Here is a 72,089-nt window from a genome sequence, read left to right on the forward strand (position 1 = left end):
ATCTGTATCTTAGGATTCGCACTGTCACCCAAAATGTCCACATAATCACTAACAGTAGTAAGACTAACAGAATACTAATAAAGCCCGCAAATATGGCAACATTTCACTTCTTAGTGATTGGTGAAGACGGAGGACTGAGGTAAGGTTAAAGACTGAGAAGTGAGCTGACCACACTTGAATAGGTCTTACTGTGTGTAGTGGAGCTTTGCCACTTTGAAAGAATATGAAGTTCTTAGGAAGAACATCTGTACTATAGGATGCGCACTGTCACCTAAAATGTTTACATAATTACTAACAATAATAGGATCTATAGAATAACATTGAAGTCCGCAAATATGGTCAAAGTCTTACGTTCTCGGTACAATCTTTTTATCGCTTCCTCGTTACACTTGATGGTCAGAGGTTTCGATATTGCAATCCGATCATTGATGTTGATATTATGAAGCTGTCGTCGGGTTGTATCTGAATAAGAAAATAGTTATAGATACTGCAGTCAGCGTGCTGCGATCCGTCCACGGTTTCTTGTGGCAACCCTATTAAATACTTGTACATGGTAATCCCTCTCTTACTCGGTATCCATACACAATTTCTCTTTTCTGATTATGTCTTGCTACGAAACCTGTGTGTCGCCGTCCCTTTGACACTGTTTCTCTCTATACACTGGCACACTGGCAATGGATACACCTACTCCAACTAACCAAAACGCACAATATCCTTTAGGAAATCGGAAAGGTCTCTCATTTTGTACCAACACATCTTTATCTATAGGATAAATTAATTTCAACGTTTAGTCATCATTCACTGTAACATTGAGAGTGATTCTAATGTTATTTTACTCTTGATTGTAATTTTCTGGTCAGTTATTCACTGTAAATTCGTTTTCTTTTACAATGGGAAAGCTATGACAGATATTTTAGTAGGACGGTGTGCAATCATCACATAAGCTATTACCATTGTTTTTTTTTTTCTGCCTCTGAGACAGATTTCACTATCTCTGAATTCAAATAGCCCTCGAATTGAGTCTACACCTTAAATTCTTTGCTTTAGTAGTAATCGAATCTAGATCTCTGTGCATCGAAAGCTCCAACAAATTAGACCCAGATCAATCAAAGAACGAGGAAAATATTTTAGACCAAGAACTTGACCCTTTGACGCTGAACGAATATATGTTTGTGTATATATTTATGATGCAGAAAAATTATTATCATTTTAGTATAATGACACTATGAACATACTAGCAGGACTTGATGTAATTATTTATCATAATTATGAGAAAATGTCCTTTTGTCAATTTAAATAACTGTACAAATGTATGTTTCTGAAAGGTATAAAAAAAAACGATGATTAAATTATGAATGTAAGGACATGCTGGGAAAATGTATAACAAATTATTAAGTAAACATGAAGGTTATGGACCGGTCTCTTAGTCACCACAAACCAAGTAGTTATCTTTTAAAGAAAACTAACTCATCTTTATTTATCGAATATTAATATTTTTTAAAAAAGATTTTTTCACATGAAAGAAGAAAACATGACCGCTTTGTTATTCTTTGGAATACAGCAGCGTGCTTCGGACATGCCATCAACAACAAACTTGAGGCACGCTAAGGTTATAGTCTTTTGGTGTTGAATATGGATCTATGCTTTGCTTCAGGTCAAACTCTTCTTGTTACTCATTAACTAAGGAAAGAAGATAGCACATATTACGAACGTTTCTTTTGTTCTGTCTATATTAGGGAAGAGAGAAGAGTACTTTATTTGTAGCACAAAATCCTTCTTATCTGTCACGGAAAACCGTTAAGTTTTTTTTTCTCTCTCTCTTCCTTTTCTTAAACATTTTTGCAATATTTATTTTACTTCCAGCAACAGTCTTCTGTTCGTGACTTTGGTGGTCCCTTTCTAACCACGAATTTTCCCGCTTATTTTCCTCTATCTTTCTTCCTCAACTCCTTTGTCTTAATCTTTACTATTACCCTTTTACTTCGTTTCTTTTGGGGGTGGGGGGAGTAGGTACAGGTGGACAAGGAACAATTGTCTACCACGTGAGTTGCAAAAAGTCAAAGGGCTTGCAACACGTGGTCATATTAAAAGTATTTGATTTAAAAAAAGAAAGAAAAAAAGAATTGAAAAGGTGAAGGTTTTTATGTTGATTCTTTGCAATTCGTGTGCCAAAAAACTAAGAACTACTATTATTATTAATGTCTCTCCGCTATTTCCTATTTTTACAACAAGAATGAAATATTTTTTGATGAACTTTTTCGCTTTGTATGTCACGTAAAGGTTAAGGTCAAAGTAATTTTTTCTTTCCTCTATAAGAGAATTGCAACTAAAATTATATAGTTTAAGATCGATACTCTTCTGTCCTCCTTTTGTCGAATATTTCTCCATTTTTTTTAGCTCTTCGCTTACTTTTAATGATGGTTTTTGAAACTTATTAAAAAGAATATTTGTTTTCTTTACAGTGAGTTGCTACTGCCATTCTTATGTTGTTTTTTTCCTTTTTTTAAAAGCAGAACACAGGGTTAAGGAAAGGTCCATCTGACGTGTCTGGAAGTCATGCCTTCATGCATTTCCTTTCGCCCCATATATTTTACTGAACAAAATTATCTCTTTGTATATCCTGTGTTGTCCTCTAAAGTTTGTAGCTAACTATAGGCCTTTCCAGACACAGAATCACGGGGTAAAACTAGGGATAAAAGTGAGAATGAACGCGGGCGGACGCCGTTACCCCCCTTCCAAAAATATCTATGGCGTCCCCCACTTCCTAAAGAAAATTGTAATGGACAAAGATAGGCACGGAGTAAGGCATGACGTCATCCGTCCCCCTACCTTTTCAGATTCACTTTTACACCTGGGTAAAAACACTCTGAGGTCCTGATCCTTCATTTTTCCAAGTCAGTAAATTTAGCCAACTCTTGATCATTATATATCCTCCCTAAAGGTTGATACTAACAAAATTCCCCAAGCATTATCCACATAAATTTTCCCAGTTCCTGTAAATTTTGACCCAAGTAAAATTTAAAAAAAAAAATCCTTCACAATACTTTGTACTCCATGAAACTTGATCCTGTGTGAGAACCTGGATCATTCATGCCATTATTTGTAAATAATGCTACATTAAAAAAAAAGGGAAAAATCTGCGTATAATAAAAACGAAACTGTAATACGATTCTAGTTTTCTTACGAATATAATGAAATTTAAATTTTAGTAGAACATCGTAAAATGATTATGACTATGAAACAAGCAAACTGTATAACAATTCTTTGTCGGTTTCAATGTATAAAATAACTTAAGATAAATTTTACAAAATGTTCATAATGTTATACGGAACGGGACAGATCTCCCAATAGGAAGATATATACTTTTCGAGACAAGAGATCACTTTCACGACACCTTATTGGGACGAGGCAGTTTTAACTCTTCCATCGTATGCAACCCAAAAATCGTCCCTGATCTTTTAGTTTTAACAATCTTCAAATATATGAAGGACATGAAATTCTCCAATATATGAACTAAAGCTAAATGAAGAATTGGCATGGTGGATACATACTTAATATAGCTAATTTGTTGATAGCAAGATGCAAATTATATGTCTTTTAAAAGCAGAAAGCAAGTAAATTTTCTGGATTTTGTTTTTGCCCAACTCTTTGTTGGTATGATTTACTTACTTTCTAGCAGACAAACTAATTTTCACTTACGTTCAAAGTTGATAATTCAAGTTGGTGAATTTGAGAAAAGTGCCACGACATCTTGTATTTTCAGTGTAATTTTAAATATCTTTTCTTATATTTCTGGGCAATGTATGATTTTAAAATATGCACTAACCAGTTTGAAGAAGAAGAAGAAAATACGAAAAAGAAAGAGAATCAAAATTGATTCCAATATGATGATTTTTTGATGACTTTTTGTCTTTAGGTTGTCATAACAACGTTTTGTAAATAAACGATATAATTCAGGAACCATCATAAAAAGAGAGGCACGCATAATCATAAAGGTGTGTATTTATTTCAATAATTGTGTGTCACAATAAAAACAAGGAAAGCTAAATGCAATATAGACTATTTTAAGTGATTTTAGTGATATAATCTAGCTATAATTATGACTGAGGACCTGTGTATAACGAGTTACGTTATAAAAGTATTGCCAATTTAATTTAATTTCTAAAGTAAAAGAAAAAGATAAATTAGTTGAAGTTTATACTCACCTTTTGGCAAATTTATTTTCCCGAGATTTATAAATAAGCCAACAGTTATTTTCTTTTTGAGTTTCGATGTAATTTTGAGAAATGAGCGAAAGATTTAAGTTTGAGGTTTTCAACACATTGTCCTTGAAAAATTTCTTCATCACCTACGAGAGGCTACAAGAAAATCTCCCTTTCAGAGCTACAAAATTTCCCAGGGCGTACCCAATAAGGGTTACCAGTATACTCCTATGGTAAATCACCTGAAATCATCACTGACACACTACATACACCGTATATATATTGAAACATGTTATTAATTTGGAAATGGGCTGATCTCCTTGATCCTGACTTAGCCAATCTTATGGAATTTAAGTATGTGGTAATTTCTAGGAAAGGTATACTTCCTATGTAATAAGTTTCCTTTCTTAAAGATGGGATAAATTCATCTTCTTGATTGGCTAATTTTAAATCTTAATGCTCACGACATAATTTGTGAAAATGCTCATGATATCGATCAATAAGAAATGAACTGTTTGTATGGCATGACTGCTTTATCAAGTAACAAGTTCAAGTTTGCCAAATGTGATTTCTTTTTTTCTTTTTCTTTCTTTCTTTTCTTTTTTCTTTTTATATATATTCTGGTTCATGGTATTTATTACCATGTTTTGTTCTCTTTCTTTGTTTTTGATGTCTTCTGGTTCCTGATATGTTCAAAATCATATTTGTTATTTAATGTTATTTAAAATCCTTACTACAGATTAAGGAATCAGCTTTTGGCAACTTAGTAACAATAAATTCTAGTGTGATACCGGGAATATTAAGTCAATTTCTTGCAGAATCCTGTTCGAGTTCCAAGGAAATTTTCCCTTTTAAAATAATAGATTAATCTCTTCCTGATCTCATAAATTCGAATTTTACGGTAAACATGATTTTAACACTATAGCTGTACACTGAATTTTAAGGTGAAATATTATCAAATAATAATCATACTTCAATTTTTTTAAAAAAAAGAACGTTCCTGAATCTGAGTCGAATTCACTCAGTTGTAAGGAAAAATGTATTTTAGGAATGATCAAAAAATGGATCAAAAGATTGCGGTCTTGGCAAATAATTAGTTTTTTGATCAGGGTACACAAAATTTTTGAACGGCCCCGAAATCGAGTTTCCGTATTGTTTACAGGAATAAGCACATCATACTCAGTTGAGTTAAGAGTTTGGGTTTTGACTACACTATATATAGTTCTCCAGATATAAGGCATACAAGAAAATTTTTTATTGAAATATTTGGCCGCAAAATTTTTGAACGGCCTGTAAATCGAGTTTTCGTACTTCTTACGGAATAAGCACATCATAGTGAGTTAAGTGATAGTTTGGGTTTGGCTACACTATATGTAATTCACCAGATATAAGGCCCACAATAAAATTTTTGTCGGAAATATATTGGATCTTTTGACCCAAAAGTACAAAACAGGTACAAAAGTATAAAACTAGCAACGAAAAATTACAGTTTCCCATAATTGTTTACCAAAGTAAATAAGTGACTCAAGTGCAAGAAAAGCACATGCAGAAACACACAAGAAAACAGACGGGATGTTTTGATTCCAAAGCAGTGTGTGTATTCCGGGGTAAAATTATCTTGAATTCAGATCCCAAAACCAATTTGTATTCATTTTTGCGATATAAATCAAGGCCGCAACTAGAGGGAGCAAGCGGGGCACATTCCTTATGTGAGTAGTTGGAGAGGCGCACAAACAGGATATATATTAAGAGGGGTCGAATTTCGTGTTTGTGCCAGGTGACACAAACTACTTGTGGGCCTCATATAAACTGCCCTTCTATTACTTTATTTTAATTTTATTATTATTATTATTATTATTATTATTATTATTATTATTATTATTATTATTATTATTATTATTATTTTACATTTTGCCTGATATTTTTAGTGTTTATTTTGCCAAACTGCTGGTTCTTGATTATATGTTTGTCAGAATGACAGCATCTATCTCTTCTACCTCTTGCGTTCCATTATTAATGCCTAACAATCTTAATAACATCACTTACGTAAGTTAAAATTGTATCTCAGTTATCCAAAACATGTGACACAATGCGTATTTAATATTCTGAAGTGCACATGGCAACTCATCACTCACAAGAACAATGTAAACATTATGATGGTGTAGAATATTGCCGTCTCGTTGACCTCAAAGGAATCAATACCAATGTGAGTAATTCGTGATCACCGTAAGGTAAATGTAGATGCATTAAAAAATTAATAACACAATGTGTCCTTTCAGAAAACCATTTAAGTTTGCATTATAGAGAACTTTTTATTGAATGTGGTACTTGTTACATCAGTTACATAACAACCGTAATGGATTAGGAAGAATCATTCACTGCTTTTGTGACATAATAATCAGAGCCGTTATTTTCAAAAGAAGAAAAATATTCCTAATGTGTACACCTAGCCACCGGCTTATAGCTAATAAACGAATGGTAAAATTCTACACTTTTATTAACGTTTAACGGAAAAAATATCCAAATATGATATAATATACGAGGAGCAGTCAAAAACTTAACGGAATTTCGTTATGACTCGTTATTACAACAATATAGGTACACATTCAATTAATAACCTTCAAAATAGGCTCATTGAGAACGCACACACTTGTTTTCCACCGCTCCTGAAATTGCTGAAAACAACGCTGAAAGTCGTGTCTTGTTATGCTCCGAAGTTCAGCCATCACGTTGGTTTGGATGTCTTCTAGGTGGCAAAACGGTTACTTTAGAGGCCCTTTTTGATCTTGAGAAAGAGCCAGAAATCCGCTGGTGCTAAATCCGGCGAGTAAGGAGGCTGGTAGAGGAGGGCCGGTTCATTCATTTCTGCAGGCCGTTTTGCTAAAAGTAAAACACATCGAAACAGGATTTTCAGCGTTGTTTCCAGCAATAGCAGGACCGATGGAAAAAGTATATGTGTGTTCTCAAGCAGCCTTTTTGAAAGGCGATTAAATGAATGTGTACTTATATTGTGGTAATAAATAGTTATAACGAAATTTCGACCGCTTTCTGACAGCTCCTCGTATATATATATATAAATCGATAGAACGAATCGAATACAAAATTATACGAATTGTAAATTCTCATGAGCAGTTTTCGAGAGAAAACGAGAAAATTGATTGTTTTCCAAACCTGAAAATCAATCTTGTACGTGCAATAACCACATCATACATTAACTGATACTTAAATATACAATGATAAAACTTATTATTATATCACTAGCAAATCAATACTACATACCATAGCACAATACGTTAATGTGATTCAAAGTACACGTAGATTACTATAGAGAAGCTCACTGATGTCATAAGAGTTTGGGGGCTACAATAATCATTTAAAAAGATAGTAAAGCAGTTAATTTACTAATCTTAGTAGCTGGAAGTTACAAATAGGCACAAACTAATTTTTCCAATAGACTGCAAATTTATACTGAGGGAAATATCAGAAAAGAGGATGGAGCCACATATCTACTTGAAAAAATAATTGCACATTATGCTTTAAGAAAAGATATATATTTTTTTTTTTAATTTGAAATATTTTCTTTAGTTTCAACTGTACGTTTCCAAATAACTGACGAATAAAATATATTTTGTACGTAAAATATGTAATTAGGAAATATAAGATCGATTTTGGAGACTCTTGAGTAAAGAGTTACGAGAAACAAATAAAATAATATAAAATATTTCATGTGGAATATAGCATTCTGCGGGGCAGAAGCTGCTCAAAAGCAATAAGAAAAATGATGGTTTTTGAAATACGAGTGTGAAGAAGAATGGAGGAAATTAGCTAATTTGAACGAAAAAATGATAATGAAATTGTATGCTCCACACTGCTCGTACTTGCCCGCCCTCGCGCGCTAACGCTCGCTCTGCCAGTCAAGCAGAATAATTTCTAGTTTTTGAGTTTTATTTATTTGTTCCTTATTATGTATATTCAATCCATGTATACTATTGTTAGAATTTTTACGACGTCATTTATATTTGGAAAAACTTTGACATAAAACTTTAATGGCTGTGAAAGTGCTAGACGAAAACTGAATACACCTGGAAAGAAATTAATATACAAAATATACGCTAATCTTTGCTATACAAGTGTACGACTGATTTCAAAAAATCAGGAAAATAAAACTTTTTATGATTTTCATCTGATTTTCTTGCATAAATTAATGAAACTATTTATATACATACGTCAAGTTTTGTCTTGCTATGTTTATCTAACGAATTTGGTACCAAAAGGTAGCCTACAGAAGCCGAGAAACAAAAAGGAAATTTGCATCCTGTTTACTAGGATAAATTATATCAAACTAATATGTTTTTGATTATACTTTTATATGCTCATGAAATCAATTATGTATTCCCTGTAAGTAAATTTGCTGAGGACCTATCTCTCTCCAATGTAAAACCACCATAAATCAAAATTCTAAAGCATGAAGTAAAAATTTCATAATATTGTGTTACTTTCAATCAATATTCTAGTACTTTAAAAATGTTAATGTCCTTATAGTTATAACACGATATAATCTAACTTGCAGTATGGTTGGAAATGCTTATAAGTAACTTGCAATGCTATAGATCGTGCTGTGAATTAAAATGAGGTCATATAATAGCATATGGTTTTTGCGCCTGGCCTTCCTCTGCATCCGTGTGTTGTGATGTACCGAACTACACTTGAAGCGAAGGGCATTTTTATAGTTAAGGTTACCTAAAATAAAAGTAATCGAATTTGAATAGAATGACAATTAATTTAAAGAATAAATTCTAACTACGTGGAGCCACAATTTTTAACTAAAATTTCACACTTTTTGATAACTACAGTGTAATTTTGGTTAGGTTACTTTACGTTCTACTTACCTTCACGGTTCGTATAAATCGGTAATGGCTTTCGAAAAGGTGCACATAGGTATACAATACCGTTGTAATCTTAGAACCGGAACTGGGAGACCAATCACAATTACGGGTGAAAATCAGTGAAGTATTCATAGTGAAGTTAGCCAATCATATTACGACTACTGGTTGGCACAAAAACCGGTTTTTCGGTTTTCAGTTTTTAGGAAAACCGAAACCAGTTTTCGAAAATTTTCAAAAAAAAAGGCTTTTCACCTGATCCAATTTCGGTTTTCTTCAAAACCGGTTCCGTTTTTTCAAAATTGGTTCTATTTCTGACCGGAATAGTGTTTCGTTGTTCTCCGAAAACCGATTCCGTTTCCACAGAAATAGTTTTATAGTTTTATGTGTTCTCCAAAAGTTTTCACTGAAACCAGTTTTGGTGAAAACCGAACCGGTTTCGGTGGGAAACCGAACCTGTTTTCGGAGAAAACCTAAACCGGTTGCAGTGAAAAACCGAACCGGTTTTTGAGAAAACCGAAATGTCGGTTTTGCAGAAACCGGTTTCTGGTTTTTATAAAAAGTTGTTTTGCCCATCCCTAATTACGACATCTTTAAGGTATCACTAAGTAGTACGAGACTAATACGACAGTTTTATTTCTGTATTCATACATTCTTAGTATCTTTCCGCTAAATTGAAATAGTCCCGGCAATATTTCCTTTTTTACCATTATACGCACTATATTTCTATTCCATTTACTTCACATATTAATTACGCTTCATTACCAACAACTCATTTCTCGTATAAAATTTCTGTTTTTTTTTTTTTTAAATCTATTTTTGGCCCTCGCAATTAGAACTAAAGTATATAAAAATATAGGAAATGTTAAAAGAATGTATATAGCAGAGCGCAAAATTTCCGATCGCCAGGTCGCCATTGGCGATTAGAAATTAAGAGCTGGCGACGAATGTTCAGTGAGTTTACTTTCTGCCTTAACTCACAAGTCTGCGCGGTTTCTGTTTTGCGCGAAAATAATTGTCACTGAGTGACCGAAAACACGGAAAGTGAAGTCTAAACAACGGACATGGAAAGTTGTCTTCATAGCGTTGTAATTCGCCGCTCCTTTCATTACGAGATTCCCAAATTTGCTTCAAATTATCACATTTTGTGCAATTTTACCTGTGAGTACTGCTTCATGAATCTCAACAGAGTCAATACTGCCTACAGGAATTCACTGAAGACTAACACACTGGATGATTGGCTGAAAGTTTCCATTAATAGCCCTTCACTTAAGGACTTTGATCCCAAAACTGCAATCGACAACTGGTACTTCAGAGCACAGAGAGAGCGTTACACAAACGTGAATTCTAAAGGTAAAATATTTTATAACATGTACATGAATTTTCCAATTCAAAATTGATATCCTGAATCTAATTGTCTGGTTTCAAATTTTATGCCCTGACGTAACCTCTTTCTTTGTCAAACCAAAGGCCGTGGTGGTGGGGATCTCATAATTTGTAGGTGAGAGATATTGGCGACCATCATTTTTGGATTGGAAAGTGCGTTTGACATTGGAAATTTTGCGCCCTCGTATGAAGTATACAAAGAATAATTATAAAGTTATAACTGCATAAAGAGAAGAATTAATGAAAAGAGAATCAATTTAAAAATAAAGGAATTTTAAACAAGCAGGATCTACATTAGTTGGAATACTTACCTTTCATATACAACTCCTCTGTACTTACCTTTGTGATACTTACCGGGATGTACTTGAACCTGAACCCACAAAGTGGGGGTGGTGCATATATTTCATGAGAGCTTAGATCAAGGTAAGATGAAAACCGATTACCAAAATTGGGGAGGTCTCATGTATTCCGCGTGGGGGAAGCACTATTCTCATTTTTATTAAAATCTTTAAGCATGTCCATAAAGCATTTTCTATGAATACTCCCATTTTCACCTACTTTTTCATTCCACCAACTTTTCCATCATTATTCATTTCATTTAATCATCGTCTCCCTTAAGATTAAAAGCTGAAATTGTGGGACGTTAAACTGAAAGATTTCTAGTATGCATGGTAACCATACTCATTATAACTCTACCGTATAGTTTCCTACTGAAATAATAATCTTATATATAAAAGAGAACGTACAAAATCCTTTGTTCCCTCATCACGCTAATACGGCTGAACCAATTTCTTTTATTTTTGGGGGGTTATTAGGATTTGGACCCTAGATGGTTTTTATCATATCACTTTAATTTTTAATTACCAGTGTCTTGAGATAATTGACCATTCAAGTGTCCATAACGTACAAATCCTTTGTTAGATCATCATAGGTATAAAAATAAACGTATTTATATGCAACCCGCATGACCGTGTCACTCGGCGGGTTAACATAAATGACAGGCGCTATAATGTTAACATTTACTGCAATCACTTGAAAGCGAAAAAGTAAAAATTATCTAAGTAACAAAGTTTATTGCGTTCCGGGGTGACCGCAGCGAAGCGGGGCGGGTTAACATAAATGACAGGCGATATAATGTTAACATTTATTGCGTTCCGGGGTGACCGCAGCGAAGCGGGGTGAACGCTGCTAGTAATAATAATAATAATAATAATAATAATAATAATAATAATAATAATAATAATAATAATAATAATAATAATAATAATAATAATGGTTTATTTTTAGTGCTAGGAACAGTGGTCAGACTAATACAGCACATTGTCAAGTTTAAACATAAGTATATTAGGAGCCATAATTCTTTGAAAACCAAACTTTTAAAAAACTATATTCACCAACATCAACAAAGTGCTACATGGTAGAAAATTACAAAAGCACCGAGAAGAAGAAAAGTACCATCTTACATGAGGACTTTCCTAGTTTCCTTCTTGCTTCTTGATATTTAGTCAAAATGATTCCTTTTGTGTACTGATTATTATTTCTTCTTCCAATATGTCGGTGACACTGCTACTCCAATGCATTTATTTTGACCATACTATTCATCTGTTCATATAGTGACTGGTGTGTCTTGCTGTTCCGCCCAATACCTTTGGCTACTAAGTTATCGCACACCTGGGCAGGTCGCCATGTTCGGCGTATCGGGAATTCCTGTTTGGCCGAACAACTAGTTAAAGGGAACTCAACAAAGTTTAAACTTTTTCATTTTGCAGAAAGCTAGGTTGATTCGTACAGAAAGCTAGCTTGATTGTCAATTTTCATTGAGAATTAGGCTGATTATGGGACCAAAAACCCCCACCACCAATAATAGCTTTAGTATTCGATATAATTTCGATACTTCCTTGATAAGATGAAAGGATTGCGTGGTTTAAAAACATCTTATGATTGCCGAACACGGGAATTGAGCTTTCAAGGTTCCTCATAATCTACTACATCATTCCACACGTTGCCAATATGCATAAAAATAATTTGGCAATTCAATCTAATAATTATTCACACAAAATAATCTGAAAAACGGTTTGACTATAATCTTAAGCCAAAGGCGCCCATGTTGTGGTTTCCAAGGGGGAAAGTATAAGCAACGTTTCAAAAATAGCTTCAAATTTTGCTGTAACTAATGTAAAAGTTCTATTGGATTTTCGATATTCTGAAGTACAATTTCCTCTAGGGGCGAGCGCCCCACTTTGCCCCCTCTGATGGACGCCCTTGTCTTAAGCAGTTACATCAGGCAAATAAACTCAGGGCGAGTTATGAGAAACAGCCTTTATCATTACAATAGTCGAAAGACTCATATCCGAATAGAGAAAATATGTAATTATTGTATGTAATTGAGCTTATTGTACGTATCTTGTGATATTTAAATTACTAAACAAAATAAAATTATATTTTTTTTTTTGCTTAGAGTCAAACTTAATCACAAGAGAATGAAGTAGATACTTTTTCTAATATATAATACTAATCTTCATTGTAGTGGCGTAGCCAGAAAAATATAATGATTATTGATAATTTTGAACTTAATCTTGTTTTCGAAAACAATTAATACAATAAAAATATATAACAAATCTTTCCTCCAGTAACTAAGGTATAAACTCAAATATAAGAATCATTTATAGAAAAATGGAAGGGCAGTGTAATGCGTGATATACACACATGAGAGATATAAACAAATGCTTTTTTGTGATTAGCCAAAATTGGCAAATGCAAACAAATCCTTATTTCTGATTTGTCGAGCGCCTGTCTACGATATTAATATATTAGATTCGGCCTCATGATTTTCGGGGAATGATCACGAGTAGAAAATCATTTTGGGCAGAAAAACACTACGGTGAAGCTCCACGTCACTCGACAACCCTACAACGAAAATAGGCTCTATGTGATTACAAAACTAGACTTTACGTAATTCTCCAAATATGCAATGTGAAAAATTAAAAGAAAGTGTCAAATTAAATTGACAGCTAAGAAGCCGATTTTCATGGAATGCCATGCAAACCGTTGAGCGGTACGTCGAGACAGGGTGCAGACCGTGCAAAATACCCTGTCAGGAGTGCCGAGCATGCAGCTTTAGGCCCATTCTCCCGAAAGATGATACTGTTACGTTATATCTTTCACTGGTCTGCTCTTTGCCAAGTTCCATAAAGGGAACTTTTCTCAAACTGTTGTAGGCAAATAATCAGATGTGGCTTTAAAATGAAGCCTTGTCCGCTACAGTTGTCAATAGGTGTGTGTGTCATATAAATTAAAGGAAAAAAAGTTCTACAGCCATGTACACACTACCCTTGTACGTAAATAAAACATATTTTTAAATTAGCAAAATGAAACTTTAAAATAAAAGATGCGGCTTTCAAAAAGGAACCTTGTCCATTGCAGTAGTAGAAATTGTATCATATAAACCAAAAGAAACAAAGTTCTACAACTATGAACAAGTTGTATGTAAATATGTAATTTTTAAATTAACAAATACAATAAAGTTAGGACACTAAAATAAATGTCTGCATATATGCAGAGTAAATTGAGAAAAATAAAATGATTTGTGATCACAGTTACTAATAGTCTAATCCTCTAAATGAACGCAGTGTGCTACAGCAACAATATAATGGTTTAAGTCAGTGTACAACTACGAAGTCTAGTCTTGAGTACTTTAAGGCGTTAGTTTATACGATTCCAAGGGCACCCATGCTGTGGTTTCCAAGGGGGGGCAAGTATAAACGACGTTTCAAATATAGCTTCAAATTTTGCTGCAAGTAATGTAAAAATTCTATTGGGTTTTCGATATTCTGAAGAACAATTTCCTCTAGGCAGGCGAGCGCCCCACCTTGCCCCCCTTGATGGGCGCCCTTGTACGATTCAATTTCATCTTTTGCGTCTTAGAGTAATATCCAACTTCCAACAGGGGCATTAATGTTTTGTTTTCAATAGTGGATTTGTATCACTTCTAGTTTCAGTAAGAATTAAAGATGGAGAATAAATATATTCGTGAGATGCTTAATCAATCACAGAAAATCACGTCTCGCTATCTATTAACGGTTTTGCTCTGTAGTGCGTTCAATGTTAAAACGGGAAATATTTTATTTTTTACCACTTCTGTTTTGAGTATCACCTTTATCAACGGAATCGATTCCGAACTTTTGAAGCCTCCACATCCTGGCCAAAATTGATGGTGATCTATCGAGTATTTCTTCAGATTCTTTTGTCTCTCGGAAGGAGGGACGGACGGAGTAAATATGTAAAGGACTTTTTGTACAGCAAATTTCTTTAAAATATATCGTTCATATGAACGGTGATGTAAAGGTAACTCCTTAAAAATATCGTTCATGTGAACGGTGATGTAAAACCAACTTCTTTAAAATATCGTTCATTTGAATGGTGATGTAAAACCAACTTCTTTAAAATATCGTTCATTTGAATGGTGATGTAAAACCAACTTCTTTAAAATATCGTTCATTTGAATGGTGATGTAAAACCAACTTCTTTAAAATATCGTTCATTTGAATGGTGATGTAAAACCAACTTCTTTAAAATATCGTTCATTTGAATGGTGATGTAAAACTTACTCTAAAAATATCGTTAACCTGATATTTAAAAACATAATTATTTAAAAATAAGTCCAATCAACTTTCAATTAAGAACATTATATGTATTTAAAAATAATGAAAACATTGGCCTAGAGCTAGAAGTCAATCGACATCTACAGCTCTTACATCTGCAGCCCTTTGTTGAAGATTGATAATAGGGCATTCATAAACACGTATGAATAAGTCTGTGGTTGAAGTAAACGGGATCACGCCAAAAAAAAAAAAAATTTCTAATTTTCCAAACCCTTATATGGAGACATTAATTAATGGAATATTTAGTTTAATATCCCGCACTTGTGACAGATTCTGAAGTTAAAATTCCCTTCTTTTTCAAGACCGAGCCTGTATGAGATGCGTGCCTATAGTTTTAAAGATAGAATCCAAACCACCATAATACATTCAATTTTCAGTGTTCTCTTACTGAGAATCGAACGCGATACCACGTGTACTAAAGGTGCGGGTACTAACAACTAGACCAACAGTGAGGACGTATATTTTAATGAGGAGGAACATAGGTGAATATGGTGAAATAGTGTAGTGAAGAAAGTAGGAAATAACGAATGAACACAGGAAAATAACAGACAGTATTTTTTAAACCAGAAATTCATATACCCTAGAATAGAATCCTGCTTCCTTTGTAACGTTAGTGAGATTCATTCCACAGAGTTACCGTGTAATACACATTATGGTGATATTCATACTAGTATTTACAGTGGCATATTTAGGGGGTGGCTTCCGGGCTTAAGCCCCCCCGAAATCTTACTTAATATAGTAAAGTAAATGAAATATCTTGAAGAATTTTCACATTTCCAGGCAAAGTCCCCCCCCCCCGAAAGTTAGCAAAGCCTCTCCCGAAACAAAATCGTAAATACGCCACTGAGTATTTACATATATTCACTTCGGAGGAAAACATTCTATTATACACATAGCATATATCCCATAGACGTTCTTTTGACATTCAATATGTCCCGTACATGTCCCGGGACATTCAGCTAGTAGTAGAAATATCCCGCAAGATGTATAATTTCCAAATAAATATATAGGAAAATTTCCCACAGGATATCAATGGGACCCCTCGTCAATATTCCAATATTCTGGGGCGATGTTCCTTAGAAGTCCTTAGGGACGTGTCACTGCTATGTGAGTTAACCCATAAGGATACGTATAAATTGCTCTTTAAGTTGATATTTTGTCTGTAATAAATTTAAATCAATAATTGAATTAGATTATTGCAGAAGCTTCTCGATTGCGGCAAGTGACCTGCCAATCAATAACGGCAAAATGCCTAAGATGATGATGATGAGGATAAAAGCAAAAGAGTTTTAAATATATTTTTATTATTTAAATTTCAGCCAATAATTGAACTAGATATAAAACTGTATTTCGTATATTACTTTCAAACATAGAAGCAAAAGTCCTTTCAAATATACATTTGTTTTATTTAAAAAAAAAAAAAAAAAACATAAATAAATAAAAGTAAAATTATTGTTCAACTGAAGAAGAAATGATGAGACTCACACACCTGTTTCTTACCCACTTTCACATTGGTTTATTGAACCAAGTGTTCCAATATACTAGCAAAGTCCGGGAGCAAAAATATTCCAAGCTTTCTTTTCACTAAATGCTCATAGACCTTTTTTTCTTCTTTCATTCTTTCATTCTTAAAAGAAAGAAAAAAAATGAAGAAACAAATTATCTTCATTTAGCGAGAGATACGAGTACTTTTGAATACTTCGTTCCTCTCTCCCTCCTATTTTTCTTTCCCCTACTATTGATTAACTTGTGACACGACACACGGATGTGCGTATAGCCGACTAACACAAGGACCACACAGAGAACACGCGCCCACTTAATGGATACATGAGGTAAAAAAAGAAAGAAAAAAGTATTTAAAATGCCCAAGGCTGTAGAACGGCACATATGTTTGATTTAGTGAAGAACTCAAAAGCGCCTATCTATCAAATATACTGTGTTTATCTATTCAAACAGTCAAAAAGATAGAAAAAAGTCCCCCTTTTTTCAAATAAAGATTCAGTTTCACTAAAATAAAATTTCGAGGTCAGTACAGTACAGTACACAAACTTTGCTAATTGTACGAAAACTATGAAGATTTTTTTAACCACTTTCATGTTCATTATCGTTTGTTTTTACTTTAATTTCTGCGTCCCGTCGCTTGTTGTAATATGATTGGTCTTTCTCCCTGGTAAGAAAAATTCACATAGGAATAGGTGAAAGGAATAACAGGGTGGCTGAAGGGGGCGGCAGGAGGGAACTGTGAAAGGTGTGCGTTCTCTTATGAATTGGAAGTACCTCGAAGTGCGTTTGTGTATGTATTTTAAATGGAAGACAGGAGGGGGAGAAGAAGCGTATTCCTTGTGCCTTACTTCTCATCAACGTGTATGTGTACCAACCTTGTCTCCGTCTCTCTCTTGTATCTCCCTCTCTCTCTCTCTCATACAGGGGACCAACGATGAGCGAGCCTTTTACAGCGCATCCTGTTAACACTCCCTCGCCATGGGAAATGCAACAAGATGAGGTCAAGATGGAACGAAAAGGGGCCGTCAACGCGAAGCACCTTGCTTTAAAAGGTGAACACGACCGGCGACGGGCATCAGTTACCCAACAGCTTCCAAGACAGAAAGACACACATCACCAGTATAACTCGCACGGTTATTAAAGTGTGTGTGTGCGTGTGTGTGTGATTTTTTTTCAGTGCTACAATATCCAAGGATTGTTCTTGTTAAGAAACATTTTTTTTAAAAAAAGTGTTCATCAACATGTACGGTGCTATAGTGTTTCTTCTGGCAATCACAGCTGCAGCTGTTAGTGCATATCCATCAAGTTCGAACAGTATCCCATACAGTACCAGTCAGGATGCATCTTTTGACGCCGGTCTTAAGATCTTGTTTAGGACATTTGATGACTGTCAGCAGCGTGAAATGTTCTCCTGTTTAAAAATGAAGGCTATCACCTTCTTTGACCGCGCCATACGAAAAGATTCCATTGAACTTTCTGACAGCATTGCGATAGTAAAAAGTGGTAACGAAGTAGCAACTGGACGAGCTTTAACGGAGAACGAGTTGGAAACTACACTTCCCAAAGATGAGAACCAAAGAGAATATGAATTGGAGTCCCTTTTGTTGGACAGAATTGCCAAATTTATGCGCACACACACCATTCAATTTAAGTTACCTGATTTCAGTCCCCGAGAACTCCAGAGAAGCATTGAAGAAGGTAAGGTTTATATAAATACCTGACATTTGACAAACATCTCTCAATCAATTTTACTTCACACTTTTTCTTACAATCTATTAAAAAAAAAACACTACTTTTTAAATCAATCGGTTCTATTCTACACTCATTAATCAGTATTCCATTATATTTTCTACATTTATTTGTCAGTTTACATTTTACTACATGAATTAATCAGTTGTATTTTACATTCCTTTTACATCTATTAGCATTTACTATAATATCGTTATACTTTATTTTTTCCTCGTCTTCCCACATACAATGCATCTTTTATTCAAACTACAGCAAACTTCATATCCTGTACTGACTTTTGTATCTGTTACATTATCACCAAAAGCGTAACCTACACTATTGATACCGGTTTATGGGATGTTTCTCAAATGGTAGATATCATTTCTAACTATGCATGCAATTAAAACATGAAACATATTTGAAAATTTTACATTCTTTTCGTTGCATGTAATTATGCAATATTCTTTTCTAATTGGGAGATTGTACCCATTTATCGCTAAACCATATCAACTTTTAAACTCTTTACCTGTTTGCTTTTCTAGTTTAATCATTATCATTCTCTGATTATTCATTTAGTGCAATTGTATTAAATTTTCTAGAAAATAATTTTAGAGCCATCTATCCTACTTTAGAAATACACATTTTACCTTTACAGGTTTTAGTAATATTGTTATCTGGGAACTGCAGTACTGAATATGGGTTTTAATAACATTTAGAGGTATATTTATTTTATTTTATTTTATTCCTACAATTAATGGAACTAAAACACAATGAAATTCTCATTAACAAGTAAACATTCATACATTTCTGTTGTAGTATTTTAATGCAAAGCTCGAAATGAATGGAACATGTAATAGATAGACATCTGAGGCAATGGCGCCGATTACCCTGCAAATTTTGGAGACAGGGGCGTCATTTAGGGGGGCAGAGAGGAGCATTTGCCTCCCCCCCTGAGTTTGAGACTTATACAGATTTTATCAATAGAATAATAGTAAGTCAGTGAAAAACGCAAAATTTTACTTATATCAAGGGGTCTTTCCCCCCTAAGCCAAATCTGAAATGACGCTACTGTTGCGGGGGGGCATTCAGATGCAGAAAGCATATGAGGATTTTAAAGATAAATTGCATTCAAATTATGCCAAATATTATAAATTTACAAGTGTACAATGAGGTGGCCCACATGAGCTTTGGGGGGCCCGGGCCCCTGGGCCTCCAGGATCGGCGCCCTTGATCTGAGGTATACTAAAATATGAATACAGATTTAAAATACAAGATTAAACTGAAATATTTATGCTGAAGAAAAAACTGCATGCATTCTTTAGTTCTTTTTTTTAAGAGGATGATTTAGACATATATTGTATTTATCGTTTTTATTAGTTAATACCATTAGTTAATTTCCACATTCCTAAGAGACTAATTTCAAAGTAAGGAAGTTGAATAAATGTTTTAAGCACGTCGAATACTTGTTGCACCATCTGTGTTTCTTAGTCTATTGCTTCATATGAAGAAGTATTCCTCAGTAGTTTTCTTTGAAACAGACTAGATTTTTTTAATGATTCGATTTTATTAATTTCTTTGTTAACTATTTAAATGTCCTTACTCTGTGAAAATTTAAGGCTGTGATATACGTGTATGTGTATATACTTTTAATATTTGAAAAACAAAATTTTCTTAAACAATTGTTAAATTAATATACAAATTAATTTAGGCCTATATGCAGTTTTGCCCATGAGACGAGACAAGAAATAAGGTTTTCTTCTCCTAAATTTTGTAAAAGGTTCGTCTCGTCTCGTCTGGATTCTCGATAAAGCTTGTTTCGTCTCGTCTCGTTTTTTTAACAATGTATGTACAAAATTTATAATCTAATTTTTTATTAACGCTTCTGCACCACAAGAGATCGACGAAGATTGTGGTATAGCAATATTTAAATCATATTTATTATTGGAGTCTGTTGGGAAATGACTTGTGTATTTTTAAATGTTGATAAATCCTCTTCAATATATTCGTTCAATCAATTTATCAGTTTATAGTTTTTGTACTATGAATCATGTAAAACTAAAAGTGTTTGATTGGTTAGTTGGTTGATTAGAGTTTCAGCTTCCTGTTCACTTTCGAGGATCTATGAGACGTTGATTTTAATGTGGTCAGCTTAAAGTTTGATTTAACCGCATGAGCTCTCACCAGGAATCGAATCTAACTCCCGCACCAAAGATCATTTCACACTACTGATGATTTCAAAAGGTGGTTCGAAGAGTAACTTCCCCTTCTGGAGCCACAAAATTCACCCGGGATCCATATATCCTATCATGTTCAATGAAGATTCCCAGTATTTCTTGTAATATTATTTTTCACCCCACTGTATTAAAATCCCCCCTCCCCCCGGAGAAAATCTTCTGAAATCACCACTGCACGAAGGAGCTCTAAAACAGTGCTTGAGATCTAAGACTTGGGTGAACTAGTGTTGCCAACGAAACACATGAAATTTCTCGTCTCATTTTTGAGACGAGACTCAAGACTAAACGACAAATTTATGTTATCGTATGTAATGCAAATTCTATTGGCAAAGCAAGAAGCATTTAACTAGACTTATAAAAAGAAATCACTAAAAAAATCTAACCACCCCTATTGATCTCAGAAAAAGAAAAAAGGATTAATACTATAATTCTTCATATAAATCAATGAGCTAAGAAACAAAGATGGCGCTAATACTTTACGCCGTTAAGTAATTAATATCGTTATCAAATAGTATTATTTCCGTCGAACTTCAGATAATTTATTGATACTATAGCTTGATATTATTATCAATGCTATATTGAATTCATTATACATATGTTTCCATTTCTGGGCTCAATTCACGATATTTAATGTCTTTTTATTTACAGGACTATGCTTGTTTGGTCAGAATTACACAAGAAGATGATTTCAGTTTTTGTTTCTAATGTCAGTTAAAAAAAAATAATATTGCGATAATGAATTAATTAAATTTAACTATTTGAGATATTACGTATAACCTATGTAAGAAGCAGGCTCATAGGCAGGACATTGAAATAGGGGAGGGGGGAGCGAGATCATTTTTTGACTGGGGTACACTTTAGCTCAAATTACTTATACCTAGGTATATACTAAAAAACAACTGAAAGTTTCAGGGAAGGTTAAGACGGTCATAGTGGTTTCAATCCCCTCTCTCCACCTCCTGGCTACGGACCTGATAAGAAAGAAGTTATTGCTTCGTTTCTTATTTAACCATAAAAGTTCTTCCATGAAACCTATACAGGGTGTTCCATAAACAACGCAAGTTTTGAAATGCCCACCATTTCCGTTCTAGTACGTTGGCAGTACTGAACGTTACACAATTTTCATCTGTTGTCTTTGTGGTTAGTATTCACGGAACGCCGAATAGTGCATAATCGTCATTGCCAAACATACACCAGTCTCTACACAACATCCACCACCATTTGTAATAAGTTGGCACCATGACAACATGCTGTTTCCGTCGTGAAGCGTTCCATTCCTACGTTTACAGAAAACAGATGACAATCATGCGCTACTCTGCGTTCCGTGACAACTAACCACAAAGACAACAGATGAAAATCGTGTAATGTTCAGTGCTACCAACTTACGAGAACGGAAATGGCGCGCATTTCAAAAATTACGTTCCTTATGGAATACCCTTAAAAAATACAAATCATGTATTACTTTCTGAAAATTATATTATTTCTCATATATTTATGAATTATTGTAGAGAACACTTGTTGATCAACAGTCAATGTTTTTAAGAAATAATCAAAATACAAATTTATTCATTAGCTATTTATAATTTTAGTTCTTGAAATTGCAGTTCTACCCTACTTGATTCCCTAAAAATATAGCATAATATCCTCTTAGAACAAGACGAAATGCAGTTTTAGTATATTTACAAAGGCCAAAGTTTTAATAATTATTATAAAGTAGCTGTACCCAACCGATGTTGCCAACTTCTAATTCAAAACAGAGATTAAAAGACAGGGAAAAAGTCCTTACTCCATTCCCACTCATTTATCCTGTTATTATATAATCCTGCATAACATTGATGTAATGAGGTTGCATACACGCAGGGTATTATTAGAAATTACTAGAAATGTCCATACGTGTTTACACACATAATTACCGCCAAAATCCGACGCCCCCGAGCCGAAAATCATAAATGAGACTTCGTACAGGATTAGATATGATGAAAATCTATCTCTGTACAATATTAGGTGGTTCTATACCACTTCTATGTTAAAATCTGATGACAGACCCAAACATATATTTTTATTATTAAAGATTGATAGCTCTTGAGGTAACCTTTATTAGAGAGCTTCATACTCTCTAAGAAATCATTAGAAGATTTAGTAAGTATCACTAGTTGTTATTGCCGAGCACTTGAAGACGATTTGCAATAATTATTATAGCTACACTATTTTTAATAAACTTTTGGACTTCAGTAAAACTGATATTTACTTCTTAACAGTCACAAATATAATTAACTAGTAGTACTTTTCTTAGCAACTTTTCTTAATGTAAGATATTTAACACACTCACTGTCCACACATATATTAAAAGTATATAATCTCTTCAAATTCTTACGTGTACGAATTTCATAAAGTTATTTAAATGACCAAATTGTTTTAGTTAGAATTTAAATAGATTAGTGACATTTCTTTCGGTTATAAATTAATAAATTATAATTCTAATAGAAATTTATTCCAGTACTTCCTCTGTCTAGGATAACATGCTAGATAGAATTTAGAAATAGGGCTTTATTACAAAATATTTTAGTTGTTATAAAATTAAGTTATTTATGAGAAAATTTTGGCTTTTTTTTATGAGCTGAGAGAGCGAAACAAACGCAAAACTCTTACGCATTCACACTGCATTTTCTTACTCGTTTTTAAGCTATGAAATAATAGCTAAAAACATACTATGCATAAATTTTGCACAGTGATAGATAGGTATTGATGGCAAAGTTCATCCTCCGTAGATAGTGGAGATAGCTAATATTATTGGTTTCCATAAAAATAAACTTTAAAAAATTTACCACCAATTGTTCCCAATTTACAAGCATTCACATTACAATTCTTATTACACAAGATACCATAATTAATTTATACAATTACTTCATTTACTTTCTGTAATTGTTAATGATATTCTCCATATTATTTTAGCTTCGTAATTAAAAAGGTCTTCATGACGTTGTATTCCAACAAATCTGTGTTACTAAGACTTTTAATTAATTGATAGCTAGTCAACATATACGAGAGTAAGGACTTATGCTTTAAGATTATTTAGAGTAAAACTTCCTTTACTCGTACCTACTGTAAAATAAATTTCTTTAGACTTGCCAAGGGATAGAGCCTTCTAACCATAGAACCTTCTACGCCCCTATTTTACAAACAGTTATTTCTAGCCTTCTACACCAGAGTTCACATCTTTAAATTCAAGTAATTTCCCGAATTTCCTTACGATACTATTCCCAATACTGAAAGTTATCAGAATATTTCATGGGAATTCAAACCCAAGTCAATTAGCATTTGATTAACGGGAAATCTTAATTTCAATTAATTATCGTATAAACATACCGTAAAGTATTTGGACTGTATTCAGAAGTTCTGTAATATAAAAGTAGGGCCTACGAAAGATTTTACATTAGAATTCCCAACAGGAAGAAACAAATGAAATTATTTTTTTTTTAATTTCATGTTCCACGATTATGCCCTTTATGCTAAGGGAGATGGTTGATTAAAGCAAGTGAGTGATGATGAAAGCATTTGATTGTGAGAGGAAACGGGAATAGCCCGGGAAAACCCACGGACATGATGTTGTCCACCACAAACTTACTTAGCAGGGGGATTAAACCAGGTATCTCAGGTACCAGAGGTAAGCACTCTATCACTGAGCCCCTATATTCGCCCCTCCAAACAGAAAGAGATAGCTTTAAATGCAATCAGTTAAATACATCGTAAAAAATATTCATTTCACTAGGCGGTGCAGACATTTCGGTATATAGAAAAAGCTACAAAATTTGGAAAGAAGTTGTTTGAAAAGATTATTACATTAAAACGTGAGCAAGTAATATAGTTATCTAACTTAAGCGAAGCCAGATAGGTATGAAACCACTTCAACAATAAAACATGTATGGTTGCATAAGTAGTAGGAAGTTATTTAAACTATTTTTGCTTTGAACACCTCTTTTGCTAGGAATATATTTCTTAAATGCTAGTCAACATGAAGAGTATGAAACGATATCAGCGTTAAAGTATGTTTGATTGCATAAATTAAAAAAAAAAAAGTTTGGAGTTTAGCATCAAGTTCAGTACTGAAGCTATTTATATATGAGAAGTATAAAGAATGTTAGTTACATTAACCAGGCCCGTATCCACGGGGGAGCTAGGGGGGCCGGCCGCCCCCTAAACTTTGGCTGGCCCCCCAAAAGTTTCGCGGTAGGCTTGCAAATGAACTATAATATGGTGATGAAGTATAATATAATTGAGTCGGGCCCCCCCTAAGGTCTACCGCCCCCCCCTAAATTTTTGGGCTGGCTACGGGCCTGCCATTAACATTTTTTGCTAGAACTGGGCCATTTTGAGAATATCCTTAAACTTTTAAAAATAATATTTATGCCAAAAGATGGCAACCCAGGTTCTTTTTTTTTAACTTGTGAAATTATATTCTGGTAAAGATATGTTAAGCGCAAGTATGTCTTTCTTTCTTTTACTAAAAACACAACTATTACGAAATAAACAAGAAGTTAAGTTGAAATGAAAGACAAGATACTTAGGAGAATTTTCCTCTTAGTACCTATGGGAAATTGAGAAGGAAAAGTGAACCAATTTACCTAGAGGTAGTAGTGTCAGATAAAGTAAGTTACCATGGAAATTAAAAAAAAAAACAAGTGTGGTTCAAACTCACTTAAGAACTACAGGTTAGGTGGCCATCACTCAGTGATGAAATTAAATTTCAAATTACCCAGAATTTAATCCAAAACGAACAACTAATTGTTCAAGAAGACTAAAGAGAAAGGAAAAAAATAATGTTAACATCATTTCGTTTATTTAGAAACTGAAAAAATTAAATTATAATTTCATTACAAAAAGTGTGATTTCGATCAGTCAGTTATCCTTGGTACTTATGCAACCCAAGTACCTTTGATGTCAATTGAGTTTCATATATGGTAGGATAAATGTTAATAACCATTTGTTACTACTGAATATGTTTCTTTATTTCTATCTGAGAGTTAACATCCATTATCCTCTTCGAAACATCCCTTAGCGGTCAGGAATAGAATGAAAACCATATAGATTCAACCTGGATTAAGTCCAAGATGAAAATCACACATTTCAACTATTCAGGTTCTTTTGGTATATTCTGAAAAATAGCTGACTATTAACCAGAATTTCTTATGTAAAGAGTAATAAGGTTTAAATAAAAGAACGAAAGTCATTTAAAACAATAAAATTAATTTGTTAGAAGCGATCTTATAAATACCTTAGCAGTTAATTTCTTTCGGGTGAGACCTCTCATATCACATCAGAACGAATGTGGTCACTTTTGTATTCAATAAATCAGGATTTGGCAACTAGAAGGAATGTTAGTTTATAATTTAAATTGAATATTCAGAGAAACAAATACTAAAAAAAATGTTCACTTTAAGTCAGAAAAGATACCGAAATATCTTAAAAGGGATGTTGAATTAAATTTGTAAACTTCCGCGTTTAGATTTAATTTTAAAATCCTCCAGATTCTGAAACTAATATATACCGCTATCTTTCTGTTTGCTTACATAAGACTGCATAACGTAAACAAGTCTGTGCCAGTTCTAATAAAAGTAACTGTGAATCGTGAAAAGAGAATTCTTTGTTAATTAAGATTTGAATGAATATTCCAAATACGGTGTGCACCCTTGTACAAAATAGAAACTGTTTCGTACCGTATGGAAAATAAGTATTTGTCTGGCAGTTTGCAAAATACATTATAACTAAAACTGCTTCACAGAATTACAGTTATTTTGTAGATGGTTTTCTACAATTTCAAGAAATTCTTAGTAATATCATGATCTCATTTACACATACAGAGTGTATATGAGAGGCCTCTCTTTATTGCTGCAGAATAAAGAGAAACGGTTGCTGAATAAACGGTCTGGTGGTGGTAAAGCCCCAGACTTACCCCACCAGACTGAACACTGAATTTTATATTCTTTCAGGATAAGTGTGATTTTCGTTTCCATATCCTAGTATAGTAAATGCTTATTTTAGTATGTTACATTGCTCAAGGACAATTTAAATCTCCTTGCGTACGCCACTGGAAGTGCTGAAAGTCATGACCAGCTCCAGTCACTTTTATCCTCTAAGTTTTCTCAGGTATCCATTTTACAGATACTGGTGAATCCCCGAGCATAATTGGAACAGAGGTAGAGCAGGAAAGAAAATCCTCCCCTCGATCAGGTTCATCCAATTGATAAGTAGATGCATTATTAATTACGGTACTGCGATTCTTCAGATTTTAATAGCACTTACTATACAGGGTGTTTCAAAACAATACCGACAACGTTTGGGAGGTGATTCCTGACACCAAGATAGGACAAAAGGTATAGACCAACTTTGGTGCACAAATGTTTTCTTTCGGAGTTATGCGCTGCCGGAAACATGAAAAAATGAACTTGAAAGATCCATAGCTCCAATACTATGGTATCTCCCGTAAGGAACTAATATGTGCGCTTTCCACAAATACATATTTCAGAATCCTCCGGTACTCAAGCAACAATTTTTATGGAAGGAGTTTGACAACGAGTATATAATTCGAAGTACTCACCAACTATCTCTATAAAAATTGTTGACTTTCCGATTACGAATCGAAAAAAGAAAAGAAAAAAGTATCGGAGCAAACATTTTGTAACATAGGTTCTCATTATTCTTTTAGTGAAATACATCAGAAAAATGCCACTTAGGCGAACGGTTATCGAATGTAGATACACTTGAAAGTCAATACTATTACATCAGCATACTAATACGTACTCTTCATCTTAAACGGCTTCTACATTAGCTATTAACAATCACAGGCTTAGAATCTGGTTTATCCGGCGCTTCTTTTTTCTAAACCTTGTCCCCTTTAGTTTTGTACTAGATATGGCTTTGTTACTTGCAATCTCGATTCTATTCTAGATATAAATACATTCCGTAGTAGGAGTTCCTCCGTAGCTGAGTGGTTAGCGTACGCGCCTTTGGCATGGGAGACCCGGGTTTGAGTCCCTCTGGTTATTCATGTGGTTCGGATTCCACGTTAGTTACTAGGTCTACGTCTCATAATAGCCTCGCTGCTGGACGGGACGTTAAACTCAACTCAACTTAGCATTTCGTAGTAGAGTATTTTTCATAATATCATTGTATAATTTTCCATAACTCCCCTCCTCAGACCCTTATCCAAGGAGGGCTAGGGGGCCGGGACTGCTCCCCTAAAATTTTCACCACAGGCTTGCAAATGAACTATAATATGGTTGGATCGGGTACCCCTAACTGTTACCTGGCCTCAAACTTATATCGGTCCCCGTAAATTCTACCAGTCTCCCTACATTTTGAGGCTGGCTACGTGTTTTCCCCTCCAATTTTCCTTGTAGCTGGCCTTTCAAGCTGGCGAATCCTTTAATTAGATAGCACTAGTTTACAGGATAACATTCCTATGTAAGATAACTTAGTGTAATGTCAATATGTTAGAGACCTTTACAGAGTTATTTTCTTTATCCATAGCCTTATATAGTTAAAGGGAAAATTCCCATAGCAATATATGTAATCGAAGTGTCTTTGGAATGTTAGGTCGGTCAGTGTCACCATTTCTGTGAGTGTGATTTTTTTCTCTCTCTTCAACTATCAGAATTCGCATACGACTTCACGACTTACTGCTGCTGCGCGCCTACACCGCACCGGCTGACTACCTACTCTAGGACTTGACCTCATAACCTTCTGATTCACAGGAAAGACTAAATTGTTTCATCCTCATGTGAAAACTTGGTGTTTCTGTAAGACACGAAGTTTTTAACTCCCACGTTCCGTTTGTATTGCATGTTCAGTGCTGATCTCTTAAGTATGTAGGAGGAACTGGTTAAAAAAAAGGAAAAAAAGTAACATTTGTAAAACTGAGTTTATGTATTACTCATATCTATTGTTTAAATAACAGTATTGAAGTGTTCCATTTGTTCATATTCGCACAAAAAATTATGGCAGTTAATGGGTTGTATGCAAATTTATTACAGAAGAGAGATTATATAAAATATTCTATGTATCTTACTCATACACGTGCTTTCTTAATTAGCAGTTAGCGTTCGCGCCTTTCATGTGAAATTCTCAGGTTCGAGTCTCGGTGGGAGCTCATGTGGTCCGGATCCCACGTTAAACTGTAGGTTCACGTCTCGTATAATCAGTGTTCGAATTAATCTTCCGGACGAGAGGGGGATGCCTTATATACATATATAAGAGGAAAATATTTGTCCCAGGCGAACATCTTATATTATTTCTGTGATACGAATCGGGGTTGATCTTTTACGAGAGGGGGATTTCCCCGCCATCCCCCCTCTTAATTCGAACACTGCGCATAATCTAGCTGCTGAAAGGGGGGTTAAACTCAAAATCAAATCAAATTCAACTTAGTGCGCATGACTTTAGTATGCATGCTATTGGATCGATACCCGACAGGGGCACAGCACTTCAAATAACATTGAGGTAATTAGAGATCTACTTAAACCAAATGATAGAAAGTATCAGTGTAGGCATCTAGAAATGGTTACTGTGATGCGATTTTCTGACCACTCATTACCTGGCTTTATCTGCTCGGACATGACCCTTTATATATTGTAACTCAAAGTAGTTTTACGCTAAAATAAGATAAATGACAGTCATTGTGTGTTGTTCGCGATTGTAGGATGAACGCATACATTGTGTAGGTTCTAATATTGAAATCTGATGCTAATGTTAAAACTATATTTCGAAAATCGATAACGAAATTTTGTTATCAAATTTCTGCACAGGTGAAACAAAACTTGGAGATGTTTTACATTAAATTTCTCCTTTCCCACGTTGAAATTATGTCAGGGAAAAAGGGTGAGGAACGCTGGGGATGCCGTTCCCCTATTTCCTGAAAATATATATGGCGTCCCCCCACTTCCTAAAAATTACAATGGGCAAATATAGGCACGGGAATGAGCGTGACGTCATCCGTCCTCTTACCTTTTCAGATCCACTTTTACTCCTGCATTATATCATTTCTTCAATTTAAAGTGTAAATCTATTTAATATTTGTAAGGACAATATTTGCTGTCTTGAAACGTCAAGATAAGCTCAGTTTAAAAATGTCGAATATTTCTTTAAAAGAAAACTGCACTTTCTGCAAATATTCATTACTTTTCCGAATTTATTGCAAGCTTCAGCAGAGTGATTCACTTAAATATTTTGCTACTTTTGTCTCAAATAAAAAATAGTATTCGAGAGCAAGCTATACCATTTTAAAATATTTCAGCTAACATATTGTTCATATTGAGAATATAATTCGTTCTATCTATGATAGAGCAAAATAGATGACGACCTTTTAAATAAAGTTATCTGCTATAAACTTTAAATTCTAATATCAATACAGCGTCATAATATATTAAAATAAAATTAGTGTTAATTATTACCAAAGGTATCAACCTAGAAAAATCTACTTTATTGTTGTAAAATATTGTAATTGACCAATCTTAAAGGTAACTATTTTAGGTAATAGTACAAAATAAATCTCCAATATTTTTATTTTTCCTGGTGTCATAAAGAAATTACTTTGCTAGGTAAAGTATAGTGTTGGAAACAATTTCCTGAACTTACACAAATTTCTGAATTTTATTGAATGACTTAAAGAAATTTCTTACCTCACTATGAATTTTAGTGAACAAATTAAAGACAGAACTTATCTCACTCTTTGAATTTGAATTAATAACTTAAAGACAGAACTTGTCCCACTTTTGAATTTTAGTGAATAATTTAGACAACTTACACCACTTTTTGAATTTGAATGAATAACTTAAAGACAGAACTTACCCCACTTTTTAAATTATAGTTCTATCATTTCATAACAAATTTATCTAACCTCCAATATTAAAAAAAAAAAAAAGTTTCACTTTAAAATTCTACCAGTTATTAGGTTTAAAAGAGCTGTATTAATAAAAATATTGAGTTGAGTTGAGTTGATTTTAGTTTAGCGTCCCGTTCAGCAGCGAGGCTATATGAGACGTGGACCTACTGATTGACGCCAAAGGCTCGTACGATAACCGCTTAGTCACGAGGGAGCTGAAATGTACAGCACATACAATAACGAATGATACAAGGAAAGATGCAGAAACTTTCCAAGTTTCATACACACTATTACGGATGTTCCATGTAGCTTCCTTTCGTTATATAACATTCGTCTGTTCGGTAGTCTGTAGCTCGCCTCACATGTGCTCTAGCATTTCCTTAGTAATAGTCGTAAATGCAGCTGTAACGCTATTGGAACTCACTCGAAGCTGTTGATACTGAAGGTACATAGACTGTGTCTGTCACATGACCAAAAAGGGGAAAAAAATCACAAAATCAAATCAGGAGATCTAGGAGTACACAAGGGAAAAGTACCAAGTCCTCTTGAGAAACGCTTGGACATCTTGTGCTTTTACAGGTAGTTACTGTGTTTACATTGTCGGTTAGAATGCTGTGGCGGTCTAATTTTAAACTATCAACGGACTGCACGCTGCACCGAAACAACGGTAAAACACTTTTTATATTCCACAACATGGAATGCTTTCTGCTGCAGAGACACCATTTTGGAAACCAGGCTTACGCTGCTATTTATCACCACGATTCAAGATTACAAAAATAAAAAATAAACTTTCAAATCCGCTCTTTAGTTTAATCATTAGTATAAACGTATTGTATTAATAGTTTTTGACATATTTCAAAAACCCGATGAATCGTTTATAATCATATTGTTGTAATAAAATACTCATTAGCAGGGACCCTTCCTTAGAAACACAAGAAACACAAAAATTTAAATTATTATATTATTGTAGTAAACGATACTCATTGAAAACCCGATATTTTATTCATTATAATGTTTTGTTTGGTTTCAGGCCGTGGCAAGATGAAGAAATTGATGATGCCTCTGATGATGGGTATGATTATGAAAGTAGGCACCATGATTCCTCTTGCCTTTGGTACCCTGTTCCTTTTGGCTGGAAAGGCACTGTTGGTAAGCAAGTTGGCCCTCTTGCTCTCGGTGATCATCGGTCTCAAGAAGCTGTTCGGAAACAAGGGCAGCGGTCATGACATGGTTGCATACGCCGCTCCTTCTCACGGATGGTCTGGTGGCGGCTCTGGAGGCTACGACAGATCCTTCAAGTCTTCCAGTGATGAAGATGCCGCCCACCAGTTGGCATACAGAGGTCAGAAGTCATGGAATACCAAAAGTGAATAAACACTTCACATATCTTCCTGTTCTTACTCTAATTTCTTAAGAGATTTGCGTAAATTATGCTCAAAACAAAGATGTGCTGACGTATTAAGAAAATTAAGTAATATATTGGTCTTGCTTTAAGTTATAACTCACAATAAAGCATATTGGAAGTAACATAGACACTTCATACCCAAAATTTCTATTTAAAAAGTAATTATCTTTGCTGATCACAAAAAGTAATATTGTAGGTACCATAATTTACATATTTGGAAAGTTAACTGTATGAAATGGATAATTCAGGCAAGTAGTATTCATTATTACTAGTTACCTTAAATAATTTGAATAACTATTACAGGGTTAAATGATATTGAAATGTTCAATTTTGTAAAACATAAGCAAGACTTAAGATTACAAATTTTCTTACTCTACACACAAAACAAGCACACTCATTGTTATCTTACCAATTTTCACGTTATTCGATCTTATATTGTTATTATATAATAAAGAAACGACAAAAATATTGTTATTATTTAATATTTATTGATATTTTTTGTTATGTATTAAATGTTGTTGTTGTTACTAACAGTCATTGAATATTTTATATACACAACTATTCAAAGTTTTCTTTAAAAAATATTTTAAAATAATAGAAAAAATAACTATATCATTATTGTTATTTTTATATATGAATTATGTTATTGTTTTTAAATAATTGAATTTCGTATAGTTTTGATTTTTAAAATTGTTAATTATAAAGCTTTTCTGTTATTGTTGCCAATTTTTTTTAATGAAATGACTGACGAAAAACGTGACAAAAAGAAAAATGATGAGTTTAACTGTTAGTTGAGAACACGAAGACGATCCAAAGGGTTACTTTACGGGTGCTACTTCAAATATAATTACTTTTTTTTTTTTTTTTTACATATATATATTAGATAAAGGGGATGATGTTACCAGTGATGTAGTGACTTTATTATATAGAGTATCATATTGTGTATTGAAAGACAAAACGCTTAATTATTATTTGTTTTAAAAAAACACAGTACCTAGATATAATACTCAAAAACTCTTTCAATATTTTATTTTTGGGTGCAAAATAAAAGAGGCGGGTGAATCTTGCTCTTAGATATAGTGCTTAAAACCTCTTATTGTAACGCTTTGCTTAATGACTGGTGACAAACTTTATTTCTTTTCCACACTCTTAGTTGCTTAAAACTTTTATGTGGACATTTTTAGTAGGTTGCGGGAAATAAAATGTTATTATTACTCAAACGATAGATCACTTAAATTAATTTTGCATTTTTTAAAAAAACTTGAGGGACATGCAGAACATTGATTCAGCCATCTGATTGTTAACCTTACAATAATTTCCAAAACATAATTTTAAAAAAGAAGTCAAATTAAATACTAATACTTAAAAACGATTATAATATTTCTGTCCTAGCGATTTCTCTAATTCCACTAGCTATTATTGATTACATTAATTTTCCCTTAGTTGTTACTAATGAAACTAACCTGACACTAAGACTGAACTGACGCTTAGTGACACCAATTTTGAGACTAGTTTTTTTTTTTTTTTTTTGACATACTGACTTTACCAAAGAACCGTTTTATTAAATGGGTTATTAGATTACAAAGCCAAAAATAAATAAAAATGAGAACGGTGTTTGTTAGTTATATAATATGTATTTCTTGAAGAATGGATTTTGAACGAATATATATATATATATTTAATAGTTATGAATGAGTTGTGTTGACTAATACCGTGTTAACTGAACTTTTTTCTCTTGTTTTCTTTTGAAATAAGTAACAAAGTTCCGTGCAAATGTCTTTTTTTTTTCTTCTATAGTACCATCTACAAGATTCAACAAGCTTGTTACGTGTTGTTCAAATCTGCTCCCATTTTTTCAATGCTCCACTAACTGTTTTTACAGCCTTATATGTAAACTTATAAAACTATTTCCTTTTTGAAAAGAAAAGAACTGTATTTCTGTTTCTCGCTCAACAATACCGCTATTGTTGGCAAATTTCTGTTAACAAATGTAACCTAAATAATGGAAGTTCATATACTGTACCTATACGCATATATATCCTTGAGTTGGTCTACATAAGTTTTCAAGGTCAGACTTGTAGCATTCTTCTTATCTTCCCATGTAATGTGCAGATGTCTCTGTTTACGAAGTATAGCATATCTTTCATATTTTACCTAGTAAATAAATGAAATATATAGGCCTATATTTAACAAATGTATACTTTAAATAGTTATTCAATAATTAAGTTTGTATCTTTCTCCTGACTGACTTTACGACTGATACATATAGTTCTTTAAAACGTTTACTTTGAAGACTTTTGACATTAAAAAACATAAAGTACAACCTATTAAATATTTGTAGTAAAAATAACGGTAGAAATTACACATTTTAAAAGGTTTCTTACTTCCCAAATTCATAAAATCTTGTAAAATGCATCTCCAAAACAGTGTCATAAATGTGTGAACATGCTTTAAACTTTCAAGCAAAAATTTATCTTAACCCTATTTTTAGATACTTGCTTATATGTTGTGTATGCCTTTTTATTAATTATAAAATAATACATAAACAAAATGGCTTTACAAATTTTTATCATATTTTTTGTAATAAGATGCATATACATATATATAATTATTTTTTTAAAAAAAAGAGAATCGTAATTTATAGATATTTATATGCTTCCGACATGTATGTATATCTGTATGTTACGTACGAACATAGGTGTGAGTGTACATATATATATATAATTATAAATGAAAAAAGTTGTGTGTTGTATAAAAGTGTTGTTTACTGAAAAATAAAGTTATGAAAAAATACTATTTTTATTTTATTAAATTGTGCTGAAAACATCTCAAATGCTTTTGAATCAAAGTGTAATAATGTGTGTACTGTTGAAAGTGTACGTGTACTACATTTTGTGAGTGACTTCTGTGAAGTATTCGACTTTTTCAAACCTACAAGTCAGAATGCCTTGCATAGAATAAATATCAATTGAAGTGAACCTTGACCATCCCTGTATAAAATACTATTTTTCAGTTCTTACAACACATAGATCATTAACCAATCTCCTAAACTTATAGCTTTTTTTTCTTTTATCCATTTCAATTCCAATGAAAATAAACTGACTACGAACACCAAAAATGTTGTCCACCAAAATTTTACTTGGCAGTGCATCGAACCAGGAACCTTATGCATCAAAGATAATCGCTCTACTACTGAGCCACCGTGCCCCCAGGCTTTATAAAATACAATTGTACGACTATTTATGGTGGGGAAATATGGTTATTCAGTGGTAGAGCGCTCATATCTGATGCTAGGAATCTTTAGAGTAGACCATATGGGTTTATTGTGGACTACATCGTGATTCTTGGATTTTTTTTCGAAATTTTCTAATTTCCTCGCATATTTGCATTCTTTTGTTTCACAAATATTCATCTTCATTAACAGGTTGACTGCCAAGGTGATTTGAGGGTACTGCTCCCAGGAGGCCATAAATTTCTTCTTACATTTGGCTCAATTATGGATAGTCATGTCACATTCTTGTCGCGATATTTTGCTTCTCCCGAAAATGTACCAATGGGAGCCGAGCTCATGCTCATGGTCTTACTGTAATTTGTGACAATGAGCATCATATATGATGCTCATGAATCTGAATAGGTTAGTAATTTGTGATATCGAGCATAAGCATCATATATGTTGCTCAGGGCCCCACAGAAAAATAAGGTGAGCACCACATATGATGCTCATGGCAACATCGGTCTCATATAGTCTACAGGATATATACGCGGAACGTGACACTAGAAATATCAATTCAATTGAGTTTACGAAAACGAAACAAGTGAAAAGCAGAAGGTGTGATACCTATCTACACTACTCTAGTGAGTGTTACGAATGAATAAAATATGTATTTTGGTCATTGATTTAGAAATGTGATACAAATGCTTATTATTATTATTGTTTTAAACATTATGTTTTTCCCCTCCATTTTATTGCTGCTACTAGGCAATGGAATCTTTGTTTATTGAAGTACAGCGTCCCTTTCCAGGACCGATCCTATATGAGACATGGAAGCACAGTTTCAGGTGGAATCGTACCCGGTACCAGGTACACCAAAGACGCGCACTAACCATTAGACTAGCAGGGAGGGCTTCTCAGCAATGGCTATTGTCACTGTAGCAACTATAAAAATTAAAAGTTAGGAGGAAAAAAATATGATTACTTTTTCGGTATTTAAGTGATAATAGTTGGTCTGGAACGGGAATCGTAAATAAATGTTTACTCATGACGAAGGACATTTTTAGGCAGAAAAAAATGAAAGATTAATCCACTGAATGAAGTGTCATGATTATGACAAATCATAAATGTTTTCTGTTGAGTATTGTGAGTATTGTAGTTTACCTAACGGAAACATTTAGATGTTGTGAAAGAGTGATGGAAAACAAATAAGTCTAGTTTAGAAATTTAAGAGTGGAGAAGAATCGAGAAAATTTATAATGTCGAACGAAAATCTGTGAAAAAAGTACAGGAACAGAAATGGAAACGAGGAAGATTGGAGATAATTAAAAAGATGACAAGAAAGTAATTAGAGCATTATTCAGAATTTGTGATAGATGGTATAGTGGCGAAATGAAAATTATACAGGGTAGAAGAAAATTCTATTATAATGGACCAACTTGGTAAACCAAACTATAACGGATAGAATCTTATCCGTAAATATAACTGAGTGCGGGGAAGCTTTCCGATTTTCGGTGGGTGACTTTACGAAGTCGATTAAACATGTCAAGTCTTAACTTAGTGAGGACACTAACTAGACACTCACTTCGATACCATTCGCCATGACAGTAGTGAAATAAGTATATTTTACTGGTAGTTGATACGAATAGTATAATCGAGATCAATACTTATTATCTATGAATTGCCACTAGCTATAATGTATTCTTTATAGTTTATGTATTTATCTAAAGAAAGAATTTTAAATATCTGGGAAATTTCCCTTGGTAATTAGCTTTTTAGCAACGAGTTCTTGTTCCTGTATAGTCGGTGAAGACACAGAGTAGTAACGCGTAACTCGGGAATGAGCCGAATCTTTTGAATAGCTCTTTTGAATGAGCAAGTGAATCGTGGATCATCTGTACTGACTTACGTTTTTTTTTTTTTTTTTTAGAAGTCATGGCTTTTTGAGAGTTATGGTTCTTTGAGTTCCGTGATCCTTCGAGAGCTGAAATGTTCGAGACACGTGAATCTTGTATATTGCTCACCAGGGGCGGATCCAGAAGGGGCGATTGCCCCCCCCAGAAGAGGAAAATTTATTTATATATATATATAACCGATCCCAAAGTTTGGAGCCCTTAATAGTAGCAGTATATGACAACCCACCGCCCCCCAGAAGTCCGTCCTGGATCCGCCCCTGTTGCTCACTCGTGAACCGCTCTTTTACTTCTCGATTTTGGTTCGGTCATTGTTGCTATGAAGCGGTGTGTTTCGGTGGTTTTCATTGAGCAGCACTTCGGTTCAGTCAGTAAGCAGTGTTGCCAACAACCTCTGAAGAAAATATGCTAGATGGCCTTCAGAAATAAGCTCTTTTACGCAAAAAAAAAAAAAAGACTAGATTTTGAATTGCTAACCTATAACCCACATTGTAGATTTTAAACTCCATTTTTATGTGTAGGATTATAAGTGAATTATAATAAAATTTGAAATGTTGAATTTTATTCGCTGAAGACTAACAAGCAATATACATGACCTTAAATTACAATAAAATCCATCAACAACTCATCTGGTGTGTGACAGTCAATAGCCATGTTATGAGTTGAATTGAAATAAGTCATCATCGATGACGTCGTAGCTAGCCGAGGCACTGCAGCTGGATGCATGTGTTCGGATAGACTGCCCAATTTTCCAGTAGTACTTCTTTCGGCAGGTCATAGTTCTTACAAACACTTCTTATTTCTCCGTACATCCACATGAATCATCATGATTGCATTGAGAGTTTTCAAACTAATTAGATATCCTATCTGTTTCCTTTAATAAGCAAAAACAATTTCTGTGGCTTGAAGAACCGAATAGTTTACTAAATTTGTATTAGAAAACTCTCATTCTTGCAATGAAATGCGAAAATTAAAATAATTAAAAAGTAGCAAACGGTGACATTACGGGAGCAGCATTAAAATTCTTTCTGAGTCCATAAAAATTATTAAGTAGTTGAAAATCTGAGGGTGGAGAGAGAGAAGAAGAATGTAAAACAAGTGTTCATTGCGTATTAAAATAACCTCTGTCTGGAGAAATCAATACGATAATATATAATGACAAATAGGCTAATTTTTTAAAATTACACTTTATTTTCAAAGAAAAAGTATTTTTAGAATTAACTTAAGGTTAATAAGAGAACAAAAATGACAAAAGTGTTTCATAAAATAAGCTATATATAAGGCTATAAGCATTTCGTAGATTGTATGGCTAAATGCCTTTTCAAATAGGTTAGATTAATCAAAAATATGCTAAATTGGCATCACTGTCAGTAAGTGTGCCTCTCGACAAGTTTCAAACCAAGATGCGCAGATCGCTGGGGAGCACTTCGTATTCCACCACCCTTCCTACTACTCTTCCATCCACTGATCTGGCCTTGAAAGTACCAGTGATACTAACTCAGCAAACTTATGCCACAACAAATATCACCTGCTAAAATAAATGACAAATATTACCGTGTAGCGTTATACCTACAGTATCGACTCGTAATTCTCATATCAGTGGTCCATTTCATTTAATCCCGCTTTCGAAAATGCGTTGCGGTGGTAGCTCTTCGTATTCTACGGTAGTATATTCTGCGTATGTTCGTTATTAAGCTTTAAAACGAAGAGAAACCAGAAGGCGAATGGCTTAATTTTCTGGATTCCACATTAAAGACTGAACTGACAGCCGAGCCTACTAGAACATTACGATACTGAACCAGGGGCGAATACAGAACGGGGGGCGCACCTTTCTGAAAGGGAAATATTTCTGTCTTACTTCAATGAGACGAGTTGACAAAAGTATTTTTGTCAATATAATACAACAAATAAGCTGCTTTCAGTCTATTGTTAGTACAAACTATGTCTCAAGTGTTATAATGTTTAATATTTTGCGCCCCCCCATCCTTCTGAGTAAGAATGAATAATTATTCAACTTCCAAGGCCGAAGATACAACTTGTGTATAAAAAAAAAAAAAAAAAACTATAACAACTTATAACTAGTAGAGAAAACTTCGTTCAACGATTTCTTTTATTTCAGCTAGTTCCTCTTCCAGAAGTGCGGATCAAAATATTTGGTATAGTTGCAATTAAAATATTTGATTTAATTATCACCCTAGTTATATGTTCGAGGTCCCAAAGGTCATGTAGGCCCCCTATTGTATTTATGAATATACATTATTTGGCATAATTTGAATGCAATTTGCTTTAAAATCCTCATGTATATACCTTCTGCATCTGAATGCCCCCAACTTTACAGAGAAATCGGCGCCCTTGGGTCGGGCCTAAATGCTAACTCGAGTCGGGCCTCACATTATTAATTCACGGGCCCGGCCTGAGATGAAACCTACATTCACGCATCACATTCAGTACTGGCGTGTTGGCAAAGTAAGAGTGAAATAGGTGCAACAGAAACTGTTGGAAAAGGGCCACGTCTTATTATGGTCCATGCAGGAGGGGAATTTGGGTTTGTTGATAATGCTCTATTATTGTCCAAATCTAAGCAGAAAAAGTGGAGATTATCATGATGAGATGAACAGTAGAAATTTTTCAAAATGGATCGATGAAAAACTACTTCCTAATCTTCCCGAAAACAGCGTTGTTGTCGTTGATAATGCCAGTTATCACAATGTTCAAATCAATAAAAGACTATCTATGTCTTTACTTAAAAGCGACATGATACAGTGGCTATCAGCGACAGACAAACCTATAAACGAAACCGAAATTGAAGCGGAGAATAGAGTAAATACATTGTGGAGAATGAACAAAAGACAATTTTTCTTAAGAATTCAAAATGTACCTTATGTGAAACAATACGCGATTGACAAGAAATTTATAAACGCGAGGCACACTATAATAAGACTTCCAGCTTACCACGCAGACTTAAATCCTATTGAACTTGTGTGTGGGGGGGAAGGGGGAATAAAGAGCAAAGCAAGGCAATGCATTTCCGATTCACTGGATGAAAAGAAAGAATTACTGGGAAAGTTATTTAATGAATATTCACCACAGAAATGGGTAAAATGTTCTGAACACGTGAAAAAAATTGAAGATTCTTACTTTGAAAGAGACGGACTTATGGATGAGCGTGTAGATGAACTGATAACTAGATTTGGTGAAACCGATTCAGACTCAGATTCATCGGCCGATACAGATTCAGATGAGTGGGAGAGTGAAACTGAAGGAGAAATGGAAAATATTTAGAAGGTGATTTCTGTTATCATTTATTTATTTATTTTTCATTAAGATTCATTGCGAACTTTTCCACCTTTTAATTCATATATTACGTTGGTAAGGAATACCCCTAATCCTACTTAATTCATTTAATATTCAAAGAGAAAATATTAAAATGCATTAAAAATTTAGTGCAATCAATATACAGCATTTACACTCAAATGTCGTAGAAAATCCTCAGACCATTCCGCTCCCTCCAGATTGCAACACTGCAAAACATCATCGTCGCGGAGAAGGGAGTGGGGAAATGTAGGATTAGATGCGCAACAACTAGGCTGCAGCGTTCTGTTTACAAACTTTTTCACTATACTGTACACAGCATTCCAGACATGAATAGAATAAAATATCAACAAAGCGAATATTTTGAGACATTTGATGTGACAATTAGACTATAATGGTATTTCATATACAAAACAAAAACTAATTTTTCAAGAACAATTAGAAACAAATTTGCAGAGTGAGGTAGTAGATCTAGTAAGTAAAAGCTCTTAAGAGCGAGTTCTTTTCCTATATCTTCACTTTTAACGGAACGTTCAAAATTAATTTGAGAAATTAAGCAATGAAAGCGTGAAGAGAACTGATTAGTCGCTCTGCGTTTATTTATTGTACAGCTGTTTAATGCGACTTTGTTTATTACTTTCTGTATGGAAAGTAATTCTAGCCTAACTAATGGTCTACTTAAGGGTATTTTAAGATATTTTGTGTAATACAAACAAAAATACTTATAGTTCCGCTGTATTAAATTGAAAACGTAATTCCCGTAAGTTTCATAGGTAAGTTTTAAAGGTCGCACAGGGTTGAGACGCAGGGCGGTAGCTAGCCCAAAAATGTAGGAAGGGCCCGCTAGAAGTTAGGGGGACCCGATCCAAACATATTATAGTTCATCGCCATATTATAGTTCATTTGCAATGAACTATAATACGATGGTTCTCAAATTGGGACCCGAAAGACTGTCAAAGGGTGGATGCTATCCAAATAAATTAAACGAATCAGGCAAAGGATAGCTATCATTCTCACTTCGCAATCGGAAGGCCCTGGGTTCGAGTGTTTTTAGCGGCTTTCCTGATTGAATTTTTAAGACCTTTTCTTAAGCAAAGATGCTTTTTTTTTTTTTTGTTATTGACTCATTTTAGGGGCATTTTTTCACTCTTATGGGTATGATTATGGCAGAATGTAACCTTTAAAAATAAATCGTATTCTATTGTTGTTGTGGTTGTTATGATTGTCGTGTGAATTGACCTCTTAAACTATATCTAGAAGTTTCTATTCAGATATTCTTGAAAAGCTTGAGAAATAAAATTTTCGAATTTTTTTTATGTATGTTATACTAAATGTAAAGCATAATTATAATTTGTTGTAGCAACGCACAACAAATTCTTGGCAAGCACTGAATTCTTGGCAAAACAATATTGAAATGCGCAATATGAAGCAGAAAATTGTAAGAAAACCAATTAGTTCGGAGTATGCAGTGGTTACGCAGTGCAGTGAATATGAATAATGTATTCAATATGTAAAAGAAAGATTTGGCCATAAAATAAATTTACAAGCAAACAACAATAAAAAAAATACAGTTTTTAGGTGGCACGCACCAAGATGCACTATATGAACATGTCTTTGAAAGTGTAAAAAAAAAAAAAAAAAAAAAAAATCCGTGAACTGAAATGTTAATCTTATTTCGACATTATTTCATCAAAAATATATAGTTTTACATCACAACAGAAATATTCCTTATATTCGCGCCTAAATTATATAACAGAAAATGAAATGAAATCTTAGAGTTTTACGTCCCACGGTTATGCTGGTTAGGCCAAAGGAGGCGGTGATGATGAATAATGAATGAAATTGCGGAATAAAAGAAGTGAGAGGAAACGGGAGAACCCAGAGAAAACCCACTCACACGGTGTTTGTCCACCACAAAGTTCACTTGGCAGGAGCTGGGAATTATATAACAGATTATATGACTTGCATAAACACACGCATAGGTAATGTGCTTTGATTTGGCAATTTACGATTGGCTTACATTTTTGCGCATGAAAGGAAAAGTAAATGTTCAATTTACAACTGAAGAATAATAAAATTAAAGAAAAGTTCTTGCTTCTCAAAATAATTTCAAAATTGTGGAGGATTCGTTATGACAATGAAGACGCAAGGACGCTTCAATACATAAAAAATTATCTCATCACAAGTTCTTGATATGAATATATTATCAGATATATTAAACATATTATGATTTTCACTCATTGGTAACTTGTTTAGGTTATTTCATATATATTGCATCGTACAATGCGTGGGCTCATTTCAGGGCTTTGATTGGAACATTCTGAGCTGAAGCGAGCAGAGGCTTATTACAGTTGATTCCAATATCACTTCTGTGCACGCATAAAAAAAAAAAAAAAAAAAAAAAAAAAAAACTGAATTGATCAATACCATTTTTAATATGGTGCTACCTTATGGTCCGTAAATTGTTTAGGAAACATTGGCGTTTCAAAATGTCGCCACCACCAATCAAATATGATTGACTAGAGTTTAGTTCTGTTGGTAAATGCCAGAGAAGTATGACTAAATGTTGGGAACAAGATGGGGCCTGGGGGCGTGGCCCCCAACGAAGTCTGGAGGCAAAATTCCCAGAATCGACTTATATTCAAATTTGTCAGTGCGTGATGGGGATCGAAGGTTCAATAACATAACACTTGCTCCCACATTCATTCCAGCTCAAATTCATAAGCAGCACTACATCCAGAATGCGTTTTTCCTCAAACATTTTCATGCAGTATATTTCCCAAAAGTGCCAATATGTGTTCTCTTTGCATACAATAAGAACAATGTTTCCGCTACCATATATTAAAAAATCACAGATATATTATGCCACATTTTCTGCTAAAATGCCATTCTCTCGTTTGGCCATAGTTTATATGCTTTCAGTACCACAGCACTTTCCAAATATGATATTAAGTAGTACTACTACATATCACATCAATATTGTAAATATACAAAACGATACATACATGTGGATCGTGTCATCATCTTTACCAGCCACTGAATATCTATAGGCAATATAGGAATAGTCGCATTCGAAGTCAATTTCCTATCTTCTGTCACTAATCAGCATGTCTTCGGCTTCGGTGGATAACCAAGTTTACACGTGCCATGAGTTCGTTGTAAGCTGCTATCACTTCCTTTCCTGCACACTATCTTATGTGACAATTAATAAGATTTCATTATAACAAATTATATCGAGTCAATCTTTTACTTCATTTTGCGAGTTTTTGCCAAGAATTGCCTGGTTTGGCCCCACTGTTCAGCGTGATATAGCCAGGGGTTAACTTGTAATGAGGTGTCACATATATGGGACGTCAGGAAAATTTAAAAAGTGTAAATGGTAAATTCATTACTACTATAGCTTATATTAAATCATGTTTGAAATAAACTGATAACACGAAATTGAGTATTTTTTTGTATTTATTAAACTATTAAACATTCTCTAACATAATTACAAAATTCTTGGGTACATAACATGAAACAAATCATTATATACAGGGTGAGCTATTTACATTGCAATGCCTTTGTCATTGTTAAACTAATAAATAAGAAACATTGAAATTTCTTATGATACCAATATCGACAGGAAGCATTGTGCGGCATACTCTGCAATACCATCACATTAACAAAGTTTCTAACCAACTTGAAATTATATGATTTCAAATGGCATTACGTCAGAAAATTACATATTTCAAATTTACATGTTACATTACAACATTATTTGGTTTTACAAACTAAGGACATTCCAGCTTCGTAAACATCCAAATTTTGAGGGTATCTACAACAGCAATAACCAAGGCCAAGGTAATGCGCATTGAAAGTACTAAAGTGTCGAATACTTAGTATGCCGTTATTTCTAATAAATAGAAACGTAGTTAATTTGATTGAAGATTCCACTCTTTTTCAAGAGGTTTTATTTCAAACAACTATCACGTTCAATCACGATTTTTTAAAGTAAAAGAGAAAGTCATAATTCCGTTTGCAGCAATTTGATATCTCAAATCGATCCAAAGATGTGATGAGAATTGGTAAAGTATCCATCACTGCTTGAAATTGTGTAATTGCGAGAACTTGTTGTAATTACAACACAAGTACCAACAACTATTGTTAGAGTAATATAGAAGCAGAAATGATATAGCAACACTCATCTTAAACATTTTCTACAAATACATCATTTTACTCAGTGTAGCAATCTCTACCAATTTTTTCAGATCTACTTTTGCATCTAAGTAACTCTCCACTTTCTTCTTTGCTATTTACGCCAGGCGTAAATGCACAATTCCCTTTTAAACCAGTGAAATGCAAATGTGTTACTCGATTCATATATAGTACTGTATGTTTTGAATTCTTGGAAGAGACTGCATTTTGTCAGCTTATAATATGCCTAGCACAGTCAAAGAACCACTTAGTAACTTTTATACTAATTTACAACTGCCTAGGGTAGTTATATATAATATGTATAAATGAGTTTTTCTGCATAGGCACGAATTTGGGAACTAGTGACATTAAGTGTTTCTCGATGCTTTCAAACACTTATCATAATGTATCTATATATAAATTTCAGTTGTTTTTACTCTTTTATTCTTGATAAATTTTATCCATAAGGAATGTGTCTTCTCCTAAAGACTCAAAATTTCCGGTGGGAGCTCATGTGATTCAGATTCCACGTTAAGTTGTAGATCTCTAAAAGAAAAAAGTCTATACGGCGAGACATATATAGCACAAATACAATACTATTGTACTATTGGGCAATCAAAACATTGTGTTAGTTGTTACAAAATGATAACTTTAATTCCGACTTCAAAGGATCAACAGAAAATACATCAAACTCAAGACTCGAAAACCCTTTTTGACTGCCTCAAACTGTGTTTAGGGAAGAAGGTGCGTGAACAGCAGGGGAAATTTTATACAGAATATCAAACATCGTTACGTAAACAAGCATTGGTGCCAGAAATTAATTGTAGCCCTACTTAAATTAACATTCTTGCTATATGTAAGATCTAGGGCTTGTTACCCGCGAAATAAAAATTGTCATTCAAAGATATTGTTGGAGACAAACACTTATTATCAAATAATATTTCCCCAAACTTGAAATTAATTTTTCAGACTCTTTTGAGACAAGTTGGTACAATTATGGAGTTTTTAGTGTAGAGTTATTAAAAAACTGTATCCATATTTATAGCTCCAATTTTAAGATTGTTAACACAATTTTTAGCTGTTTCGGACAACACTATAAAAAATGATAGATTTATATCTATCAATATCCGTGAAGATACAAAAAATAACTTACATCACGCTATAATGTTTATTACTTTTGAAATCAACGTTTGAATATTCTATCTATAATATGCTTGTTTTATTTATTAGAAACAGCTTGCTCTGCACGTAGGAATCTTCCAAGCAGCCATAATAATAATAATAATAATAATAATAATAATAATAATAATAATAATAATAATAATAATAATAATAATAATAATAATAATAATAATAGTATAACACTTCAAATCAGCATCAATTTCTTCTTACGAAAAAAAATCCACTTCAGGCTAGCAACACTGATTTGAGTATGTACGAAATAAGAACCATTTATATCTTAGCTGTGAACATCTTTCGTCGTTCTTCTATTATTTATTTTTTCCACCTTTTAAGATGGAAGTACCGTTATAAAGAAGACAAACTTTAACCAGTCATCCACCCATTTTGCGGTTGAGAAACGCATTAACATGCAATAGCTTCTGTTCTGTTAGGTACAGTATGTCTTCCAGTGTATTCGTAAATAACGCAGTACGCAACTTCCATTGTCGTTTGTTGGAAGATCAAATGAAAAAGAAACAAAGAAATTTAGCCCGACAGAAACGTAAGGAAAGACAGTTACCATCAACACGGACACACGGATAAAGCGCCAGTCAAAATACGAAATAAAAGAAGACAAAAGCACAGGATTTTTACAAGGTGACGAGCTACTTAGAATTGACTTTCGTGCGTACTTATACGAAGATGCGAACATGTCTAATGTTTACTTCAACCGTGTCATATAATGGAACAATAGTGTGAGAATTGTAGCACAATTGTTTAAAATAATAGAATCTAATTGTTTATACACGTCCTAGATTATTTTCGTTCCTTTACAATGCGATGTTCTTTTTTAAAAGTTTTACCGGAAACGACGTCAACAACACAACTCCCAAACAAAGACTTGAAAAGAAATTCACTACATTTTTCATTTTCTACAAATTACTTTTCTCTTGTTTGCTTTCTCTCATACCGATTCAGATCAATCTATTTTATTTTTCTAGAGTAAAAAAAATGTATTAACTTTTAGTCTATAGAAACGTTATGGGATCGTTCAGTCCAGTTCATAGCAAGACGTGAATCATTTATGTATTATGCAAGATTTTTAGTTTACATGGAGTATAATATCAATAATCAAGTTATTTAATCTACTTACCAGAAATTTTTTAACTAGTAGCTACAGCATACTCTTCACCATTCCCAAAAATGTAGGGAGGGGGCGGTACAAGTTAGAGGACCTCGATCCAACCCTATTATAGTTCATTTGCAAGCCTACCATGAAAATTTTAGAGGAGACAGTAAAAACTCAGGGGGGGGGGCGACCTTCCGTGTCCCCCCTGGATACGGGCCTGCTCTTCACTTATTTTATTTCCTACGTACACTTTCAAACATAGGTCACGTGAAATTACATTTGTTAACCTTTGGAGGCATTTTGTGTACGTGTTTCTCAATACGACAGGCTTCTGAAATTGGATGATGCTGTTGTTCACAAGAGGAGGTTGAACTTAGATAATGACGATTATTTGTCACTACTGGTTAATAACTCTTCTTACAGTGTAACACCCAAAATAATATTTTATCGCAAGTTAGGATAAATAATTATGTCACGTGTCCCCTAAATGAAGTAAGTTCAATACATGCATTTGTTTCTCAAATATAAACAATCACAAGAGACAGTTGCAACATAAGTCTAAAAAAAGGCTTGTTTTCTGTGTTTTGACAGACGCTTATACTCATCAAAAATAAATTCTATTAATTCAAACTTCATATAAGCTTGTTAAACTTCATAAACGAAATTAGAAACGTCTAGGATGTTTTATAATATCTCACACCCTTCTATTATACGATTCCGGAAAGTTTTCACAACAAACACCTAAGATGAAAGACGACTGATTTGAAAAATCTTTATAACAAAAAATCAAGGGAGTTGAGATCCGGGACACCAGACAGTTGGTCCAACAGAAATTGCCGATCGAAGTGACTCCGGTATGAAGACTAAAATGCACCGAAATGTCACCATGGAAGTAGTTTACTTGTGGATGATTGATCAATGACACATCAGTTAAGAACCGAGAGATGTATTGATCCAGAAAACCTGCTATGCTCCGATTCGTAAAGTCATGTGGAATTGGAGATTCAACCTTTCAATAACCTCGACATCACAGGTCAAATGTAAGGAAAAAGTCGCAGTTAGTGGTGTGATGGGATATGTATGTGTTGCTTTTCTTTCCTGCATTTATGTTGGTTATGAAATCAAACGATCTAATTTGAACTGTGTTTCGAAAAGTATTAAGACATAAGAAACAACTTTACTTGCCCAGGGAATTCTACAGGTGCCAAAGCTTGCAGAAATGCTTCATATACAAGGAATGTTGGCATAATATCTTCATATCAGTCGATCAAGCAAGATACATTCGTTACTAATCCAAAGCAACTCCTTCGCAAGACTTAGCACCCAATTACCTATCAGGTCTTATGTGCTTGGGACCTACCTTACATCATATTCCCTGCATGACGATGTCGGATAGGGCAACGGTCGTAATTAACGAAGGTGCTCCTAAAGACCTGACACAGAGGATCTAGTGTTAAATATTGTGCATGAGTTTCTCGGATTAGTCCGACTGTATCTTCCTCGATCGACTGATGTGAAGATGTTGCGCTAACATATGCTTCTATAAGAAACATCCACAAGCTTTGGTATAGTAATTTTTCCCTGGGAGAGTAAATTTCTGTCAATGTTTCTTCCAGGAATGTGATAGATTTCCGGCCTTTGTGTATAACAGTTATTTTCAAAGTATCCAGTATTTCACTGCCTTTGGGGTTGTATTAGAGGTAGGTATTGCGTTTTATTCCACTTAGCAAACAGTATAAAGCAAATTGACTGTACTTTCCCGTTGAGACTCATATTCTCATTAAGTGAGGAACAGTGTATGTGTGTGAACTAACTAATTATTCTAGTTCACTCTTTGTCAATAGTGGCACATGGCACCTGATATTAAGCAAAACTTGTGATTGGCTGAGGCTTTTGTTTTTGAGAGTGAACTGGCGTCCCTGTATCATAGATGTGGAACACGAAATTACATGCCTCCGACGTAGACTTTTCTCTTGATGTTACGGGATTGATTCTACAGTACATGAAACACAGTTCATTAACCTCCAGTAACATCTAAGATTAGTTCTTGTGAAAGTTAATTTTGTTTCATTGTGGTTTAAAGATTAAATGCAGTAAGTACGGTATAGCGGTGATTTTCATGTATGATAAACTCTTAGTTCTGAGTTGTGTATGATTTGTTCTCGTCCGAATCACGCACTATGGTTCGATGATCATTGAAACCATCCCGAGTTTGTATTGGTGGAAACAATATACCGTATATTCTTGTTAGTATAAATCTGGTACCAGCTAGCGGGAATGCTATGATTTAAAATACGGTATATAGTACATGTAGATCGGGGGAAATTAATGTGATATGTGTCTTAGTATCCTTTGCAGCAGAGTTCAAATTAGATAGCATCGTTTACTTTCATAATCACTGTCAGGAAGAAACTTAATCAAAACTTAGGCATGTAGTTTGTATTCGCCAGATTTGATTTTAATACATTGTCGCTATAATGTCAGCATCGTTTATTTTCGTAATCAATATTAATGTAAGGAAAAAATTTAATAAAAACTCAGGCATGTAATTTGTATTCACTAGCTTTGATTTTAATACATTGTCGCTATAATGTCAGCATAGTTTACTTTCGTAATCAATATTAATGTAAGGAAGAAACTTAATCAAAACTTAGGCATGTAGTTTGTATTCACCAGCTTTGATTTTAATACATTGTCGCTATAATGTCAGCATAGTTTACTTTCGTAATCAATATTAATGTAAGGAAGAAACTTAATCAAAACTTAGGCATGTAGTTTGTATTCACCAGCTTTGATTTTAATACATTGTCGCTATAATGTCAGCGTAGTTTACTTTCGTAATCAATATTAATGTAAGGAAGAAACTTAATCAAAACTTAGGCATGTAGTTTGTATTCACCAGCTTTGATTTTAATACATTGTCGCTATAATGTCAGCATCGTTCATTTTCGTAATCAATATTAATGTAAGGAAGAAACTTAATCAAAACTTAGGCATGTAGTTTGTATTCACCAGCTTTGATTTTAATACATTGTCGCTATAATGTCAGCGTAGTTTACTTTCGTAATCAATATTAATGTAAGGAAGAAACTTAATCAAAACTTAGGCATGTAGTTTGTATTCACCAGCTTTGATTTTAATACATTGTCGCTATAATGTCAGCATAGTTTACTTTCGTAATCAACATTAATGTAAGGAAGGAACTTAATAAAAACTTAGGCATGTAGTTTGTATTCACTAGCTTTGATTTTAATACATTGTCGCAATAATGTCAGCATAGTTTACTTTCGTAATCAACATTAATGTAAGGAAGAAACTTAATCAAAACTTAGGCATGTAGTTTGTATTCACCAGCTTTGATTTTAATACATTGTCGCTATAATGTATGTACGATTGCACCTATACCACTCACTTTCTCTTTTTCATATAGAGTAGAAACCTAACAGATGAAGTCAGAAGAATCAACCTGGAGAGACGTTAAACTCCAAACCAACCAACCAGTGCTTTTTCTACTGCAAAATTCTCCCAGTGAATTATTCTCTCTCCTCCTTATCTCTTATTTTCTAATTTAAAAAAGAATGTTACAATAAACTACTCAAATTCGTTCCGTTTTGGATAGTTGTAAACTAATGATAAGTCTCTATCTTTTCAGTACAATTTATTGCAAAGCAAGATTGCATTTGATGTATTGAGGTAAGGCTTGTCATAAATTAATATCTCGGTCGCTGAATATAAACATGTGTTGAATGTTACAGAATTCGTTATGAAGGACAACTGACAAAGTGTTTCTTGGTAACAGTCTTAAATTTATAACTTCATTTAAAATACTTAGAAAGTTGTTAAAGTGCTATTAGAGAACCATCTCAAAGTCTATATATCTTTGCTAATGCTGTAATTGCTAACAATTAGGCTAACATTTTACCAGAAGCCTAGTTGAAACTTCGTTAATAATTTTATTAATATACAGTTGGAAAAGAGCTAAAATGATGAAGCTTCATTAATAATTTTCTTAATAAATATTTAGAGAGAAGTTAAAGTTGTACCATAAGCCTTTCTGAAAAATCTTTAATAATTTTATTGATAACTTTTTGGAAAAAGACTAAATTTCTACCAGAAATTTTAACTTCATTAACAATGTTGTAAATAAAAACTTAGATGGAGGTTGAATTTTATGTCACTTCAATAATTTTCTAAATAATAGAAATTTTGAAGGAAGTTGTTGAAAACTGTTCTGCTAGGTCAATAAATACCTCTCGGAGTAGTAGAACAAGCTCTCGGAGTAAATGCCTCTCAAATGGCTATTTAAATACCTGCCTGAGGAGTTAATAAATAATGAGAAAGAGTAAAAAAATCTTCCGAAAGCCAATGAGAAACTTCTTTAATAATTCTGTTAGTAAGCTAAAATGGTATTAGATACCCACTTGAAACTTCGTTAAGAATTTTACACTGAAAACTGCTAAGAATGGGGCTAAAGTTTATTAGATGCCGACCTGATTATAATTGTGTTACTAAATACTTTAGGGAGAAGTTAAGGTGTTTCCAGAAGCCTATTCTGGTAATCAATTCCGTCATAACTGTATCTGAAGTTACATTAATTATTTTGCTCATAGTTACCTAGAAAAAGGCTCAAATCCTACAAGAAGTTTGTTGAAAGATTCTGTAATAATGCTGTTAATAAATACTTCAAGACAAGTTAAAGTTCTTTGAGAACTTCATGAATTATTTTGTTAATATAATTTTATATTTCTATAACTAATTATATTAATTTGTTAAATTAATATAACATAATTTAATATAATATAATTTAATATAATTAACAATCTAATATATTGTTAGTTTGTTAATATAACGTCCCTCTCGAAACAGTTTCTTAAGTTCTTCCAGCAACTATTAGTTGGAAACATTGTGTTGATGATAACCGGAAGAATCAACAACTCGAACGAACGAAAAAAAACGTGAAAACACAATCATCTTGACATGCTGAAGGAAGAATAGAAGAATCACGCTAACAAAGTGTTGCTCACAGCAGGAGTCACAAACTTTGATGCGTGTCCCACTGACCATTTTCTGTTGATGGCTTTGTCCCATTCTATGGTTTGTATACAGATCACAGCTATCTTACGACACTCTTTATAAAAGAAGACGTAGCCTCATCACGCTTTGAATGAAGAAAGAAAAATGTGCTGTCTAATTCTTTATAAACACTTTTGCACTGGGTTCCTGTGGTGATTTAACAAAAGAGCAACTCGTTTTGTATATTTCCTTGTAATTAGCATTCTGCTCTGCGTCTTTTCATTAATGAACATTGATCTTCTGATTTCAAGAACCAATTATTTTTTTGCATTTGCAATATGTCACGCTTTAAGGGTCCAAAAGATGTACACTCAAATGTACGACAGAGACGCTCCTTGGATTCTCCCACGAGATATCCCATTTCTAGCGAGTGGATGTCCTGAAGGTATTTTATGAAAATCCAAATGCCCTCTTATGTTCCTAAAACGGGATTTTCTATGAGACTTTTCAGGACTTCTTACTGGACCATTACAGGATGTCATTTGGATGGGACAAGCAGGCCTGTAGCCAGCTACAGAAGTTTCGGGGGGAGAGCGGAAATATGTTAGGAGGATATACTTTGTTAAAAATTTTAACCCTTTTCATCAATAACTTACTCAAATATTGTCTGCATGGTAATCATAATTCACATTATACTCCCTTACTCTAGCTCCCCACAATAATAATAATAATAATAATAATAATAATAATAATAATAATAATAATAATAATAATAATAATAATAATAATAATAATAATAATCTTTATTTTAGTGCCGCGAACAGCTTTTGGCAAAAATACAGCACTTGGTATCAGAGTATGCGATGGAATAATAATACTACTAAAAATAAATAATAAGAAAGAAAACAATAAAAACAAGGGTACTAATATAAAACACAATGTAGCTAAAAGGCAGCTAAGCAGAAATAATTCCTTGTCAACGCAGTGAAACTTATCAAGTTCTCCATCTGTTTAAAACAACAAGAAGCTAAGAACAGCAGTCAAAATTATATTTTGGCTTAATGTTTGTACACGTCATTTTTTAAAAACTATCAGTCACATCATACAAAACTTTCATATCGTTTAATACAGTAAGTCTAAAATTAGCTTAAAGAATTTGTCAATCTTTTTAAAATTTCGCATTTCAAATTCAGAGGAACTAAAATCATGGTATTTCTTAGCCTATGATTTGGCACTTTTAAACCTATGTTTTGTAAACAATATTCACTGATATAAATGTTATCTAGTATTTTTTGCATGCATACTACTACTACTACTACTACTACTACTAATAATAATAATAATAATAATAATAATAATAATAATAATAATAATAATAAGGATAGGAGAACAATAGAAAAAATGCAGAGGCCTTATTAAAAGCTTGCAGGGACATGGGTTTAGAAGTAAATGCAGACAAAACTATTTACATGGAAATTCACCTGGATCGTAATACTGCAGATTATGGATGCGTCAAAATATCAATAATACTTTCGACAAAGTGGATACTTTCAAAATTTAACATCAATATTGACAGATCAAAATAACATTCACAAAGAAATTTAATGTCGACTAAAAGCAGGGAATTCGTGTTATTATTCAGTTCAAAATCTTTTGTTGTCGCGTATTCTGTTGAGGAATCTGAAGCTTGAAATACATAAAACAATAATCATGTCTGTTGTGCTGCATGGTTGTGAAATATTGTCACTTATTTTAAGGGAACAACTCAGACTGAAAGTATTTGAGAATAAAATCCTGACGCGAATATTCGGACCCAAAAGGAACGGGAATGGAGAATGGTGGAAATTTAACGAGGAACTGCATAATTTATAGTGTTTATCAAACATTGTTAAAGTCCTCAAATCTAGGAGGCTCAGGTGAGCAGGTCATGTAGCCAGAATGAAGAAAGTTGGGACTGTTTTCTAAGTTTTAACTGGAAATCCACTCGGAAAACGTACATTTGGAAGACCTAGGCACAAATGGGACCTAGGCACAAATTAAGATATGTCTCGCAGAAATAGGAATACAAAGTAGAAACTGGACCCAGTAGGCTCAGAACAGAAGTCATTGGAGAGCTTTTATGAACCATAGAATTAGTTAATTAATAATAATGCTAGAGATTTCAAAATCATTAGTAAATTTTATACATATATAAAGGTAACCAAGAAAGGTCTGTTGCATTTTCACCCACCACCTTCGAACATCGATATGTCACCTAAGACGTACCTGGAAGATCAAAAATAGTCCCCATCATCATCGACGACCTTCTGTCAACGTTCTGGAAGGCCATAGATTCCATCGCGGTAGAACTTGGTGGGTCGTGAAACGAAGAACATATCAAGTGCATTTTTCACCTCTACTAGGGATTTGAACTGGCGTTCTCTAAGGTGATTATCCACAGTCCTTGGAGTCGAACAGGTGATAATCGGACAGTGCAATGTCCGGAGAGTATGGATGATGCAATAATGTTTCCCATCCAATGCGTAGAATAATGTCCCGGATCATCCTAGCCATATGGTGCTTAGCGTTGTCCTGTAACAAGAGGACCCTTTTGTGATTCACAAGAACTGGCTCCAGAGTTTTGAGTTTTTCTTAACATGACACAACCGCTGACAGTACACAGTAGTATTAATGCTCTCACCAGCTGGTAGCAGTTCCCGATGCACGATGCCGCAAGCAGTACACTGAATACACAGGAGAACCTTCTTCTTGTGCAGTGTAGTTTCGGATGTTTTGGAACCGGTTCATGGGATGCTAACCAATGATGATGGCGCCGTGGAGCTTCGTACAGAACTCACTTCTCATCACATGTCAACACCCTATCTAGAAATGGTTCATTCCTCAGACGAGACAGCAAAGAAACACTGCTCGTGTTGCCTTCTGGCCCGAAGTCAAATCATCCATAGACTCTACCCAACTTTTAGTGCTTCCCAAGTTGATGGAGGTGCTGCGAAGGGTTTCTTCACTCACAGTGAATTGTAGTCCCAGTTCCTCACATGTCTTGCCACTTTTTGCCTCAATTGCTGTCTGAAAATCTTCATTTTGTACACGTGTTGGTCTTCTGGCACGTGGTATGTCTTTGAGTGTTTCGTTACCGTCCTTGAACTTGTTAAACCACCGCTGTACTGTCCGCGTAGTTACGATACCCTCACCAAAGGCCTGACATATCTTCCGCCCCGCTGCAGCGGCGTTTGACACCAGTTTGAACTCGTACAGCATATATGCCATTATAACGCTTTCTGGAGGTCTCATGTTCACTCTGTCCTTACTCAAGTTCACTATGTAACTGAATTGTCACAACCGGTTAGTATGTTTGATGTACCCGCACCAACAACTGACCTTCGTCTTATTTCCAATCGCGTTCAACTCACGGTATGAGGGCCAATTGAACACAAACCTCCAAAAAAGCGACAAAACTTTCTTGGTTACTTTTATAAAATGTACAGATAGTAACACACCCATTGGATGCTTGAATAATTCCTGTAACTAAATTCTATTTATCAAGATATCTTGTAAATAGTTCAGTGATTTAGTAGCGTAATAAAACTATTAAGTTTCTTTATCAGCCTTTAAGTTTTCTTTTGCCACAATTTTTCTTTAGCACCAAATATCATTAAACTCTTTTTAATAATATATATGATTTTGTTGATTAGTCATTAAACTCACAAGGTAAGTGTGCAAGGTTCTTACTAATTTAATACTTGTAAAAAGAAAAGAATTAGATTGGATTAAGTAAACATAATACTGTTTACTATTTAAAACTACTTAAGTTTCATTACAAAATTCGTAAAATGTGAATATTTTTGAGAAAGCATTATGATGTTTTATATAGTCGTTCTTGTTTGTTACGATTGATCAGTTTATGTCCAGTACTTTAGAAAATAAGATTGCATTTTCATCATAAACACAGACTGGGATAGTGATATATTTATAAGCTTCAGTGGCGTGGTAAAGGGGACCAAGAGGTTTGAGGACTAAAAGTCTTGGAAATAATACTGTACAGTCATGTCCAACATGATTGTTTCATATTTATAATTGTCTTCTTGTAAGAATATAATTTGCTAATGATTTTTCAGGGTACTTTTAATACTGATATTATGTGTATAATCGGGAAATGTATATTTGTGGAAAATTTCATAGGAAAAGAATTATAAATACAACAATTAGAATGAGTAAAACAAAATGTTGCTAAATGGACAAGAAAGTTTTATTTTCGTTTTATTGTTCTTATTTACTGCTCTTTTGGCATTAAATTTGCCACATACATGTCTTTGCCGATTATACACATATTAACATTATAAGAAATACCTGGCGAATTCGTTATCAAATTATATTCCTACAACAACATATTTATAGACACGTGACAATAATTTTGGACATGGGTGTACATTTTGTAACTTTTAGAGGGGAATATTAGTCTCAATAGTAGTGTTCATTTTTGGTGCGAGAAGTCTCTGGTTCGATTATAGGAAATGTGTTTGTGGTAGACAATATTGTGCCTCAGAGTTTTCCCGTTTCTTGTCATATTTTGGTTCCACCAATTCTTTCATAAGTAATTACTTTTACTCAGGAGTAAAGGTGGATCTGAAAAAGTAGGGAGACTCGTGACACCATGCCGACCCCGTGCCTTTCTTTGCCCATTGTATTTTTTAAATTAAATGAAATGAAATCTTTGAGTTTTACGTTGTACGGTTATGCCGGTTAGGCTAAAGGAGACGGTATGATGAGTAATGAATGAAATAGTGGAACGAAGAAAATGGGAGGAAACGGGAGAACCCATGCACACGGTGTTTGTCCACCACAAAGTTTACTTGGTGGGGGCTGGGATCAAACCCGGTTCCCAAGCACCAGAGGTGAACGCTCTACGACTGAGCCACCGCGGCCCTTGTATTTTTTAAGGAAGTGGAGAGCAGGGACGTCATAGATATTTTCTGGAAGTGGGGTAACGACGTCCCCCGCGTTACCCCTTACTTTTAACCCTGCTTTTAGTAATTTTCCGTTTGTTTTGTCCTAAAGGACATAACGTTGGAACGATGAGAAAAAAATTGTCTTTTTTTTTGTATTTTCTAAAATTTTGGAAACGTAAAAAAGCAATTTTTTAAGTTACCAACTTAAAACTTTAAGTTTTAGCTATGTAAGGTATTAGCTGAAATGATGCCTAGAGGTGCCTTGTACTGTCTAACATTCAATTACCATTAATAACTACCAAAGTAGCAATTTAAGTAATAAACATAAACAAATTTTGCTTAATTGTTCTTCTTAACAATTTTTATTCAGCACGTAACTGATTGTGCGATTATTGTTAGTACGTCGGATTAGAATACGCATTATATATACGCATAGTCATTCCTTGTTTGTTTTTTCTATGATGAATGCTTGTTTAGGAATAATAAATAGGAGGCTTAATTGCAAACAGATGTAAAATACAAGAAGTATAAAGGTTTAAATGAGTCTTGAATAAGCGGCGAGTCTTAAGAAGAGGGACAAAAGACGACATTTATGTGTGACACGCATGTCAGCGGCATTGCTTTGAGTTGTTGAACAAAATGTTTACATGGTAATTAGCATTACAAAAAGAATACATACGCGTCTTCTTGTCATGTAGCTTCCGAACACTTGAGTGTTAAGTTGTCATCATACGAGCAAATCTCTTTTGTGGGATAGACTTCCACTTCCAAATTAACCTCTATACTTATTCATGCTCATTATCTTGCGTACAGGCACATTTATGATTTTTTTTTTAAATAAGCCCCTTTTTCCACATACGTTTAATAATATGTTACTGACATACTGTTTAATCTTTTGCTATTGCGTGTTATATCCCAATTTCTAATTACAAGTCTATAAGGGCCTTTTCTCTTATATAAACACTGAGATACAGCACGTATAGAGGTCTGTTTGAAATGTCTATTCTAGATAGTGAGAACCTATTGTAATGCATTTGTAAACAGAAAAAAATTAAGAAATCAAATTCATTATTTAGTAAAACAACTATTAAAATGCAAATAATGTTAGATGTAAAACAAGTGAGTTTAGTTTCACAGTTATGAAGGTATGGTAGACTTCCAAAATATGCGAAAGCAACATCTACGTATGACAAATTTATGACTTCAAGAAGCAATAGAGGCAGTGGCGTATTTAAGGGGGGTTTCCGGGCTTAATTCCCCTCCCCCGAAATTTTATTTACTATATTAAAATAAATTAAATATCTTGCAGAATTTTCAGGACTAAAGTTAGCAAAGCCCCCCCGCCCCGAAACAAAATCGTAAATACGCCACTGAATAGAGGTATAGTGTATAATGAAACCTGTTAAATATTAAATGTCTACCACTTCCGGTCTTAGTAGAGAGACAAAAGAGAAGATAGAATCTTTTATTAAGACACAGAGTAGATTGCAAAATAAATAAATAAATAAATAAATAAATAAATAAATAAATAAATAAAAAGAAAAAGAAAAAACTTTATCGCTTCTCTTGCTGGTTTTGTTCTATGGTGATAAAGAGTAAAATCACAAATGAATTATTTGTACCAATTCTGTCTTGAATAGAGGGTTAACAAAGGAGATGAGACCTTTTCTTTGGACGCTGAATCTATTCCAAAAGCAAGAATTTTAGGAACAATCCAAAAAATGGATAAAAACATTGCGATCCTGGCCAAGAATTTTAGGAATGATAAAAAGAAATGTATCAAAAGATTGCAATCTTGGTCAACAATTATTTTATTTTGGGTCAGGGACCACGAAACCTTTGAACGGCCCCTAAATCGAGTTTACTTTTTCTTTTTATTTATTTATTTATTTATTTTTGAATAAGCACATCATACTAACAAGGGAACATTCCGATTTTGTGAATTTAATTGCTGAAAATGATTGCTAGCACTGGATTCAGCATTAAAAGAAACAGAAAAAGAGGGTGCTTAGTGGCAGACCGTATACAGGGTGGGAGATAAGTGAGGAGATAGAACGTAGAAAATATCTAGAAATGCCATGTTAATTTTGAAACGAGTAATGGGATTGAGGTCCAATTTTGGATATGAGGAATTTCTGTAGAGCTCCACTGAATAGGCGTAATGTGAATAGACGTTGTGAGTCAAGAACCATATGCCACATGACCCCTTTCCCGTATATTCTTCTTGTGCTAATTTCAACATGGCGGTTTTTCAGACTCTAATGATCCACATTACTTCTCTACAGGCATTCCTCATGTCCAACATTTGACCTCAATCCCTGCCACTAAACACTCTCTTTTTTTCTGTTTTTGGTGCTGAATCTAGTGCTAGCAATCATTTTCAGCAATTGAATTCACCAAATTGGAATGTTCTCTTGTGAGTTAAGTGATAGTTTTGCTTTGGCTACACTATATACTTCTCTAGATATAAGGTCTACAAGAAAATTTTTGCTTGAAATATATTGGATCTTTTGATCCAATAACTTTTCGCTATTCATTAATGTTTTTCTTGTATGGCAAACAGCATTGAAAACGGAAACTGTTGAACGGCTTCTATTTGTGAATAGAGAGTTAACGGAGGAGATGGAACCAATTCTAGGGACGCTGAACCAATTAGAAAGAAAAAAATCTTCTTGACATCTCTTACACTTTTTATGTAAATCAATATTTAAACCGAAATACTGAGAAATTTCAACCACTTACGGTGGAAATGATGTTTCCTGAATCCTTTCAAAAAAAAAAAAAAAAAAAAAAAAAAATCTTGTCACTATCTGTTACAATTTTTGCTCTATCGTGATCGACATTGTAAAGGGAAACGGTTGATTCCTACATTTCCGGTTTGATTTAAATGTTAAAGGAGGAGATGGAACTTGTTCTTGGGACACTAAATTGATTGCAAACAAAGGGACCGCGATGGCTCAGTGGTAGTGCGTTCATCTCTGGTACATGGGGTTCCTGGGTCGATCCCATCTCCCGCCAAGTGAATTTTGTGGTGGACAAACACCGTGTGCCTGGGTTTCCTCAGGGTTCATCCCACTTTCTTCATTCCACCATTTCATTCATTTCCCATCATCACCGTCACCTGTAGCCTAACCGGCATAACCATGAGACGTAAAACTCAAAGATTTCATTTTCATTTCATTTGATTGCAAACAATCGCTTCTTGATATCTCTTACCGTTTTAGCTCTGTTATCTGTTGACAGACCGACAGACGAAAGGATATAGGCATTCTATAAGACTTAGGAAACTTTTGCATAACATAATTTGAAAGTCTAAAATCCGCAATGAAAAAATAATTTGAAATTTATTTTTGAAATAGTGTCTGCGTGCTCCACTTTTAATAAAGTTCAAATAAAATTAAAATCTGACATAACAAACACCCATAGTGCCGAAACTGTAGAACAGAGTAGTAATAATAATTCTTTGCTTTAAACAAATTTGAACTTGATTTCAGTGGTAAGTGATTACAAAGCTAGAAGAACGACATTCAACTTTTAAGATGTTATGTTTCTCAAAGTGTTCTTGTAAACAAAAATTTTAAAAAGTTATTTTTTTTCCTAAAAGGAAGTTTAGCTTTAAAAAACATAAAAGTTGCCACTTTTATAAAAGTTCTAAAAATTCAAACCTCTAAACTTCCCAACTCGAGTTCATATGATTCGGATCCCATGTTAAACTGTGAGTTCGCTACTGAAGAGAACGCTAACCAAACGAAAAAAAAAAAAAAAAACTTTCTACTCTCCTTCGTAGCCCTAAATATTTTGGGTTTTCCGCCATTTACCTTAAAGCTTTAAAGGAAATGAAAATATTTAGACTTTTACTTACTTAGTTTATACAGCAAGTTCAGCATCTGTTATGACCAGTGGCATATTTAGGATTTTGTTTCGGGGGCGCTATGCACAACACGGGGAAGCAGGGGGGAGGGGCAATTGTCCACCTGAGTTTGAAAATTAAATATATTTTAATTTATTGTCTACTAATATACTAGGAAAAAACGTGAAACTCGTATACCGTTGCAGGATCTTACCCCCATCCCCTCCAGGTAAATATGAAATAGTGCTCTTGCAAACCCATATTGAATATTTGTGATCTGATTTCAATTTAACTGATTTCAGTTTAGAAAAAATGGAAATATTTAGTTTTATCTGTATACGTTTTACCTGAAAGAAAATATGAAGACAAGCTGAAGCTGAAATATATAGCCTACCGATTGCAGTCTAAATGACAAGAATTGCAGACTGGTAAATCTTACGTGACAAGATAGACACAAAAGTTTAGTAGTGAATCTAACCTTTTATTCTATTCGTAGAAGGAAAAGGAAACATCCTCTTGGCCTACCTAATTTCCCGATCTACTTATTCCCCCTCTTGATTTCCTTTAATTGATAAGTTCTATGTAATAGAGATCCATACCGGCATAAGCCCTTTTTTTTAGGGAGATTTTATTTTTAAATTCTTTGGTAATTATTCTATATATTTGCAAAATTTCATTCCGATGTTTTAAGTCTTGATGTTACTATAGTGAAGGAAAGCGAGTATCTTCTGCAGTTATGTTGGTGAGGTAGTTGTTTCAACAGCATTGAACATGTCGCAGTGTGCTAGCACGAATTCGAGTATAATCCCAAGAAACAGAAGAGATAGTCAAATATCCTCATGGAAACATTTTGCTCCTGAATTACCATGAAATTTGGTGTTACAGTGAAACATATATTTCTTGTCAGAGGTCATTCTTGCAACCAGTGTGATACGAAAGTTGGTTTGTGCTGCCTGAAAGTGGCCAAGGATGAAAAAGTGCTTACGCTTGACAAGTACGTGGAAGTGCTGAAAGCAAGTCGAAAACACCCCTATTCTTTTATGGTAAAACATGGGGCAGCTGTTATCAAACAGTGGAAGGATGGATTCACAATTATAATGAAAAGTAAACCATCAGCAACTCGACATTCTTTGAAGTTTCAGTCCTGTGTAAGACTTTGTTTGAAACCATCATGTGCTATTCTAGCTGCTGATGCATATACTGGTGCGTACAGAATTAAGTACTTTACTCGATCGAACTGTAACGTAAATCTTGCAGATGCATTGTTAGAAAGCCGAACCCAGCTAATGAACGAGACGTATGGAGTTTGTTCTTTTTCTGGATTCAGATACTGTTGCTTGGTACGAGAAAGTGTTCCGTCAAGCCAGACATCGGGCATGCAGAGGATGATCTTCATGGGTAGATTTTACCAGCTGTACATAATGCATAGACTGTTTCCAGTGACCAGGATTGTTACATGTCCACTTTCTACATAATACATGGACTACTTCAATGTATTATTATTACATGCATATATTGTTCTGTATACTTTGTAATTACGTTATAGTTCCCCTGCTACGTTATAGTACTGTAATTACTTTCTATATTTACTTTGTAATTACGTTACTTTATTTGTAATTACGTTTTACAAAGTGTATTATACGACTGCTGCGATAAATATACTCGAGAATCCTACAAAGTTGTTCTCCCTAAAAAGTGCCTATAAAAGTCCTTTTAAAAACATTCATATTTATGTTATATTAAAACGAACTGTTAGTTTCTTTGTATTTTGTAGAAGAAAAAGAATAAATCTATGTTTCTCTTGTAGGGTGCACATGTACAAACGTTAAATAAAAAATATGTCTATGTTTGAAATTTTTACACGCAATTTTCTCAAAACATGGTTGCTCGTTATGGGCCCTTGTTACATAGATCTCCTCAATTCAAACATTTACCTTTCTTTATAACTAAGCGATGTAAATATGTCTTTGCTATAATAACTAAAGTCCTGTTATGTTGATATAAGTGCAAGTTCGTGTGGAACACGTTTCCCTTATCAGCTCCTCTTAGTTTCGGTGTTGCTGACTCTAATCACAACTAACAACGGTCGAAAGTATGATAGAAGAAACGAAAGAAAGTAACAACTAAGAGAAAGAAACAGAAGAGTAGAATGGACGGCAGTTCTTACATGGATTGAAACTTGACAAATACAGTATTATTTTTGAATAAAGAGCATAAGAAAATGGAAAGTCAATGAAATTCTTAGAAATGATAAGGATTATTGTTGTACGTGGAATGCAAAAAAATTACAAATTTATTTCGGGGGACTTGAGCCCGAAGTCCCCCTCTATACGTCACTAATTATAACATTTGAACTCAGTTAAAACGAAAATGTAAACTTAAAAATAATTTGTTTAGTTCTATTTGCGTAAGTTGTAAAAATATTTTATTTATCAAAAATAAACATAACAGTTGACAACAGTGTTTTTGTTACAGACGCTCTGGCACCTGTTTGTTATAGATTTTGATGTGTTGAATTCAAATCCGTCATTCGATTTTTCCTATCCAGCTTTTTGTGATTTACATTTTTCGTTTGTATGTTAAAAATTGTAATTTTATACAAAGCTACAACTTCCCAGTAGATGAAAGGTCAAACGAGGAATATATGAGAATTGTTTTACCTATACTTTGTCTCAGTAACGTAACTTTATTATATGCTAATAAACACAATATTTCATGTGCTAAAATTAGGTATAAAACATCTTTTCTAGTAAGTGATTCGAAATTCATTGTTACACAGCTTTTGAGAATTTCTTCTAATGCTTTGTGTGGTAAAGTTTATAAAAGTGAGTGAGGCAATTTTGTTTGTCATATTGGATTAGTTGCCACTATCGCTTTCTTCTATTAACCCCTCATTTAATTTCGATGATTGCAGTAGTTCTCATCATCAGTTCAAGACATTGGAATGTCTCCTATGCCTGCACTATTAAAAATGGTTTCTTAAATTCGAGAAAAAAAAATTATCGTATTTGAGAACAGTCGTTTCTTACCTAAGCACCGAGTAATACATTCTTAAAAGTGAGATTTCGATTTTCTCAAATTATTTTGAGAAATAATGACTCAAAAGCGAGGAATTATGTCTCATTTCTGAAGATGCAAATGCTTTCTCAAATTTGAGAAAAATGTATTCTTCTTAAAATTGAAAAAGGAACATCTGAGTAAATGAGGCATATAACCCCCATTTTAGGAAAAACATTTCTAAAAAAAAAAAAAAAAAAATGAGAAATGTCTTTCTCGAAACCGAGAAACGGTGCACAAAAGCAGTGTTCTCAAACACGTTAAGGAGAAGAGGAAAGGGTATAAACAAAATATAAACATGCAAAAAAAACTATTAGTATAAATACATACAGAATTTATATTAAATAAACATCTACAGTTATATTATTTAAAATATAACATATTCAAACCTTCATTTCAAGAAAATTAATTCCTTAATAACGGAATATTTGTTTTACATACAAACCAAAAAATTAAGCAGATAAATTCTCTAAAAACTGCCAAACAACGAATGTCCACATTTTCACTACACCATTATTATCTATCCCTATCACTGTCTCCCTTAGCCTTGGAGCACAATCTTGGGACTTTAAATTTTAAAAAAATGAAATCTTTGAGTAGTCCCACAGTTGTGTCGGGTAGGCCAAAAAAAAAAAAAGATGATGATCAGAATGAGAGAGATAGTGGAATGAAGAGAAAGGGAAGAAACGGAAGAATCCCGAGAAAACCCACTCACATTGTGTTTATACACCACAAAGCCCACTTCCTCGAACTGGGATCGAACCAAGAACCTCATGCACCAGAAGTGAACGCTCTACCACTTAGCTATCGCGGCCCCAACGTTAAATTAGAAATAAATGGGTATGCAGTGTACGAATTGACGGTGAAGCCAGGGATTTCCCCTCTGAGAAAAATTTAAAGCAGCTGGAGAAGAAAATTTTCATTCCTGGCAGGGATAGCTTTTCAAAGTCTCTCTATATAGATAGTGTAAGTGTGTGACAACTAGATGCGTATATGGGTGAAATTCATCCCTCTCCTTGGGAAAAATATTTGGTGCAGATTGGTTATACGGATCCACATATTTTTAAAATTTATAGAAGAAATTTGTAATAATAGTTTAATGGACTAGTGTGTTAGTAATCAAAATATGGAGTGCTCTTACCTGTGAGATGCGTATTTACGTGAAAATATATTAATGAAGGTCGAATCTGGTATGCACGTATTCGCCCATAAGATAAGTAGGCCCTAGTGGTAGATTAATAAAGGACAATATGGCGTGCGACGAATGTAAAGAGCAAATGACTTTAACAAAAAGGATATCTTTGTATCATGAAAGCAGTGGTTTTCCATAATTCTTGTTTACGAGTATACCCACCATCGCCAAGGCCCCTTCTTCATACGACGCACCCCTGCGCGGACCACCTTTCTCCACTCCTGCCCTGATTCAGTTAGATAACATTCGTGCTTTTTAGTGGACACCTAGCACAGGTTGGTTGTTTTTGCACAAGACCTCTTAAGGTGAATCTGCACTGGGGAATGTAAGCGCTCACTTATTCCTACGGACGCACCCTGCTGTACTACTGCCTTGACTCGGTTAGAGAGCATTCGTGCTTTATATTGGCCATCTAGCACAGGTAAATTGGTGTTTGAACAAGACGTCTTAAAGTGAATCTGTACCTGGCAATGCAATTGCACACTTCAAAAATGATTGCTGAAGATACAGAAATTGAATTCAGAAAAAAGAATATATTTCATGAAGTTTTGTATGGATTCGTATAATCAATCTGCATGAAATATTCAATTTGCACAGTGACTGTATGCCACAAATAACCTGCCAACATATGTCATTAGAAAGATTACTATTGAGGAAAAAAGGAGGCGCCAATCTATGCTAGGAGATCAGTACAAAGTACCTTTGCATTACAATTCCATAATAATTCATCACATTTTTTTTTCAAACTACACAGATTACTTATGTGTTCTTTGTTTCCATACATAACCTTATAACGAATGGGAAAGAGTGTAAAACATGCCTCCCCATTCTACTTATTGCTACATAACAAAAAGGGTATTTACAATAATTGATCCATTTATTCTTTACCTTTGCTCTTATTGTAAACTCGGTTCAATTACTACAATAGTGTCCATTAAACTACATGAACCTACATTACAATATTAATTTTAATAGAATACAGGTAATAACTTCCATATATTTTCACATGCTGTTTATTTCCTCGACTCTCGTAATGGTATGATGTATTCATGGGAAACCTCAGTAGCATCACCGTACTGCGTACTCATATCCATTCGCACTCTGCTACAGCTGAAATCTTTTTATCCCGTTTCCTATATAGTAATTAAGCCCTAGCAATATTACACCGTAGTAAAACATAGTAATATTATTTCGGTAAGACTTCTACTGTTCTTTTTCAGTCATCTATTATATTACAAATCATGCACTATTTCATTCTCATTTTTAAGAAATGAGTAAATCTCATAAATGGAACCTGAAAATTTGCCTTGAACTCACAAATGAAAACACGTTTCAAAATAATGAGACATTTTGTCTCAAATAATAGTACAAATTACTTATTTTGTTTTAAGCTTGCATTTTTCTCATTTCTGAGCATGAAAATTTTAAGAGTGTGGGATTAGAGTGTAGTTAGTCCTGACAGAAGTATCTTAAATATTTACTATCAAAATGTTAGAGGATTAAGGACGAAAACAAACGATCTATATATAAATACTGCACAATGTGATTATGATATAATTATATTAACAGAAACTTGGCTTAAACCTGATATTGTCGACTCAGAAATGTTTGATTATAATTATAAAGTGTATAGGAAGGATAGACTATATAAAAAAGGTGGTGGAGTACTCATAGCAATTAAAAACAAGTTTGCAGCCACTAATATTGAGATACGTAATGAGCTTGAGAATTTGTGTGTTAAGGTAGTTGCATATTGTAAAACATTTTATTTTGTAACTGTATACTTCCCCCCTGTTTCATGTTTAAATCATTATCTAAATTTCTTTCAAATATTTGAAGAAAATGACTTGTTTCAGGAAAATAACGTGTTAGTGGCTGGAGACTTTAATCTACCACTAGTTACAGGTACAGACTATAATTTCTTGAACGGTGGTGAATGCTATCGCTCATTAGCTAATTTTTTGAGCCTACAAAATCTTCATTCTTTAAATAATATAAAAAAACTATTTTTGTAGAACTTTAGACTTAGTGTTTAGTAATATTTCGAATGGTATTGTTGTACAAAGAAGTGAATTGCCGATTATAAATGAAGATAACCATCATCCTGCACTAGAAATCACTATTCCGTTTAAAGGGCAAAATTATCCACTAAAAAATTAAACAAAAATTGTATTCAACTTCCAGAAAGCTAATTTTTTAAAACTATATCAATTAATTCGAGAAGTTGACTGGTCGGTTTTAAAACAATTTAGTAATGTTGATGATGCAACTAACGCATTTTATGATATAATAAATAAGATAATCATTGATACAGTACCTAAAACGCGAAAATGTAGTATGAGAAAATATCCGTGCTGGTTTACAAAAGATATAATAAACAAGTTAAAATTAAAAGAACATTATAGGAAGCACATGAAAGACTCAGAATATAATAAACATATGTATAAGGAGATAAGAAAGGATACAAAGAAAATTATTCGTAAGGCGTATGAACATTATATTAGGGAAAGCGAAATTGAGGTTAAAAAGGATGTAAAATCTTTCTGGTCATATATAAAATGTAAACAGAAGAATAATAATAGTGAAAGCGGTAGTATGACATTAAACGGTAATACATTGAACACAAACAAACTAATTGTTGATGGTTTTGCAAATTATTTTAAATCAGTATATGATAAAAATATATCATCATACAACCCTCCTGAGGAAGAACATATGGAGGTAAGCAACTGTTTGGAAATTGATAGAGTGTCGAATGAAGAGTATAGGAAAGCTATTACGAAGTTAAAACCTAAAAAAGCATGTGGACCAGATGGTATTACTCCATATGTGATAAAAGCATGCTCGGAAATACTACTAGAACCACTGTCTATACTTTTCAATTTAATACTTAAAACCCAAACGTTTCCTGAAATCTGGAAAATTACTAAAGTATCACCAATCTTTAAAAATGGGGATAAGAGTAAAATAGAAAATTATAGACCGATAGCCATAATTTGTGCACCAGTAAAAGTTTTCGAACAAATATTATATGATCGTGTTTTTAACCATGTAAAGAACTATATTTATGAAAACCAGCATGGATTTTACCCTGGACGATCGACAGTAACAAATTTGCTTAATTTCACTCAATTCGTTCATGAAGCTATTCATGATTGCAAACGAGTAGACACAATATATATTGATTTTGCAAAGGTATTTGACACAATTAATCATGACATACTACTTAGAAAACTCTCAAGGTTTGGATTCTCATCAAATTTACTAAAATTGTTTAAATGTTACCTGTATAAGAGAAAACAGTATGTATACTTCAATCACATAAGATCATTCAGTTATAATATTAATTCCAGTGTCCTTCAGGGCTCAAACTTAGGACCCTTATTGTTTCTACTTTTTATAAATTACCTCCCAAAATACGTTAAATATTCCAAATGTTTATTATATGCTGACGATTTAAAATTATACAAAGATATACAGGAAAATCAGGATGTATTAAAACTGAATGAGGATCTAAATAACATATATCAGTGGAGTATAGAAAATAAATTATATTTTAATACTACCAAGTGTAAATTCATGATATTTTCAAAGCAAAGAAGGTTAACTAAAATTAATCCCTATAAGATAGATAACAAAGTATTAGAACGTGTATATACATATAAAGATTTGGGTATTACTTTCAGTTGTGATATGTCTTTTAATAAACATACATTGTTGCTAACACATAACACTTTTAAGCAATTAGGATTTATAATAAGAAACACGAAAATGTTTACAAACATTGATGTTATAGGAACTATTTTTAAAAGTATTGTAAGATCAAAGATGGAGTACGCCTTGGTAATCTGGACTACGAAATACGTAACTCAAAACAATCAATTAGAAGCAATTCAGAAAAGGTTTTTAAGGTATCTATACTACAAGAAAACTGGACAATCTGCAATTACTAATAACATTTCGTATTCCAGACTACTAGGTGAATTTAATTACTCAACTTTTTCGGATAGATGTGTTATACTACAAGAAATGTGTTTATTTAAAATAGTAAATGGTAAATTCGATAACAGTGAGTTTTTGCAGTATATCAAATTCAATATAAAATCAAGAACTTTAAGAACGAGGAAATTATTATGGTATGCAACTGCGAAAACAAATACATACAACAACTCACCTTTAATAAGATTATGTTCATTATATAATAATATAGCTAAGAGTGTCGATGACATTGACTTAAGTTTGAAAGAAAAAATATTTAAAAAAATTATTGAACAGATATTTGTGTAAAATTAAGTTAAATGGAAAACGTAATTAATATCGGATATTACTATATTAACTACGATAATGACATTTGATTATTTTCTTTTTTCATGTTATTGTAATGTACAATATCAATGGTGAGCACATGGATGTGTGCATGTGAAATGTGCGAGATATGTATATGTGTTCGTCCATATATATTTGCATGTATAAATATTGGTGTATGTATATGTTTATATATGTATATGTAAGTGTATATATGTATTATGTATGTATGCCTATTTCTAGAATCAGAGCATGAGTTCGTGCTTCATAAAATGTATGCATTGATCTGTGGAATGTTCGTATACTAAGCTATATACTGTATTTGCTTATTGCTAGCTTAATATTCTTAATATTTTAATTTTTAATATTTTCATTTATAAATTTCTGTTTTACTTATTATTATTATTATATAATAATGTAATCAATTGTGTACACCTCCTATAATTGGAGAGATCTCTCTGTTGGAGGAAATATATAAATAAATAAATAAATAAATAAATTATCTTGAACAATGCTCCAGCAGCTGGATTACTTAACAACAAATAACTATTCCTGAAAATGCTGCGGTCTAAACTCTTGTTTCTGGATTGGCAGCCAACCAACTTACAACTTCCGGACTTTCTGGTACCTAACGCAGTGCTCCTGGAGTTCCTATACTCCTGTATCCTGACTTACCATCCAAATGAATCATCCTTTGGTTCGGGAACGGGAATGCATCCTCACATCTAAATCAAGTAAATTCACTAATATAAGAAAGAAGATTCAAAAGCTGGTTCTGGGCAAAATGCATCCTGATGGCTCTGGAAAGGTAAATTACACTCCTGAGTATGCACAGCAAAATTATGCAACAAATGCCAATGGTTCTAGAAAGGGAAATAACGCACAAAAAATCAGGTAGATCTGATAAGAGTAAATTACGCATCAGATCCAAGAAGTTGTGTAAGGTTTTTTACGCTCCACATTATAATGGTTTTGGGAAGGACAATAACGCTTTCTGTAAACTCGATATCTCAACAAATAATCTATAACAAGATCAAGGGTTTCAGACTGTACCTCTTAGGAATCAATTTCAAAATCGAAACCAAAAAAAAATCAGGAAATTCAAGAGAAACCTCCAATTAATATGGAGTGCTAGCAGGCAATCAGATGGGGGATGCAAACAACTATGAGGATGATCAAATTGAAGTTACAGAAACAATAAAAGTGCCGAAACCAAGAAACATATTCATTTATGGAATCAAAAACAAAATATAATGTCTCGAAACATCTGAAACAACAAAGTATGTAAATCAGAAGTCAAATCTAATCACACAAAGGATTTCTTATAACTCCATTGTAAAGAATCTGAAGCTTATCACAAAATTGTGAGCGAATGGAGTACGAATATCTAACGGAAGTACCAAAAAGGCAACAACCACTGAACGTAGTAATACGAAAACTACCAGTTAATACTGAATTAGCAGACATCAAAGGCGATTTTATAGACCTCAACTTTCCATTGCTAGAGGTGAAGCAACTTACAGGAAAATTGTTCAGAAATTATAAACGTACCAAACTTCCGCTCCTCATGATTGTGCTTCGGAAAACTCCCAAATCTAATAAGGAATAACCAAACTAAAGAAACATGGGGCCCCTTCAGCAAAATGATGATAGTCGTAGAGACTATTATAGATATCTTCAACAGTGAGACAGTCCAGAAAACTGCATAAACAACTTCAGATAACCTATTGAAAAGCAAATGGAAAATCAAGACAAATGTAAGAATTATAATACTTTTTGGAAGAACATCAAACAGACATAGCAATACTACAGGAAACACACCTCAAACCAGCGATCAGACTCAAACTCCGCAATTATAATTTTATTAGAAAAGATTGAATTGATCCAAAAAGGGGCACTGTAATAGCCATCAAGAGACACTTGTATTGTGAAGAAGTACAGTTACAGTACCACACAAGGAAACATCTTATATTGATAGTAGCATTGCCCAATCAAACAATGTGCAATCGATAGAGAAGTGAAGAAAAGTGAGAAATCTGAAGTTTTACGGGCCGACACCCAAAAATACAGGAGATACAGAGGAAAGAAGGATCTAGAATCGTGTGAAGATAGCAATGCAAAAGATACATTGACACAGAAAGAACTTCAAAATCATTAAAGTAATCAAAATGGCATTCACACAACAACATAGTAAGCAACTATTGTACCGACAGACATACTCAATAACATCACATGTAATTCAGTGTTGCCAACTGAGCACAAAATTAAACAGGAGCACAAGTTTTGTTAAATGGCACTTAAGACAAATTATAACATGTATAAAATCTAACTATGGGTAGAACCATACTTCGACCATACTTATAGAACCATACCCATATAGAACCATAACCATACCCTTACCCAAGTGATATCAATAAGAAACATATAGCTTGGAACTTCAAAATTTCTAGTAGAACAAGTATCACTTTGGATAACAATTTTCAAAATTTTGACTTAATAGCCGATGACTAACCAAACCAACACACTTCCCCTACAGCAGAGGAGAACCAGGTGTTATGAACATGATATTCTACGCCAATATTGCAATAGCACAAGAACCACAATATATCAATGCATTGTCCGATCATTATTCTCTTACAATGGCTATCTACGTTCATCATCACACTATTCCTGCACAGCCTTCAGTTACCACAACCATAAATTGGGATGAATATCGTCTTCCACTGCATATCATGTTAAATCTCCGTCAACCTATAACCACAACGGAAGAAATTGACGATGCATTGATACAGATAACTTCAGCAATACGCAGTGCATACTCATGGGCCTCCATAAAAGTCACTACATCTTCAACCACCGCAAAAACTTCAGATGACAAATGCACATCTCTATTGATTACGTTCAAGAGTTGGGTTAGAAAACAATGTCAAAACACTAGAATTCCG

At 33.7% G+C, this 72,089-nt stretch overlaps 1 protein-coding gene across 1 annotated transcript; it reads left to right on the top strand.

Moving 5' to 3' along the window:
- Positions 1–17,696: 17,696 nt before the first annotated feature.
- LOC145666893 (uncharacterized) lies at positions 17,697–33,681 on the top strand. The gene is made up of 2 exons (XM_081734477.1): positions 17,697–18,333; positions 31,505–33,681. The coding sequence occupies exons 1-2, from the start codon at positions 17,877–17,879 to the stop codon at positions 31,846–31,848; spliced, it is 801 nt and encodes a 266-aa protein (XP_081590603.1). The 5' UTR covers positions 17,697–17,876; the 3' UTR covers positions 31,849–33,681.
- The last annotated feature ends 38,408 nt before the right edge of the window (positions 33,682–72,089 follow it).

This window comes from Thermobia domestica, chromosome 12 (genome assembly GCF_964235325.1).
Source record: "Thermobia domestica chromosome 12, izTheDome1.hap1.1, whole genome shotgun sequence".
Taxonomy (NCBI): Eukaryota; Metazoa; Arthropoda; class Insecta; order Zygentoma; family Lepismatidae; genus Thermobia; species Thermobia domestica.

Excerpts from the sequence above, each read along its gene's own strand:
- LOC145666893 (XM_081734477.1), top strand. The coding sequence starts at position 17,877 with ATGTACGGTGCTATAGTGTTTCTTCTGGCAATCACAGCTGCAGCTGTT. Across the intron at positions 18,334-31,504 it reads CCAGAGAAGCATTGAAGAAG|GCCGTGGCAAGATGAAGAAA; the intron begins GTAAGGTTTATA and ends GTTTGGTTTCAG.